We start from the raw sequence: 72089 nt of genomic DNA, 5'->3' as shown, positions 1-72089 counted from the left end.
TTACACCCCTACTAGGAAGTGAAAGGAAACACGTCTGACCAAATGACTGAAACACGATTAGCGTGTATCGCTTAACGCTGCAGATGGCGGGCGAGCAAGTGCGGCTCCGCTCCAGGTGACAACACCGGGGGGGGGGGGGGGGGACCATCAGGAAACGGTTTCTCTCCGCGTGTGGCAACATTCAAAACACGGTGTCCGACACCGCAGCCGAAAAAAACAAAGACAAAAACTCGGGGTCCCACACTGACTACAGACACCTGAAGGGCACGGAGACATCTGTGTGTATGTGTCTGTGTGTGTGTGTGGGGGTACACATGTATTTTTAAACATGCTGTATCCACACAGCCTATAGCTCACCCCCCCCCCCCCTCCACGCCCCCCCCACCTCCCCTATCTGTCTGACCTTGAAGCCCGGCTTCCTCCCCCTCTTCTTTGGCACTTTCAGGGGCGGGAGGGACTCGGGGTAACCGCCGCGGTTTGGAAAATCCATCTTGGCGACATTGCGGAGCGGGGGTCTCCCCCTCTTCCTCCCCGGGATCTTCCCCGACAACGACTGGCTGCTGGGGAGGAAGGAGGGAGTCACCGCAGCCGATTGCATTTCACTGGTGTTGCTGTCTGCTTTCTGTGGAGTCACTGCAGGTCCACTCATCTGGAGCTGGGGGGGGGGCAGAGAGAGGCAGAGAGAGAGAGAGAGAGAGAGAGAGGAGACACACACACACACACACACACAAAGACAGAGATAAACAACCATCCATCAGAAAACGAGAGACCACGGCGGATGGACGAGAGTCACGAGACACATACAGTAGACGTTAATAACATATCCTTGCTACTCCCCCCCCCCCTCCCCCCCCTACCACCTCACCCCCCTACCACCCCCTGCTGAGACCGGTCCACAACAACCAAACAGCAGCACATGTTATCTCCCTAAAGCCCCTGAGCATTAGCACATAGATGCAGAGCGGCTTGAGACGGGGGAGGAGGGGGTGGGGGCTTGACGTGGGGTGGGGGTATAGCAACAACAAACAACCTATAATAATAACATCCGTCCGGCGTCCGAGCAGGAGACACCACGACCACCACCACGGCGGAGGAGGAGGAGAGGACGAGCGGTTTTACCGGCACCTGCACCACAGACAAGTCAAACAACACAAAGGCAACAACCCGTGCAGCATGAGCGGCACCTCTCTCTCTCTCTAGCCTACTATAGTATGATAAGCCCCCTCCTCCCCTCCACCACCACCGGGGGGTTTTGCATTACCTACCTGCTGTCTTCTATGGTGAATGCCTCAGAAGAAGAACCACCACCAAGCCCTTTGTCTTATAGGAGGTCCCGGGGACGCGGCTTGTAGGACGCGGCTCTACCGGCGAACCCCCCTCCCTCAGTAGGCGGCGGCGGCGAGAGCCATCTTTCCCCCCCCCTCCACCTCTTTCCGCTGTATCTGTTTTTCCGCTGCTCTTCCTTCCCGTCTCTCTCTCTCTCCCTCTCTCTGTCTCTCTCTCCCTCTCTCTCTAGTCTCTCTGCCTCCGCTGCTGCACGCCATCTAGGCTGCAGACATCTCATTAGACTAATGCATTCAGCAGCGGCAGAGAGAGAGGGGGGCCGGGGGGCCTCGACTTCACCATGGCTACAGCAGCGCCTATGAATTACCATTAGCATGTCAGCTTTCAGCCTAATCTTTAAGAAAAAGAAGAAGAAGAGGAAGGAAGGGGGGGGGGGTGCACTGTGGAACATATCTGACAATTCTATAGCGCGGCAACACATTATAGCTGGAATGAATGAATGAATTGAAATTCGTATGATTAATAAATAATTCGTGGCACCGGTGGTGGTATGGTATCTCTCTCACATGCAAACACACACACAGACCACTGGAGGAGGACAAGGTAAACAAAAGGGTTCCGGGTCAATATTATGCACTCACCATCCACCACAACAGGATTGGAGAGTATCCCCCCCTTTGCCTTTTTTTTTTTGCTGTTTCTATGAATCCACACACAAACCTATGTAGTTCTTCCTCTATATATTTTCTGCCTGCTTCCAGTAGCAAGAGCACGAATCTTTAAGCAAGGCGGATTCCACTGTAATACTCTGTGTTTGTGTGTGTGTGTGTGTGTGTGTGAGAGAGAGAGAGAGAGAGAGAGAGAGAGAGAGAGAGAGAGAGAGGGGAGGGGAGGGGGGATGGAATGGCTCCTCTGTTGTCATGGCAACAAGCCTGTAAGCCTGACTGCTATCTCTCATGTTTTGTGTGAGTGTGCGACTTGGACTCAGAACTGGGTGGATATAATTAGACTGAGGGCCAGCCTCGTGCTGCTAATTACAATGAGAAAATTCATTTGAAAGTCTGAGAGTGCATAAAATATTAACTGGAAATTCTCCCCCTCTCTCTCTCTCTCTCTCTCTCTCTCTCTCTCTCTCTCTCTCTCTCTCTCTCTCTCTCTCTCTCTCTTGCACGCATTGCATTTAACAGTTAATGGATTTCGCTATGAATAATTTTGTTTTATTTAGTTCTATCTGAGTTTTCCTTACGCCAGCACTTTCTGGTAGTTTTATCTACTACTATTTAAAAAAAAATGCTATTGTTTTTATATCTCATATATAGGTCTTAAGCGACCTTGGGTCCTCTGAAAGGCGCTATATAAAACAAAGTTATTATTATTATTAAAGCATATTCCATATTCTTTCATTCATTTCTGGCCAATGTATTTTCTCATTCTCTGAAAATTAGATAAAAGTTTATCAGGTTACACGAAAACAAGGTCAAAATGTGGTTGTTTTATTGTTTATAATTAGGTGTTTTATAATGTTGAAAACCTTGGGAACTTACTGTAAATGTGGTATTCTATTAAGGCGGCTCGATTATGGCAAAAACCATAATCATTATTTTGAAATTGCGATTATAAAATAAAATAAAAATGTAAATCTTAGAACATCATGTGACAGTGACTGAATTCGGTTTTTCCTTTCTTCCCGACCAAGCCTTTCTGTCATCTTCAACAAGTTACCAAAGAGACGTTTAAAAATAACTGAAGAAACGTGCCGTGGCTCCTCCCTCTCAACACCAGCTGAAACTACTGTTTGGGCTTGAGGGGGGAGGGGTGGAGCGCACCGCTGTGTGAAGGAAAGGTGCGCTGCATTTACAACACAAGAGAAAACGAGAGCAACACGGCATGCGGCACTATACTAGTTTTATCTAGATCATCTTGCCTTCATGATCGTGGGAAGACAAAATCATAATTGAAATTGGATTAATTGCCCAGTTATATTATATGGCTTAGATTTAATCTGTTAAACTATTATGGGATGACCATGTATTTCAATAGGACGTCCAATAGATTGATTGAAAACTTTAATTAACAGATTAGCAGAATGGGTACAATACAGTACGGCTCAATACAAAAACAACTGCTAAGAGGATGCAGACCAGAGAAAGACTTTTGTCTTGTTTACATCGGGGTCCCCCATTTTCAATTCATCAGGACATTTATGACATACGAGACATACAGATATACAGAACTGTGTAAGAGATCATAAAAAAGATATACATCCGAAGGGGAAGAAATTGTACACGTGATACGTCACGCTTCTCCTGTTGGACGGCTCCTGGCGCCTATAGGCGCTCCCTGAAAGAATTCCACTCAATCCACCTATCGCTGACCAGGACCCCTCTGCTTTGTTTATATAAGCAGGTGTGGTTGCCAGTGCCACTAATCGCCCTCCTAGGATCTTCGGTCTCTCGACACCGTGCCCTGGCGTCGTGATGATGTGGTTCGCCATCGGCGTTTCCCGGCTCCTGCATTTCAACTGCCCTTTTCAGGGCTGTCCCACGGGAGCGCTCACCACTGTGGGGCTTCTTGCCTCAGCAGGGGTTTCAGGACGAGGAGGACGAGTTTTACCCACAGTCACAGATGTCCCCTTCACCTTCTCAAAGCACCGGTACAGAAATGGAACACCCTCCCGGTGTCTTGGCTTCCTTCGTCGATGAAGCATCGCGGTTGTGTTCCCTAACGCACAACACTGTTCTTCTTATCGCTGTTGTGTTCCCTAATGCACAACGCTGTTCTTCTTATTGCTGTTGTGTTCCCTAACGCACAATGCTGTTCTTCTTATCGCTGTTGTGTTCCCTAACGCACAACGCTGTTCTTCTTATCGCTGTTGTGTTCCCTAACGCACAACGCTGTTCTTCTTATCGCTGTTGTGTTCCCTAACGCACAACGCTGTTCTTCTTATCGCTGTTGTGTTCCCTAACGCACAACGCTGTTCTTCTTATCGCTGTTGTGTTCCCTAACGCACAACGCTGTTCTTCTTATCGCTGTTGTGTTCCCTAACGCACAACGCTGTTCTTCTTATCGCTGTTGTGTTCCCTAACGCACAACACTGTTCTTCTTATTGCTGTCGTGTTCCCTAACGCACAACACTGTTCTTATTGCTGTTGTGTTCCCTAACGCACAACACTGTTCTTCTTATTGCTGTCGTGTTCCCTAACCACACAACGCTGTTCTTCTTATTGCTGCTGTGTTCCCTGTGTTCTTATCGCTGTTGTGTTCCCTAACGCACAACACTGTTCTTATCGCTGTTGTGTTCCCTAACGCACAACGCTGTTCTTATCGCTGTTGTGTTCCCTAACGCACAACACTGTTCTTATCGCTGTTGTGTTCCCTAATGCACAACGCTGTTCTTCTTATTGCTGTTGTGTTCCCTAATGCACAACGCTGTTCTTATTGCTGTTGTGTTCCCTAACGCACAACGCTGTTCTTCTTATTGCTGTTGTGTTCCCTAACGCACAACGCTGTTCTTCTTATTGCTTTTGTGTTCCCTAATGCACAACGCTGTTCTTATTGCTGTTGTGTTCCCTAACGCACAACGCTGTTCTTCTTATTGCTGTTGTGTTCCCTAATGCACAACGCTGTTCTTCTTATTGCTTTTGTGTTCCCTAATGCACAACGCTGTTCTTATTGCTGTTGTGTTCCCTAACGCACAACGCTGTTCTTCTTATTGCTGTTGTGTTCCCTAATGCACAACGCTGTTCTTCTTATTGCTGTTGTGTTCCCTAACGCACAACGCTGTTCTTCTTATTGCTGTTGTGTTCCCTAATGCACAACGCTGTTCTTATTGCTGTTGTGTTCCCTAACGCACAACACTGTTCTTCTTATTGCTGTTGTGTTCCCTAATGCACAACGCTGTTCTTCTTATCACTGCTGTGTTCCCTGTGTTCTTATTGCTGTTGTGTTCCCTAACGCACAACGCTGTTCTTATTGCTGTTGTGTTCCCTCTGTTCTTCTTATCGCTGCTGTGTTCCCTGTGTTCTTCTTATCGCTGCCGTGTTCCCTGTGTTCTTCTTATCGCTGCCGTGTTCCCTGTGTTATTCTTATCGCTGCCGTGTTCCCTGTGTTCTTCTTATCGCTGCTGTGTTCCCTGTGTTCTTCTTATCGCTGCCGTGTTCCCTGTGTTCTTCTTATCGCTGCCGTGTTCCCTGTGTTCTTCTTATCGCTGCTGTGTTCCCTGTGTTCTTCTTATCGCTGCCGTGTTCCCTGTGTTCTTCTTAGCGCTGCCGTGTTCCCTGTGTTCTTCTTATCGCTGCTGTGTTCCCTGTGTTCTTCTTATCACTGCCGTGTTCCCTATGTTCTTCTTATCGCTGCCGTGTTCCCTGTGTTCTTCTTATCGCTGCCGTGTTCCCTGTGTTCTTCTTATCGCTGCTGTGTTCCCTGTGTTCTTCTTATCACTGCTGTGTTCCCTGTGTTCTTCTTATCGCTGCTGTGTTCCCTGTGTTCTTCTTATCGCTGCCGTGTTCCCTGTGTTCTTCTTATCGCTGCTGTGTTCCCTATGTTCTTCTTATCGCTGCCGTGTTCCCTGTGTTCTTCTTATCGCTGCCGTGTTCCCTGTGTTCTTCTTATCGCTGCTGTGTTCCCTGTGTTCTTCTTATCGCTGCTGTGTTCCCCGTGTTCTTCTTATCGCTGCTGTGTTCCCTGTGTTCTTCTTATCGCTGCCGTGTTCCCTGTGTTCTTCTTATCGTGGCTGTGTTCCCTGTGTTCTTCTTATCGTGGCTGTGTTCCCTGTGTTCTTCTTATCGCTGCCGTGTTCCCTGTGTTCTTCTTATCGTGGCTGTGTTCCCTGTGTTCTTCTTATCACTGCTGTGTTCCCTGTGTTCTTCTTATCGCTGCCGTGTTCCCTGTGTTCTTCTTATCGCTGCCGTGTTCCCTGTGTTCTTCTTATCGCTGCCGTGTTCCCTGTGTTCTTCTTATCGCTGCCGTGTTCCCTGTGTTCTTCTTATCGCTGCCGTGTTCCCTGTGTTCTTCTTATCGCTGCCGTGTTCCCTGTGTTCTTCTTATCGCTGCTGTGTTCCCTGTGTTCTTCTTATCGCTGCTGTGTTCCCCGTGTTCTTCTTATCGCTGCTGTGTTCCCTGTGTTCTTCTTATCGCTGCCGTGTTCCCTGTGTTCTTCTTATCGTGGCTGTGTTCCCTGTGTTCTTCTTATCGTGGCTGTGTTCCCTGTGTTCTTCTTATCGCTGCCGTGTTCCCTGTGTTCTTCTTATCGTGGCTGTGTTCCCTGTGTTCTTCTTATCGCTGCCGTGTTCCCTGTGTTCTTCTTATCGCTGCCGTGTTCCCTGTGTTCTTCTTATCGTGGCTGTGTTCCCTGTGTTCTTCTTATCGTGGCTGTGTTCCCTGTGTTCTTCTTATCGTGGCTGTGTTCCCTGTGTTCTTCTTATCGTGGCTGTGTTCCCTATGTTCTTCTTATCGCTGCCGTGTTCCCTGTGTTCTTCTTATCGTGGCTGTGTTCCCTGTGTTCTTCTTATCGCTGCCGTGTTCCCTGTGTTCTTCTTATCGTGGCTGTGTTCCCTGTGTTCTTCTTATCGTGGCTGTGTTCCCTAACGCACAACGCCGTTCTTCTTACTTCCTACCGGTCCACCGTGGCAGCAGGAAAAGAACAGCTCAACACCGAGGAGATGGAAATCCTGGCTAAATCCACGGACGCCGTGTGCTGGCAATGCGATGGCCGTCTCTACCGTTATGCAGAGATCATCATTTGTGGCTGTCCTAATCCAAACCAGACGAGCCAAGGAAGACCCCTCCTCTACGCCCCCCCCCCCCCCCCCCTCTCTGAAGACGCTCTCTTTGGAGCCTCCTTGGAGCTCAAGTCTCGGCGTCTTGCCAGGCCACAGAAACTGAGAAATCCACCATCCACCCCATTTCTTCCACCCGTCCCAAGACCGCATGACCAAAGGGCTCCCTGTGGTCAGTGATGGCCACCATCCAAGCCTTCCCGCCGGGCCTGACTTCAGGGGAATACGCAGTTCCGCTACCGCCACTGTATCCATCTCTCCAGCTAGGAGTCCCCCAAACGCCAGGGGACAGAGCATCGGCGACCAGTGCTCTTCTCCACCCAAGAGGTGCAACTGACTGACAGGGGGGAACCAGGGGGTAACACCCTCACTCCCTCCCATTGATAATGTGGTTACAATTTGAAGTTGTTTGTTGTGAATAACATGATCGTTACATGGTCAGTTTTTCAAACTAAAATGCTTTGTAATCAGCATATCAGGGGCAACAGTGGCTCAGGAGGTAGAGCGGTCGTGTGGTAATCGTAAAAAGTTCCCGGTTCGATTCCGGCTCCTGCTGGCAGCGTGTCAAAGTGTCCTTGAGCAAGCTCCTGATGAGCAGGTTGGCACCTTGCATGGTCACACATCTGCTGGCAATGTGTGAACGTGTGAGTGAATGGGGTAAATGTGTGGCATAAGTTGTAAAGCACTTAAAAGCGCTATATAAATGCAGTCCATTTACCATTAAACAGATCTCAATACCCGTGTGCAGGCAGCCTACCACGATACTCTTGTGCAGGCAGCTATACAGTTTCACAAAAAACACTCATAACTCATAAGCGTGAATCGCAATGACTCAGTCAGTGGGCTTTCCTCACCGGGTCTCCCCCTCCCTTTCCATCCTGGTCTTTCGTGGGTTGTGACGCTGGTTAGCGACCAGCCCACAGCGGCAGGGACCAAAGTTTATTACAACATGTTCATATAGAACCAGCCTGCCTCACCTAGAGGCTTGGCCGCAATTCAACCTTTTACACAGTATGGCAGGGGATTTGCCATATGCCAGAATGGATCGTCGAAATGCTGAGACGTGGGCGTGCAATGCAAGTCTCTTTGCCCCCACCTGTCAGACACGAAGGCAGTGACCTGCTCTTTCCGAAGAGATACCAGACCTTTCTGTCCAAACGGATGATTGCCATAGTCCCTCCAGAGGAGTCGACGAAGGGGGTCTTATTCCTGGTGGCATTAGACATTTTCTAGACCTCTCAATCAGCCGGTTGCAGTGAAAGTGTTCATAATGCTCTCAGTCAACACCTTACCTTGCTCTGTCAAACAGTGGGGACCTGTTTACAGTATGTCCCAGGGTTCCCACAGACATTGCCAAATGAAATTCAAGGACTTTCAAGTACTTTCCCAAGCACTATTTTTCATTTTAAAAGGGCATTTAAAATGATACAATTCACTTTTAAATGCTGTTTTTTTATTGAAAGAATTCCATTTCTTTTTTTTTGTATTATATTTTTGTATTATTTTTTAAACAAACACATAAACAAACATGACAACACACAATAGGATATACAAATACACATATGCTCCAGCTCGTACCCCCCTCTCCCGGACCCCCCATTGGATAATCCAACCATTATAATTTGTTCCTAACCAGACACTACCATTATATGCTGGTTTTTATTCTCTCCACCACTTCTAACCACATTGCCATTTTGGATTCATTGAGACCCAAAATTCTAGCTGTTGATATTTCTTGATAAATCACATCGAGATATGTAAGAATCCAGACCTTATGGCAAATTTTTTCCGGTTGAAACCATCGTGATGCTATCAGCTTTTTAGCCACTGTGATACCGGATAAAACCAATCTCTTTAGCTGTGGAGGTACTGCATGCTCAAAGACATCATTCAGCAGTAATACAGAGGGGTGTACAGGTATATCCAGAGTTAAGAGATTTGACAATTGCTGGGTCACTTCTTTCCAAAATATCTTAACTGGTGGGCAGTCCCAGTACATGTGCATAAATGTCCCTTCGTCCCCATTTGTACATAAGGAGCATTTGGAGTCTTGTTTAAGACCCATTTTGTTCAGTCTTATAGGAGTTAAGTATGTCCTGTGAATATAGTTAAGATTGATTTGTTGATGGTCCGGGTTCCTTGATGCAAGGCGTACATTTGCCCATGCTTCTTGCCAGTCAAAGTCTATCTCCAGGTCTGGTATATCCCTCCTCCAGACTGAGTCTAGATGTAGGGTTTCATACGAGGCCGTTAGTAATTGATGATAAAAATCTGAAACAAAACCTCTCGATGTCTCTCTTTCATAGAAGAATTTGTGGTATCTGTGGTGTACAATTGGTATCCTTAATGGAACACCGTGAGCCTTCAAACATGCCAATAACTGTGCGTAAAAATAATATGAGGACTTGGTGAGATAAAATTTTTTGCATATCTCATCAAAACTACAAAAACCCTGTTTGTTGAAAACGTCTCCTAATGTGTGTATGCCTTGCTTTTCCCATCTAGGGAATCTTATAGGTTGTTTTCCAATCAAGAGTGCATTGTTATTGAATAAGGGAGTATGATTATGCCATTTATGTGGGATAGAGTCTTTTTTTTGTGTTTCACGCCATATCCGGATTGCATGAGTGATTATGGGGCCAAATTTCCGTTTGCATTGCTTAATTGATAATTTGGTGTACACTATGTCCTTCAGCCTATGTGGAGCTACTATATTTTCTTCTAAATTTCTCCAGGATACCGATGCTTGGGGATCAAACCATGTTGTCAGTGGTCTTAAAGTGTATGCCTTAAAATAGTGGTGGAAATCTGGAAATGCCATACCACCGTCTGCTTTGTTTCTCTGTGCGGTGGATCTTTTTATACGTGGTGGTTTGTTATTCCAAATAAATTTGTATGTGGAGGAGTGTAATTCTTTCCAGTAACCCTTTGGAGGGGGTAACGGTAGCATTGAGCTGAAGAAGTTGATTCTAGGTAGGACGTCCATCTTAATTATTGATATCCTTGTACTGAGTTTTTAAGTTTTGACCACCTGACAAGGTCGTATTTGATTTTGTTTTGGATTTTTATGTAATTGTGCTTCACCGTTTGGCTTATGGTAGGGAATATTTCAACTCCCAAACATCTAAAGTGTTCCATTTCTTGATTCAGAAATTTTTTATCATGGATGAACGAAACTTTCAATGCGAATGGTTGATTTGAATTTCAAGGACTTTTTAAGCACCTTGTTAAAACATGGGCTGTTTTCAAGGAATTACAGGCCTGGACTTTTTTTGATAAAAAAATCAAGCAATTTAAGCACTTCAAGGACCTTGTGCGAACCCTGATGTCCGTAGACTTGAAATATGTGTGTTTCCATAATATAATATACCCATATTTCCACCGACAAGCAATTCCTCCACTTTGCTTTGCTAGGCATGCGAACACTAGAGGATCCTGTTCGGGTACTAAGTTGTCGGCATCCTGCACTTTATCCAAGTGTGTGAGCTTTGGAACCTCTGCGTCACGACTCACCAGGGAATAATGATTCTATTCTACCTGGACGACATTTGGGTTCTCGGTCAGCTGGAGGCAGTGGTGGTTGGTCATGGGACGGGGTCGCACGCCGTTCAACCAGGTCTGTGAGCAGGAGCCCGCGCACGCGCGTGCACACAAGAATGCGCTGCACTCGACTGATGCGCCAACTCGCCATGTAGTACCCACCTGGCTACTTTGCATAACAATAGCTCAGGTCGTCAGGTGTGTTCAAATACGTCCTCAGATACATTCACACAAAACTAGTGAATGAAATGTGTTTTGGTGGTGGTCTCCCTAGAGGCAATTAGGCATTGTCTTTATTCTGTGCGCACGCGAGGGAACATTTATGCGCATGCGCGTGGCGTCATTAAAAAACAGTGCAACCTGGTATGAAATCACCAACTGGACTTGGCGGAGACAGTTATGATTCATACTAGACTCCTGGTAGAACATCTGTCACTGTTGAGGTTCATCGTCATCTGGAAGAAGAGCAGTTATGTCCCCAGCCAGGAGATGGTGTTCTTGGCCATCTGTCTGAGCTTCAATGATGCCTTCTGGAGGGCAGAGGGTGAAACTAGAGCGCTTAGCTGGCATGCTGGCTCCCCCGACCTGTTGCAGTCAGAGAGGTCATCCTGACCTGTTGCAGTCAGAGAGGTCATCCTGACCTGTTGCAGTCAGAGAGGTCATCCTGACCTGTTGCAGTCAGAGAGGTCATCCTGACCTGTTGCAGTCAGAGAGGTCATCCCCCCCGACCTGTTGCAGTGAGGTCATCCCGACCTGTTGCAGTCAGAGAGGTCATCCTGATCTGTTTCAGAGAGGTCATCCCCCCCGACCTGTTGCAGAGAGGTCATCCCCCCCGACCTGTTGCAGAGAGGTCATCCCCCCCGACCTGTTGCAGAGAGGTCATCCCCCCCGACCTGTTGCAGAGAGGTCATCCCCCCGACATGTTGCAGAGAGGTCATCCCCCCCGACCTGTTGCAGAGAGGTCATCCCCCCCGACCTGTTGCAGTCAGAGAGGTCATCCCCCCGACCTGTTGCAGAGAGGTCATCCCCCCCGACCTGTTGCAGAGAGGTCATCCCCCCCGACCTGTTGCAGAGAGGTCACCCCCCCCGACCTGTTGCAGAGAGGTCATCCCCCCCGACCTGTTGCAGTCAGAGAGGTCATCCCCCCGACCTGTTGCAGAGAGGTCATCCCCCCCGACCTGTTGCAGAGAGGTCACCCCCCCCGACCTGTTGCAGAGAGGTCACCCCCCCCGACCTGTTGCAGAGAGGTCATCCCCCCCGACCTGTTGCAGAGAGGTCACCCCCCCCGACCTGTTGCAGAGAGGTCATCCCCCCCAGACCTGTTGCAGAGAGATCATCCCCGACCTGTTGCAGAGAGGTCATCCCCCCCCGACCTGTTGCAGAGAGGTCATCCCCCCCGACCTGTTGCAGAGAGGTCATCCCCCCCGACCTGTTGCAGAGAGGTCATCCCCCCAGACCTGTTGCAGAGAGATCATCCCCCCCGACCTGTTGCAGAGAGGTCATCCCCCCCGACCTGTTGCAGAGAGGTCATCCCCCCCGACCTGTTGCAGAGAGGTCATCCCCCCCGACCTGTTGCAGAGAGGTCATCCCCCCAGACCTGTTGCAGTCAGAGAGGTCATCCCATGGTCTCAGAAAGCCCAGTCTCCGGCGCTGTCCTAGGGCAGCGATTAATGGTGTGGTTTCTGAAAGGTGTATCGATCAATACAAATGTATCAAATCCTGACATCATCAGAAGAACCCTTCAGAGTGCTCACGCTCTCCAGCCACTACCCCTGTGTTTACACACAGAGAAGTGGTTATCGTTCCGATCTTGGTGCGAGGCCAGGTCTCTGCATGGGTCCGATCTCCCGGCCTTGCCATCAACGGAGATGGTAGCAGTATTATTCAAAGGCCAGACCCTGCTGCCCGTCACAGAGGTTGTAAGAAGGCATTGCCTTCGGCTGCACTCAGGCAGGGCAGACTCTGCCTGTCGGGGTCGGGGTGCTGCTCCCCACACGTCGAGTAGCTGCCTCCTCTGCTCTCCTCAGAGGGGTTTCGGTGGAAGACTGATCCGTGAGGCAGCCTCTTGGTCTTCCCCTTGGTCTTAAATCAAATTTATTTATAAATCAAATCAAATTTATTTATAAGGCCCGACAACACACGTTAATGTCCCCATGGGCCGTACGCGTCTTCTTTAAACAAGTCAAGAAGAAAACATAACAATAAGTCAAGAACAGAACAAGAACACCATAAGGTCCAACAAATTTTAAATAAATGCAAATAAATGAAAGAATGCAAGCACTCCCAGACATACCCCACGCGAAGGTAAGGAAAAACTCACTAAAACCTAACAATAGGGAAAAAAGCACCACAGGCAGTGTGGAGGAGAGAAACCTTAGAAGGGCCGTTCAAGGGGGGATCTCCCTTCTTAGATGTCGGTGATAGTAGTGTTGCAGACTAACAGTTGGTAAGCATGCACTCAAGTGTGTAGTGAAACACAGATGAGTGCATGCAATAGCAACTGAACCCTTGGTCGTCTTCCCCTTGGTCGTCCCTTCATTAGGTTTTACCTGTAGGACTTATCAAGGAGTTCCCCCTCCCAGTCTGTCCTCAACTCGACAAACCCGAGAATACACACTGAACTAGGAAGAACAGCTTTTTCAAGCTTCGCACCTTCAATGGGCATGGCGTGGGCTACGCAGGACCATATCTACTTAGATACCCTGGTCTCTCTCGGCGAATTAAAATCTGTATTACATAACTTCATACAAGAAGAATGTCGCCGCTTTCTGTAGTCGGGTCCCAACTGCAAAACTGCAAAATCACTGTATTACCCTGTATTTGACTGTCATACACTTTTACTATTATGTGTAGACTATTCTGTTTTGTGTTTTTGTGTTTACATGTGATGTATTGTATATTGTATACATGCACTTTTATTATGTTCTTGTGTGATGTATTGCACATTTGATTGCTGTCTGATATATTGCAAATGTTATTGCTGTCATCTTGGCCAGGTCTCCCTTGCAAAAGAGATCTTGTATCTCAATGGGACTTCCTGGTTAAATAAAGGTTAAATAAATAAAACTCAGGAGCCTTCCCTCATCAACCTGGCTCTGGCTACCTGTGAGTTTTCCCGCAGGCTCCTATTCTTCCCAGTAGGGAATTTACATGTGCACAACTGGAAAGTCTGTTCTCTCTTGTGCATAGAATAGAATAGAATAGAATAGAATAGAATAGAATAGAATAGAATAGAATAGAATAGAATAGAAATACTTTTATTATCCCGTGGGAAATTTGACACTGCAAATCGCTCAACATTTAGACAGGACAGGTCACGAATTAGAATAATAACACAAATCAATCAAGTTGCCTAGGATAAGAGTAGAGTAAAATAGAATAAAAATGAAATAAAATATACAGAAATAAATACAGTAAAAATATACTGAGCATGGGGGAAGGGGGGGGGGGTACAGGTAGTAAAAAACAACACAGCAGTGTAAACAATTGAGTCAATATAATTTAACTATCTAACTAAATGAAATATATATTCACAGTATTCACAGTGTCACATAAGGTCCAGTATGCTTCAGGTAGTGTTATTGTCCTCCTTGGGTTCCTATTAATCCAAGGTCAATGTCTGGCAGCCGTCGCTGCCCCCTGTTTTGGAGCCTGGAGGCCGCTAGTCGCGGCATCCTGCCACTATTGAGCTGCCGCTCTGTGCTCAGTGATGCAGTGCATGCAGTGCATGCAGTGCATGTTGCAATTCGTAACTCCTTTACTGATTTCTCAGGCATTCAGACTTCTTCCCAGCATAATACTTGTCTATCCTATGGGCTTGAGAACATTTATGCTAGGGTCAGTGCTTTTTACACGAGTAAAGAGGGTCCCCTTCCTTATTCCCAGCCCTTGTCTACTCTTTTGGACTAGAGCAAGGTTCTATTTACTTCTCAGCTATTTCCTCTGACTCATCAGTTTGGTTACATGGTTAGTGCACTTAGCATGTTAGCATTTTAATCTTTTTTTCTTCTAGTGTGACAATTCCTGCGACGTGTTCTTTGACTATTTCTCAAAATTAGAAGTCCAAATCAAACCCCTCCTCCCCAATCCCCTTGGCAAACCTCATGCCAAGACAGCATGGTCTGTCTGGGACAAACGCTCCCGGTCAAGACACAGCAAGGTTTTATGACGCTATGATAACCTAATCTGACATGGTGACCATCGTGAAAGACAAAAAGTTTGTGTAGTCTGATCCCGGCATTACTTGTTTCCATGGTCACTACTACAGTACCCATAAGCCACTCGTTTGAAGACCAGTTTCGAAGCGAACGTTGCAGAGCTTAGACTTGATTGATTGATTGAAAACTTTATTAACAGATTGCAGAATGGGAAGAATACAGTACAGCTCAATACTAACAACTGCTAAGAGGATGAAGACCAGAAAAAGACGTTCATCTTGTTTACATAAGGACAATGTTACGAAACCAAAATAGTCAACAACAGACAGAATACACTATTGGGATACACATGATTACCTGACTTGTTCGTTTTTAAACACCATAGTGTTCATGTTTTGTGAGTTTTATTCATGGATTCAATGAAAACAAAGACGATTGCAGTGATAACCAGCCCCCATGCAGTAGTTTCACCCGGCAGTTTAACATGGAAATCATGAAATATTACGATATAAAACACATTTTCTCAAAGATTAAGTTCAAACATTTACCTTACATTTTTGTAACAGTATAAAATGTAATAACCTATACCTCCGTCAAGGATTATGCATTTACACAATTTACGGTTTGGCTGTAATACTTAATAGTTTTGATCGTGGCTACAATGCGAGAGTGACCCCCCTGCACAAAAAGGGCAGCAAAATTGGCCCAGGCAACTACCGCCCTGTTTCTATTCTTACCTCCATCTCGAAAGTCATGGAAAATTTTTTCTATGAACAGGTCGAAAAGTACCTTGCAGGAAAAAAACCGAATCTACTAATTCCAATCTGGCTTCAGAACATCCCACTCCACTGACACATGCCTTCTCTATTTGAACGACCATATCAAACAAGAGGTGGACGCGGGCAAATACTGCGGCATGGTCATGCTGGACCTCCAAAAGGCTTTCGACACTGTCAATCACTCCATTCTGATTGACAAGCTAAAAGCAATTGGTTTTGATAGTTCATCAGTGAGCTGAATGCAATCCTACCTAAAGGGGACAGGGGAGAGAACAGATGGTGGAGGTAAACGGTACACTACCCCCCCCCCCCCCCCCTTCCTCCCAGTGAGCTGTGGTGTTCCACAAGGAAGTTACTGTTCCTAATTTATGCAAATTACATGTCATCAGCTTGTGACCCTGATGTAAACAAGACAAACGTCTTTCTCAGGTCTGCATCCCCTTAACAATTGTGTGTATTGAGCCGTACTGTATTGTACCCATTCTGCAATCTGTTAAATAAAGTTTTCATTCATTCATTCATAAATGGCATGAATTTAAAATGGGGGACCCTGATGTAAAAAACAAGACGGAAATCTTTCTCTGGTCTGCATCCCCTTAACAATTTATTGTGTGTATTGAGCCGTACTGTATTGTACCCATTCTGCAATCTGTTAATACAATTGTCAACCAATCAATCAATCAATCAATCAATGGTGGCTACTCCTCAGGTCAGGTGTCACTTTAAAAAAAGGCAAACACCGGTATTGTTAACAATGAAATGCTGCCCCCTGGTGGCTAGTGACGAGGCTGCTGTGCTGAGTTTGTATGTTTTGTTCGCTGTTAATAAAGTTGTAACAGCAAACATTGAAACCAAGATGGCGACGCGCATAGCCGGGTTTCCAAAGATGTCACCCTTCATGTTAGCTCCTGTCATACGGTGGCTCTTGAAAGAACGTTATTCTTTAAGGACGATATCAAAGACACTGACGGACATTTCGAGACGAGGTAAAAGCCTTTCTATCGGTGAATCATTTGATAGACATAGTGTTGAAAAACATGTGTTTGTCTGTCTTCAGTCTAATGATGATAGACACTGACATCTAGGGCTAGTGGACTAGCTATAGGCGGCCACAGCTAGCCTCCCTTTTCCTCTACATTCTTAGATAATAGTACAAATCTATGACTATTTGACCCGCTGATTAAACGTACCTTTTAGCGACTGAAGTGTCCTTTAACCCCTAAAGTCAATTTTGTAACTGTCTTTCTGTTCTTATTAGCTACCCAACGTTACTGTATATGTCATGAACTAGTGAATCATTACTACTACTCACTAACCTTTGAACATGTTCCATGACAACAAGAGAGACTGAGACAGTGACATCAATTAATTCACATTTGTGCAGATTTGAGGGGGTGTGAAAACTATACCTTTTCAAAGTAGCAAGCTGACGGACATCATTGTAATAATGTGTGTTGGAATCTCTCCAAGGTTACTCCAAGGCAAGTGCAGAGCCGGTGGCAGTGGAAGACACTAATGTCAACAACAGATTCGGGGGCCCCCTGGGGCCCCTGGACCACTACAATGGGCTGATCAAGGACGGCTCACTGAATGAGGATGAGCACCAGAAAGCAGTCCTCCAAACGCTGGACCAACTGCACAAAACCATGAGAGGATACAGCAACGCACCGACATCCATCTTTTCGAAGGTACATATTAGTAAGATGTGAAAATTAATGAAGTCACTATGAATTGAAAATGGGGGACCCTGATGTAAACAAGACAAACGTCTTTCTCTGGTCTGCATCCCCTTGAGCCGTACTGTATTCTTGTACCCATTCTGCAATCTGTTAAATAAAGTTTTCTTTCATTCATTCAGATTATTCTCACCGCATATATACATATCCTCTGTCTGTACTTACCTGCACATACCTGTACTTAGTCCCAGGCTACTATATCTATATGTACATATCCTACTCTTACTCTTACACTGCTAGCCTAGTCATAGTCATACTGTCTCTATTTATATAATACAACTCTGTACATACATATGATTAGCACTACACTCAGTAGTACTAACTTGTATTATGTTTTACCCAGTTTAACCACCTGTACACTTACACCTGTTGCACTTTACTACTGTGATATTTCCACTCTGGTTGGATGCCAAACCTATTTTTGTTGTACTGTACCTGTGCTGTATATTGACAATACATTTGAATCTAATCTAAAGATGCAATGTTCTTGTAATCTGTTTGTAGGAGCCATATATGTAAGTTTCAGTATTCTCTATGGTTTTTTATGGTGTTGTATTGTTAGTTGTACTGTCACTTTAGGTGGTGGGCGTGTTCACTGGGGGTTAGCGACAATGGTGGTATTCATATGGGATTTCATTAACCTTTTCACTTGTGTTGATATTTTACAGAGGACATGGAACTGAATTATTATACGATGCGTGTCACAGTGTTTACTCCTCTCTGTTTAGCCCCTCACAGCGCCTTTTGACAGCCTACATGTAGCCACAACACTGTTTGTATCTTGTTATGATTAACTTGGGGCAATTAATGAGACCGGATTTCCTTTGTTTTGCAGTTCTTCTCAAAGCCTAAGGTCCCAAAAGGTTACTACATCTTTGGAGATGTTGGTGAGTGACTATTCATTGTAGTTATGTAGTATTCCATCACAGACATCTTGTTAGGCAAACAACGGGTGATTATCATTAAATAACTGTGGCCAATTAGTTGCATTGGGCCATATTGGTAAGCATGACATGTTATGAGAATACTATGAATCCGTGGCAGTAGTTTTGTATTAGTAGTTGGTATTAATTCTTCTAGAAAATAATATTGTCCGGTATAACGTTGATACATTCCCTAATTTGTACTGTCAACATTTTGTATAGGCACAGGAAAAACTATGGTGATGGACATGTTCTATTCATATGTCGAGACACCAAAGAAGAAGAGGGTTCATTTCCACGGTTTCATGCTGGACGTGCATAAACGTGAGTAGCATTGATTAAATTAATGTAGTGTGTGATGGAGCTGTGGGCGATTAATCGAGTTTCAATATCAATTATGATTTTGTGGCTTCCCACGACCATGAAAACAAGATAGTGGAGATAAAGCGGTTATTGTGCGGCATGCCATGTTGCTCATTTTGTCTTGTGTTGGAAATGCAACGCACCCTTCCTTCAGGGTGCATTCCGCCCCCCCCCCCCCCCCCCCCCCAAGCTAAAAGAGTCGTTTCACCTCGTGTTTCAGCCACAGTGCGTTTTTCCAGTTATTTATAAACTTCTTTGGTAACTTGTAGAAGATGACAGCAAGGGAGCCTTTGGTCATCATCATTGTTGATGTTCTCACATCAATGAGTAATCGTGTTTTAATAATCATGATTTCAATATCAATCAAAATATTTGTGATCATGATTTTTGCCATGATCGAGCAGCCCTACTGTGCACCGTGCTCAAAGGGTAGTTCATAATCTTTGAACTAGGGCTGTACCGAATGTCATTTTTTAACATTCGAAGCTTCGATTGAAGTATTCGAACAAAGCTTCGAATGTCTATAAAAAAATTAAATGATTTTTTTTTTTTTACAAATATTATTATTTTTTTTAACTGAATCCTCAATTTGAATAAAGTGATTAATCTGATTAAATTAGTCTTTCTTTTATTAAATCAACTTTCTTTAACGAATATAACTCATCAGTTTCGTCAACATAAATAATCCAATAAGGTTGGTATGAAAGTGATGGTGACGTCTTATAGTATAATACTATAATATTAGTGTAGCCTAATCTTTAACTGCAACTGTGAAGAAAACCCCCATTGGTTTAAACGGATTGAATAGACACACACAAAAAAAGATTAAAAAAAATAATTTATTTTAATTTTTTATTATTAAAAATAAAAAATTCGAATGTTGATTTATAATTCGAATGTCAACATTATGATCGAAGCTTCGAAGCATTCGGTGCAGCCCTACTTTGAACCATAGCTGTATTTCTTACTTGCCAATTATGTTAGACACCAATTAGTGTTCTTTTTCAGCACAATCCACACTGTTCTACATGCCGGTTACTCACAGCTGGTGTCGTCACGATACCAACGTCTTGACTTCGATACCGATACTTAGTATCACGATACCGGTTCTAAAACGATACCACGGCAAAAAACTATAATATGAGGAAAAGTAATGGAATATAATATAGATAATTTATTCCTATATTATAAACGGTGCCGACACTCTTGACACGCCCACTATGCAATGTGTGCGCTCTCTCTCTCTCTCTCTCACACACACACACACACACACTGCTCCGGTCACGCATACACTCAACTCATAGAAAATACAGCATCAGGCTATTCTAAAAGTATCGATACTAATAAAATGGAGTATTGGACCATTTTTAACAGCTGGGTATTGCAATACTTTTCTAGTATTGGTGTATGGTGCAACCCTATTCACAGCTCCGGCTTACTATCCACAAACTTAACTAGTGATGCACGATATATCGGCCGCCGATATAATATCGGCCGATATGGCAGTTTTTTTTACACATCGGTATCGGTCCGATATCAAGATAGGGCCGATATTAAAAAAATAAAATAAAAATTTAATCTTTTTTTTTTTTTTTTTAAACATGTTTTGGCCTTGAATAGTTTCAAAATATCAGTAATTTCTGAAAATAAGTTACAAAAGTAAAAAAAAAGTATGCGTTTTGGAAAATAGCTCTTTATTTGATTATCATAAAAAAGTGTTTTTTATACAGAGATATCGATATCGGTATCGGCCAGAACAGCAATATTAATATCTGTTATTGGTATCGGCCACAATTTTCACATCGGTGCATCACTAAACTTAACGCAAAGTGAACGGGGTCACAGTCCTGTCTGTACAAGCCCTGAAAACATCCGAAATCTTGATTGATAACGTTGATTACTATGGCAACCATAGAGATGGATACAGTGTGCGCACATCACAAATATTCTGTTCCTCGCCACACAATGCCATTCAGACGATCTTCTTCTATGACATGATGTGTAGGGTGATTAATGTTCTCATATGTATACTGCCACCTATAGGCTCCTGATGTCTTTTGTAACAAGGTTATTTTCAAAGAGATTAAAAAACTAGAGGGGCTAGCTCCTATATACTGTGTATATACACAGTACAGCCAATGTGTTCTGACAACTACCGCACCGTTAGAGGTAAATTCTGAAAACTCCCCCGTCTGATTTCTATTCCGAAGACGACACTGCTTCTGCCTCATTTGAGATTCAATGGTGGTCGGAACTCTGATATTTACACATTACTGCCACCTAGTGGAGAGAGTGATGTGTATCAGTAACCTCATTACAGAATACATTAGTCTCTGGGTGGCGGTACACGCGTGAGAACAGTCCATTTCCCTGCACGTGCTGAAGAAGATCATCTGATTGAAATGTATGACTCTGTATGATAGCATGAACAATAACGCTGTATTTACTGTATATGCACATGCATCCGATTAGCACTACACTCAGTAGTACTAATTTATATATTTATATATTTTATACCGAGTCTAAAATGGCGTTGTGAGGAACAGGATACTTCACGAGTGCACACTTTTTATCCACTTCTATTGGTTACTGGTCATTCCACTCCAGAGTGTCAGTAATGTGTAAATTCCAGAGTTGCGACCACCATCGGATCGCCAAACGAAGCAGACGCAGTGTTGTCTTCTGGGTAGGAAACGGGTGGAATCTTCTGAATTCGCCTCTTAACGGTGTGGTGGTTGTGAGAACACACTGGCTGAACTGTGTAAAGAGGAAGTGCGCCCTCTAGTGTTTTGATCAAACATTTCAGTCTCATACGGATCTCAGATTGTCGTCACATTAAACGGTGCAAACGGTAGCGTAGTGTCTTGGCGGTTTTTCTTGAACCCTTTCACTACCACACAAAGGGTTAACCGTCTGTAGTGTGGTAGTGAAAGGTTAACCTTCTGTAGTGTGGTAGTGAAAGGGTTAACCTTCTGTGGTGTGGTAGTGAAAGGTTAACCTTCTTTTATTGTGGTACCTAGTGAAAGGGTTAATCCACATGAACTACAACCGATGTTGATTTGTTTGTTTTTTTGCATTTTTGTTTTTGTTTTCAGGGATACATCGTCTGAAACAGAGCCTGCCAAAGAGGAAAGCAGGGAAAATGGCCAAATCCTACGACCCCATCGCACCAGTCGCAGATGAGATCAGTGAAGAGGTCTGCCTTTTGTGCTTCGATGAGTTTCAGGTAATGACATATTAACTAGGGATGCTCGATATTGGCTTTTTTACCGATACCGATATTGTCCAACTCTTACTTTCCGATACCGATATCAACCGATACCGATATATCCAGGCTCCCCCCCCCCCCCCAAAAAAAACTGAATAATTTCAGGTAATTAACATTACATATCTCTTGTTGTGGAATTAACACAACATTATGCATACTTTTGACAATAAATAAAATCAGAATTTGTTCTTACTTGCTTGCCTGGGTAAATAAAGGTTATAGAAATGTAAAAAAAATAAAAAATGATTTTTATAATTTTTTTAAAAACCGATACCGATATTTTCCGATATCACATTTTAATGCCAATATCGGCCGATAATATCGCACATCCCTAATATTAACCATTCTATGTCTACATACTGTAGCAGGCATGTGATAGAATGTTTCTCCCATCCCCCAGTTTATCTAACCCTAACTAACCATACTGTCATGCACTTGTCCTAATAAACTAACCTACACTGTAGCACTCAACACTTTGACGAACATTGTTACTCAGCTGATAGAGTTGTGCCCTTCCTGATGGCTTGTCGTACAGAACTTGTAAGTCGCTTTGGATAAAAGCGTCAGCTAAATGACTAAATGTAAATGTAAATGTAGTTGTTATCCCAATTCCCTCCTGGTCGTTGCGCTTCCCTACTGTTGGTCTGGGGAGGGTGTAGACTACCACATGCTGCCCTCCTGTCGTTGTGGGGAGGGTGTAGACTACCACATGCTGCCCTCCTGTCGGTCTGGGGAGGGTGTAGACTAGTGCACTGCAACCTTGCCCAGGCCCGACGGGGCCCGGCCCGGCCCGGCGGGTTCGGGCTGGGTAGGGCTTTTTTTTTAATAAATAATTCGGGCTCGGCCGGGCCCGGGCACCGCCGTTTTTTTTTTTTTTTTTTATATAACTAGGGTTATAGGATAACCTTCGTTTTAAGATTCGCTTTCTCTTTTGCGCCAGAGAAACATTTGGATGTAATTACTGCAGCGTGCAGGGAGAACTCAGCTAGGGGACAAGTTCAACTCGATTGGTTGTGTTGGAATATAGCCAGTTGGCGAACGTTTTAATTTGTTCTTGGGATGTATGTAGCCGGTTTTGTTAACGGTGTTCAACGCGTTGCTGACGTCTGGTGAGTGATGTTATTATTTGCTGGGTCTCGACTCGCTACCTGTTTTGTTGTGATTTTCATTACGTTGCTCTGCTCGAAATCTGATTTCTGTTTTCTGTTTGTTTGTTTGACTGAGTAGGCTATTGTGTGTCGTGTGTGTGTGTGTGTGTCAAAGAAGATTCTATAGCCTTCAATACGTTTTACGAGGCTGATGTGTGAGTCAGAGATATAAGCGAGCACTGGGAGAGACGGCATTGCGAAACAGGCTATGTAAATGCTTCTTAGTTTTGTTTATTTATTACGTTCATATAAAACCGTGTTTCGAATATTTAAAACAAATTTTTTTCGGGTTTTCAGCGGGCTAGGGCTTAAAATATTATTTACAGTCGGGCTTATTTTCGGGCAGGGCCTGAAGTTCAAGGGCTCGGGCAGGGCTCGGGCTTTATTTCAAGGCCCTTGCAGACCACTAGTGTAGACTACCACATGCTGCCCTCCTGTTGGTCTGGGGAGGGTGTAGACTACCACATGCTGCCCTACTGTCAGTCTGGGGAGGGTGTGTAGAATACCGCATGCTGCCCTACTGTCGGTCTGGGGAGGGTGTAGACCAGGGGTCAGCAACCTTTTTGACATGGAGTGCCTGTTTGAAATATAGTTGTAACTAGTGTGCCTCAACAATATTCCATGCATCGTAATTTTTTTCTTCTCATAATCAGGTATTTTTAATGATAATTTTTACATTATTACATCATTATTGTTATTGTTATTATTAACAATATTATTATGATGGTTGTATCAACCCTAAATCTGAGTTGGGGGGGGGGGGGGGGGGGGGGGGGAATGCAATGCAGACAAACAGCTGCATACAGTGCGACCATTTCACTCACATTTGCCCATTCATTTTTGGACACATCACACACCATCAGTGTGTGTATTGTACGTGTGCTGTCATAGCAACACCTACAGGCCTAATGGAGAACACCAGGAGAACACCAGGATGTGAATGGAGGGTGAATGTGAGGTATATCGTGTAAATAAGTTTTGATTGATCGCAAGACTACACTGTAAAAAAATAAATAATAATAAGTTACCAGAACTTAAAAATATTGAGTTCAGTTACTGTGCATTAAGGTTTTCAGTTTTCAATCCATATTAAGTTAACAGAAAAATAAGTACACAACCACATTATTTCAACCTAATAAAACTATGTTTATTGTCATTGTTTTAAGAACACAAGTTGACTTGGTAATACTCACATTTTGAGTAAAAAAAATGGCTTTTAACATGTGCAATGTTCAATGAAATAGAAAAATAAATAATAAAATGTGTTGATTAATCCCACTGGTCACAATGGTGACCGTAATAATGTTTTTTTATAAGGCTCTGCAAATGTTACTGAATGTTGTAGCAATGTATTTCCAGCTAAATTGAAATAATAAACAAATAAAGGGTCTCAATTAAATATGTGATAGTAAAAATAACCTGTGGGAGGATTTCAACAAGATAAATGCGACAACAGTGCAAAATATTTCACTATAATATAAATTTTTTTTTTTTTTTTTTTTTTTTTAAATGCTGCCCCATGTGCCCGCGTAGGGTTGCCTACCCCTGGTCTAGACTACCACATGCTGCCCTACTGTCAGTCTGGGGAGGGTGTAGACTACCACATGCTGCCCTCCTGTCGGTCTGGGGAGGGTGTAGACTACCACATGTTGCCCTCCTGTCAGTCTGGGGAGGGTGTGTAGACTACCGCATGCTGCCCTACTGTCAGTCTGGGGAGGGTGTGTAGACTACCACATGCTGCCCTACTGTTGGTCTGGGGAGGGTGTGTAGACTACCACATGCTGCCCTACTGTCAGTCTGGGGAGGGTGTGTAGACTACCACATGCTGCCCTACTGTCAGTCTGGGGAGGGTGTGTAGACTACCACATGCTGCCCTACTGTCAGTCTGGGGAGGGTGTGTAGACTACCACATGCTGCCCTACTGTTGGTCTGGGGAGGGTGTAGACTACCACATGCTGCCCTACTGTCGGTCTGGGGAGGGTGTAGACTACCACATGCCGCACTACTGTCGGTCTGGGGAGGGTGTGTAGACTACCACATGCTGCACTACTGTCGGTCTGGGGAGGGTGTAGACTACCACATGCTGCCCTCCTGTCGGTCTGTGGAGGGTGTAGACTACCACATGCTGCCCTACTGTTGGTCTGGGGAGGGTGTAGACTACCGCATGCTGCCCTCCTGTCGGTCTGGGGAGGGTGTAGACTACCACATGCTGCCCTCCTGTCGGTCTGGGGAGGGTGTAGACTACCGCATGCTGCCCTACTGTCGGTCTGGGGAGGGTATAGACTACCACATGCTGCCCTACTGTCGGTCTGGGGAGGGTGTAGACTACCGCATGCTGCCCTACTGTCGGTCTGGGGAGGGTGTAGACTATCACATGCTGCCCTACTGTCAGTCTGGGGAGGGTGTCGACTATCACATGCTGCCCTCCTGTCGGTCTGGGGAGGGTGTAGACTACCACATGCTGCCCTACTGTCGGTCTGGGGAGGGTGTGTAGACTACCACATGCTGCCCTACTGTCAGTCTGGGGAGGGTGTGTAGACTACCGCATGCTGTCCTCCTGTCGGTCTGGGGAGGGTGTAGACTACCACATGCTGCCCTCCTGTCGGTCTGGGGAGGGTGTAGACTACCACACGCTGCCCTCCTGTCGGTCTGGGGAGGGTGTGTAGACTACCACATGCTGCCCTACTGTCGGTCTGGGGAGGGTGTGTTGACTACCGCATGCTGCCCTACTGTCGGTCTGGGGAGGGTGTGTAGACTACCACATGCTGCCCTCCTGTTGGTCTGGGGAGGGTGTAGACTACCACATGCTGCCCTACTGTCAGTCTGGGGAGGGTGTGTTGACTACCGCATGCTGCCCTACTGTCGGTCTGGGGAGGGTGTAGACTACCACATGCTGCCCTCCTGTCGGTCTGGGGAGGGTGTAGACTGTCACATGCCTCCTCCGATTCATGTGGAGTCACCAGCCGCTTCTTTTCACCTGACAGCGAGGAGTTTCACTGGGAGAGCGTAACACGTGCAGAGGTTCACGCTATTTCCCCTCATACCCCACCGGCGTCCCACCCGCGAACACTGACGATTGTTATTGTGTTCGTAGGGACGACTGACACCGGGGAAACGAACCCGGGTCGCTGCGGTGGTAGACATGCCGATTTTAATTTCTGACACAATCTTCCAGGTCACGGATATCGCCGACGCCATGATTATCAGGCAGCTTTTTGAGAACCTGTTTAAGAAGGGTGTGGTTGTCGTGGCCACGTCCAACCGTCCCCCTGAAGGTGAGGAGGAGCAGGCGCTACACTATAGTCAACCCATATAACTACCGTACTGTATGTGCTTTAAAAAAATATATATATATTTATATTTACCACATATATACCTGTATATACATATAGGGTTGGGCATCGTTTGGATTTGAACGGTTCCGGTTCCGATTCTCCATTTCGATTCCTGTTCTAAACGATTCTCGATTCTGATTCTTTGAGGTGCAGGTCAAAACAGGTCACAGCTTATTTCGCAGATTATTATTATTTTTTTTTTATCTTTAATTTTTTTCATACTATTCACATTGTCAGTTCACTTGATGCAGTTTAATTTGGTTGCTGTACTGTAACTAGGGTATTAATGAACAAAGTAAAAAAAAAAAATCTTTTTGTAAGAATCGAAATGCAAATATGTTACTTACTCAGCACTATACTCAGTAGTACTAATTAATATATTTTATATCCAGTTTAATCACCTGTACACATTGTATATTGCGACTGCACTTTACTGCTACATTTGCACTCTGCTTGGATGCCAAACTTATTTTCGTTGTACTGTACTTGTGCCGTATGATGACGATACATTTGAATCTAATCTAATTATACAGAACAATCAAAGTGAACTGAAAGGTATCTCCTCTCTCTTGCAGACTTGTACAAGAATGGTCTACAGAGGGTTAACTTTGTGCCTTTCATTGCCGTGTTGCAGGTGAGTAGACTCACTATGGACCCGTCTCAAGCCACGCCCTCTTTTCAATAATGACGAAGAACCATCTTTCCTTTCTTACATATTTTGAAATACATATTTAGAAAATATTTATCCCCCTCACTTGCAGCAATATTGCCACACTCTTCGACTGGATTCTGGGATAGATTACCGTAGAAGAAACAGACCCTCTGCTGGAAAGCTCTACTTCCTGTAAGACACGGACTGCTGCACAAACTGTATTCACCTGATTAACACCTCAGTCGTACCCAAGGGGACGCTGTGTCGTCGTCCACAGAACCACACAAAAATGAATATAAATGTAGAAATACGTAAATAAGAGATTAAACTGAGGAGAAGTAAAAGTACATATTTATAAATGTACACGGTGTTCATAAATATATATATATCACCGATGGGGCATACAGACCCTCATCTGCACCTTTGTTTACGCTGTTTATTTTTTCGTTGTATTTTTATATTCCGATAACATTTTATTGCCTATATTTATGTCTTTCTACTATTACCCTGCCCATACCTGTACCTCCCCCCCATGTTGCTATGATTCCCAAATGTCCCCAAGGGGATCAATAAAGGAATATCTTATCTTATATGCATATGACTAATTTAATCTACAAGTGAACATAGTAATAAACATAATGTAACGGATATAGACAGTGACCAAATAATGTACATACAATACAGAGGATTTATTTGGAATTCATGCACTTATGATTGATAAAAAAATTATAATAATTACAATTCTGCACTTGTATAAAATTCCAAAATGTTATTTCCTCACGTAGACCTGTTGCTTTGTAACACAGCTCCAGTGAAGCTGACGTGGAGGCCACTCTGGATAAGATGTTTGACGAGCTGGCTTTTAAACAGAACGACAGTAAGTGGACTTGTGCACAGGAACCTTGTAATACTGTACTTTTTTCCATTGTTAGAATTGACATATTATTTTGGTAGGTATTTCTTGTACCTGTGATTTCTTTTGTATTTTATTCATTGATATTATTCTTCTTTCACAGTAACTCGACCAAGGATGATGAACGTACATAACAGGAAGGTCCTTCTGAACAAAGCCTGCGGGACCATAGCAGACTGTACATTTGAGGAGCTGTGTGATAGAGTAAGTGTGTTAACTCTTGTGTGAAATGTACTGTATTATTGTATACATGTGATTAGGGCTGCACGATTCTTGCTAAAATGTGAATCACGATCTTTCGCTACGAATTGAGATCACGATTCTCTCACACAATTCTTATTTTTTCAATAAAATCATTCATTGCACTCTTTCTTAACACATTGACCGCCACAGCAGGGTGCGCTGATACCCCATTCATTGCCAGGTCTTTATTCAATGGATATAGTTTTAGACTGTGACATTTGCGAGTGCTTAAAATATATCTTATATTATATCTATGGGTCTAATAACGCCGACGGGTCTCGGTGAGCTGCTTCTAGTCAACATTGCCGAGACAGATGTTTTTTCATTCGTACATTTCCGTTTTATACCGTTTTGAATAGAGTATGGTTTGGGGTGTTTTTCAGTAATTCCAGGAAAAGGCGAGAAAAATGCATTTACTGTAATCCAGTCATCAATCATCATGTTGTAATTTTTCGGCTGATTATCTAATCATCCTGAAATCAACGCTAGATTATCACTATTATGTCTCCTCGTCCATACATGAAATGACAGTCGTAGCAGGGCGCCCCCTCCCCCCCCCCCCCCCCCCCCCCCAACGGTAAACAGCGTTACACGGTCCACACAGATAGCTGTGATCGGGGTAGAAATAAATGTCAGATCAACGATCAAATTCATATATGATGTTCTTACCTTGTATCTGATGTAATGCAAAAGAGATGATCCAAATATCTTATCGCAATTCCAAATAATGCTCGTGGAGGTCCGCACCACACTACCGACCGTTTCACAATGACGGGCGGGCGGGCGGAGTTCAAAGTCAAAGATTTTATTTGCCATGTATGGACGAATCCACATTGGAATACAGGTACAGAGCAAACACTGTGTGTCTACAACTAATCCAATACAGGAGCAGAGTAGAAACGGTACAGGAAAAATATGTAAAAACACAGACGGTATAAAAGGACAAATGCTAAAATTGATATCAACATCCCCTAAAAGTGCATATCATAGTTGAGTGCATAGTGGCACAAATTACAGTAAAAGTGCATATATAATCAAAGTGCATGATGCACAGACACAAAAAAAACAGCACTTCCACAAACCTGACTAATAACACTAATAAAAACACAGAAACAAAATAGGATAAAATACAAAACTAGCCTTTGGAGTCATTCAGGCTCCGCACAGCACTGGGGAAAAAGCTCTTTGTAAACCGAGAGGTAGAGCATGTGATAGAGCGGTAACGTCTGCTTGATGGGAGGGGGACAAAAAGGCCTGCGGCTGGGTGACCAGAGGTGTCGTTGATAATGCCAGAGGCACGGGAAAGCAGCCTGGCACCATAGATCTCTTCTAGAGCTGGCAGGCTAGACCCGATTGTCTTGCGTGCAAGACGCACAATTCTATTCAGAGATTTCTTCTCCTGGTCTGTGATGTTACCAAACCATATAGTACAGGAGGAAGTAAGAACGCTCTCGATCACACAGCGATAGAAGTTGTGTAGAATCACCCTGTTATTTGAGTTACTGATGCCATCAGATCGCCTTCTAAAAGACACAAGCCCATTTTCAATTAGATGCAATAGCTCCGCCTGGCAGTAGAGGGCGGTGTTGACCGTCTGCCAGCTCAGGGTCTGAAGACTATACCAGAGGCTGCAGCTATGAATTATGAATAGATATAGCGAATAAACGATATAACGATCCCAAAAACGAGTAAACTCGTTATTAGCGTTATACGATTGGCGGCCAATAACGAGTAAACTCGTTTTTGGCGGGGAATGTGTTAAACGGACAACATAACATATATGAAAGTGCTTGACTTAAACTTAATTCTCTTGTAACATACAAAATAACTCAAGTCAGAATCGTCATTTTAAAAAGTGAAGTAAAAAAAGAAAATGTAATAAAAGAAAATTATTTAGAAATGAGATTGCATGGCGGTTAGGTGGCCGAGCGGAGATTGCGTTCATCACCAGCCCCGGAGCTGAGCTGGATTTGCCTGTTCGAATCCAGCTCACAGCTCCGGGGTTGTCACCAGCTTGGCTGGCCGTCTGCACTGATACAATTGGCTGTATCAGAGGGTGGGAGAAGCTGGCGGGGTGGGTCCGGGTCGTTGTAAACAGCGACTCCTACAGTTCGGTCGGGGCGCCTGCTAAGCGCGGATTGGACGTGAGGGGGATAGTGTGGTCCTCCCACACGCTACGCCCTCTCAATGAGAATCCGCGCTGCCAGGTGAAAAGAAGCGGTGATTGGCTGGACGTGTGTCGGAGGAAGCACGTGGTAGCCTCCACTCTCCCAGATGATCTGACTGTGGGGGGTAAGTGCGCAGCGACCAGGAAGGGACTGGGAATTGGCATACGACTAACATTGGGATGGGAGAAAATCGGAGGAAAATGGAGGGGGAAAAAGACCAAAAAAAAAAAAAAAAAAAATGAGATTGCATAGGTCTATGAATCGAGATCGCAATATTTTTTCGATGAATTGTGCTGATGTAATAGTTCCCTAGCTCAGTGGTTCCCAGCCAGTGGATGCTGTGGCATACTTAAAAAGAAATCAAAAGCACACCCAATATCTTTGCTTGTAAATGTCACTTTGCGATAGAGGCCTTGCACGTAATGTTTGCGTAGTTCTTTCTCCCAGGACCAAGGAATCTATAAAAGAAGGAAGGGTCATTACGTCACTGTGTAGCACGTCGACGCACATTGGTGCCAAGTGTGGCGACTTTCAGTTTGGCTGACTTTGAGTTGAGTGGGATCAGCCGTCTCCTCGTTTATGACCCGTCATTCAAACAGGTTATTACCTCGGATGTCATCTGCAATTTGTCAGTGTGTAAAATGTGAGGAACAAGTTGGAAAGCGCTTCGGATAAAAGCACTATATATAAATGCACCATTTACTAACATTTTATATATTGGCTGATGTATATTTCCTCAGATAGCTGGTATATTTCGAATTTTTTGAGTACAGGTTTCAATAGAACTGACGCCAAAGTCTTGGCACCAAGCAGAGGATGGAACGCTGGTATTCTGATGTAACGACCCTTCCTTCTTTTATAGTTTCCTTGTCCAGGACGGCTGCCTGTAACTACTTTCAAAAGAAAAATTCCTATGTTCTGTGCAGTGTGCAGAGATAGAATAGAAAAAGCACTATCACTGTTCTACTGTGACTTGTTTACAAGATCCAGTTATAAGCCAACCAAATTATTATGTTTTTGTTGATCCGTTTCTCATAAATCAACACATAGTGACCGTTGCTTTGCACATAGCAACAGTTGCACAAAATAATGGTTGCTATGTGACGGGTAGCCGTCCTGGAAGAAAGGGAAGCACATATGCATTCCGTGCGACGCCTCATATTGCAGATCAAACGAGAGGAAATATCAAGAAATAAGTAGCTGCTGACCAAGGAGCAAAATGGAGTTTGATCAAGAAAACTCATGGGTTGATTTCATTACATTTTAATGAACTATAACTTAATAAATTAAAATATCTTCTTTCAGTTATCTACTGTATGGCTATGTTCACACTGATTCCATGTGCTTTGTGCTGTTCACACTGTTATGAACCCCCTCCCCAAATATGAGCGAAACTAAAAACAAACTTTTGCCTGCAGTGTGAACAAAGCCTTTACTACAGAATTGGGCTAAACAAGAGAAAACTCACAACCCACTGAAACTGCCCATATCAACCCTTCGGGTCAGGCATCCTCTATGTAAACAGGAAGTATGTCAAATATGTAAAAAAAAAGCACTGCATCTCCCTGTGCACCAGTTTCTTAATTCTCTCGGTTATCTGAGAGTTTTTAAATGAGGATTTTAATAAAAGGTGAGAACAGGGTGGAAAGGAATACCAACCTTAGATTCGATTCAAAATGTATTGTCATCATACAGCACAAGTACAATACAACGAAAAGAAGGTTGGCATCCTACCAGAGTGTAAATGTAACAGTAAAGTGCAATAGTAATATACAATGTACAGGTTATTAGGCTGGGTATAAGATATATCATTTAGTACTACTGAGTTTAATGCTAATCAGATGTATGTACAGAGTTGTATTATTAATATGTACAGTGATATAGGTATAAAGACACTATGGTAGTGAGTCATACTGGCCAGCGTAACTAGTAAGAGTACAGATATATAGTATCTACAGATGTGTAAAAAGGATTATATGCAGGTATGTACAGACGGATGTGGATAGATAGATATACGGTAAGAATATATATTATATACAGCATTATTGTAAATGCTATCGTACAATAATACATCATTATATGCTGGTGTATAAGTAGGTATATAGAATAATTATATGCAGGTATATTCAGACATATATGGATTTACAACTGTGTATATATATGCAGTCAAATATAATACATAGATGTGTATATATATACGTTATATACAGCACTAGTATACATGCTATCATACAGAGTTATATAGATAAACTATAGTATGGGCAGCTGAGTGGCGCAGTGGGAGAGGCGCTCGCCACTAACGCAGGAGATGCTGGTATCGAGCCCAGCTCTCGGCATTGCTACCGGCTTGGCCGGCCGTCATACTAACACAATTGGCAGTGTTAGAGGGTGGGAAAGCCGGTGGGTGGGGATTGGACGTTGTGGACAGCGACTCCTACAGGTCGGTTGGGTGACGCCGGTGCGGCGGAAACAGGAATATCAGGGGCAGCATGAGCCTCCCACACGTTACTCCTCGCCACTGAGAGTTCGAGCTGCTGCGGTGAAAAGATGCGACAGGCTGCCTCCTCGTGTACCGGAGGGGACACGTGATGCAAGGCTTCTATCCTCACTACAGCCGACCAGTGGGAGGCATAGTCTAGCAACGTTCAAGACAGGGGAGGGAAGAATTGGAAATACGAAATTGGGATGGGAGAAAAATAGAAAATGGGGAGAAAAAGTGGGGGGGGGAAAGATAAACTATAGTATGAGGTAGGTATGAGGTAGGTTGTAGACAGTGAAAGCAGTAAGTAGGTATAAATAAATTGAGTATAGGCAACATAGTTCAAAGTTCGTACAGTATGGGTAACAGAGCCTAGTGTGTAGGCAATGGAGTCAGAGTTCAGAGCAGGACATTAGAGCAAAATGGCCACCGTGTGAATATGGTCAATCACATGGACTCTTCAGTGACCTCAGGTTATTATTGTTTGTCATGTTCCTTCAGCCCATGGGGGCCAGTGACTACCTGGAGATATCTCGACTGTTCGACACCGTCTTCATTCGCCACGTTCCCCTGTTGACTCTTAACAAGAAGACTCAAGCCAGGCGCCTCATAACACTCATAGACGCCCTCTATGACAACAAGGTACCTTTTCTTTTTCTTTTAAGAGCTTTCATTTTGTGTTTTTAAAAGCTTTCGTTTTGTGTTTTAAAAAGCTTTCATTTTGTGTTTTTAAAAGCTTTCATTTTGTGTTTTTAAAAGCTTTCATTTTGTGTTTTTAAAAGCTTTCGTTTTGTGTTTTCGATCGGGCTGTCCTGATTAACAATTTTCTGTACTCCGAAGCTTCAGTAGTATCGTTGAATAATCGAAGCTTCATTCTTCTTGCGCGAAGCTTCGACACCGTGCATCGGTGGGTAGATGAGAGCCATGTGGTAGATTCTCTCATGATGTCCTTGTTTGAGAATAACTGATTTTCAAAATGAAAGGTGCTGTAAGTGATATTTTGTTTAAAATAAGCTATTTGTTAAATAGCTCTACATTCCAACAGTTGTCACTGATATAGAGTGTCTGATTAGTAACATGGGTCTAGTTCTTATTTTATTTTATTTTTTTGTCAGACCATTTTTGCAGCGTGGAGTTCTCTCTCCTGATTGGATAAAGTGGGAATGGGATACCAGAACATGTATTTCCTGTTTACTGCAGAGCAGAGAGACTGGAAGACCCATGTTACTAACCAGACACTCTATATCAGTGATGACTCATGAGTGTCGAGCTATTATTATTTATTTTAGCATGTAGACCACTTATTTTAACAAAAAGAACACTCATTTAATGTTACATTGTTATTTCTACAAGCTATTTCTTATGTGGGCACATTTTTGGAGTGGTGATGTATGGAAAATACAAAACACTAGGAAAACCAAGCATTGGAACAGTGATTTTGACATGGATTACCACGGCAGCGACTGAAGCTTTGAAGAATTCTGGTCAGCTCTAGTTTTTACTACAATACGTTTTTGATTCTCAAAAGGGATATTTCACTTTTGTAGAGCTTGTCAAATTTCAGCGGTCTTGCTTCTATCTAAGGTCATCTATTCTACAGGTCCATAAATATTTGGACATTGACACAATTTTCAAAGAGTTGGCATCTGTACAGACTTTGGGCTGTCATTGACTGCAAAGGATTTGCAACCAAGTATTAAAAGTGACTATTTGATTTATGAGTGTTAGTTTGTCCGACGATTACTTTTGGTCCCTAAAAGGAGGCACATTGAAATTGTAATTCCTTCACTGTTCACCTGGTTTCGATAATAAATACCCTCAAGCTGAAAGTCTGCACTTAAAGCACATTGTGATTGGTTCATTTCAAATCCATTGTGGTGTTGTACAGAGCCAGAATTATGAAAATCGTGTTCAAATATGTATGGACCTGACTGTATAAGTAAGCTAGCTACTACCGGGGTGACAGTGGCTCGGTAGGTAGAGCAGTCGTCTGGTTATCCAGAGGTTCCTTGTTCGATTCCCGCTCCTCCCGGGCAGCATGTCGAAGTGTCCTTGAGCAAGACACTTAACCCCTAACTGCTCCCGATGAGCAGGTTGGCACCTTGCATCGTCGATGTGTGAATGTGTGAGGAACAAATTGTAAAGCGCTTTGGATAATTGTCCAACTAACACCTCTCCCGAAGGCTAACTGGCACTGTCCGCTTCCATTCATTGTGCTGTGCTAGGCTAACGTGCAGCCAGATAGCTTTCTACTGAACTCACAGAGAGGAAACTGGTATCTATCTTATTGTCTCTCTCTGGAGAAGACGGTAAGCTAATTTCCCAAAATGTTGACGTGTTCCTTTAAGACTACTGAACTTTGACAAGTTCTACCAAAGTAAAATATCCCTTTTTAAGGCAATGATTCAATATATTGCAATATCAGAAATTGTGCTGCGATGTGATTTGATGCAACTTTGATGCAACTCAGTAACATTATGATTGATCCGATACGGTGTATTGTGAGCTGAGACGATCGGGTTACAACATTTCTATCAAGTCTGTCATACACGCCATACACCCAGAATGAGATTGAAAGTGCAATTTCATTATCGATCTCCGCTTAACACTCCAATGAAAAGCCAGTTCTTAGGATCTGGAGAGAGAAAAAACCATTCAGAACTGCCTTGTTTGTTTTACGATATATTCATCTGAATCTACATACTGCATCGATTAAAGTAGGATTGTTGCCTTTTTAATGGATGTGTCGGGTCTAAATCGATGTATCCTCACAACCCAAGGCGTTACACAATCGAAGGCGTGCAGCCACACATCTGTCTCATAATAACATATAGTAACATATGATCGATCCAATATGCTGTATTGTGATCCAGCTGAGACGATCATGTTACAACATTTCTATCAAGTCCATACACGCCATAAACCCAAAATGAGATTGAAAGTGCACTTTTATGATCAATTTCTGCTTAACATGAAAAACCAGAAGCACCATTCTTAGGATCTGGAGATAAAAAAAAAAGCATTCAGAACTGCCTTGTTTGTTTTTATGATATATGAATAATCTGAATCTACATACTGCATCGGTTAAATAGGCTTGTTGCCTTTTTTTTAATCCATGTATCACAACACGCCTAGGTGTTTCTGAGACAGGCACACATCTGTCTCAGAATAACCGGCTGTGTTTGGGAAGAGGTTTACCGTTTCTCCTTCCTGGTTCAGGTCCGAGTGGTGATTCTAGCAGACCTCCCGCTGGACGACATCTTTGAACACAGCTCTGATGGTCACGACTATCATGAGAGTAACGTTCTCATGGACGACCTGGGGCTGAAAAGGGTAAGATCTTCTCAGATTTAGATTATTTTATTGTCAATTTCTTTTTTAAACGTACATACTCCTCAACCATAGTAGATTTGTAAACATAGTACACAACGTATATTCTATCTATACAAACTATAACTATAAGCTATAAATATAAACTATAACTATAAACTAGATAAGCTACTGTATATATAAACTAAACTAAAACCATAAACTAAACCATAAAACTAAACGATACACAATGTATATTCTATCTCTAAACTATAACATAAGCTATAAATATAAACTATAACTATAAACTAGATAAGCTATAAATAAACTATAAACTAAATTATAAAACTAAACATAATACACAATGTATATATTCAATCTACAAACAAGGCTGATGGCTATAAACTATAGTCTAAAACTAGACTAAACATAATACACAACGTATATTCAATCTATACAAACTATGCTATGTTAACTGTATAGATGGCTATAAACAAACTATAAACTAAACTATAGACTAAACATAATGCACAACGTATATTCTATCTATACAAACTTCTCATGCTTTTTTCCTTGACTAAACCAGTTTTACCAGCTACGCTCGCTGAGGACAGTCTGAGGACCGAAACACTCACCTTTACTTTTGTCACTTGTACACTTTACTTTTGTCACGCAGGCCTTTTTTTATAATTTTTTTTACAGTGTATACTGTATAGCATCAGAATGCACTAGGAAGTTGCCATGTTTTTTTGTTTGTTTGTTTTATTTTATGCTACCGGTATGTAGGTTTCTAGGTAGCCTCGCTAGTGCATTAACCTGACCCTCCAGATTGTCTGTTACATGCTCCTTGTTTACGACCTTTAAATGTTTATGTCTATGAGGGCCGACGTTCCACTCTGCTGGTTAAGATTGTTTACTCGTGAGTAGTACGTTCGTTGAAAAATAATGTCCACAGGCCGCTCCCGTGTAAAACAAAGAGATCCAAATGGTTTATTTCTCTTCCACAGCGAAGTCTTTCTTTACAGAAGTGGTCCTAAATCTATTTTCCTAAATAGTCACGTCACTACTACAAGGTAAAAAAAAATGTATTTTCCCAGTCTCCCAATCACCGCCGACTCGACACATGAAAATTCCTCCACACAGGAAAGCCGTAAATCCACTTGCCGGCTCTTTCCACAGCAAACCGGAAGGCTTGGCACCTTGGTTGAGAAATGCAGGCTCCAGTCTTGGTTGTTGAGTCCATCCGTTCAGTCCGTGTGTATGCCTTCTACGACGGAACTGCGTTTACGTGTTCCAGTTTTGCGCTCTGATTGGCCAGGTCATGTGACATGTGCGCCAATCGTGGGACAGCAAGTTCTGCGCCTATTTCCGGGTCTAACAGCCTGAAAACTACCTGGCGTTCTATCGCCATGCTCTAAGACAAACTCTAACCTTAACCAACTTCGAAAGAGTGCCTAAGCTTAACCGTCGGAATCAAGGCAGGCGTTCTATTGCCATGCTCTAAGACAGGGGTGTCAAACTCATTTTCACAGAGGGCTACATCAGCATTATGGTTGCCCTCAAAGGGCCAACGACCGTATAAATGTTAATGTAATGTAAAATAAATGTAGCTACTCATTTACATATTGTTAAACATGTTTCTGTATTTATTACTTATTAAAGTTATACATATTGCATATGCATTTGCATAGATGTAAAAATATATGTTAGCTTATGTTATTTTAACAAATAATTTTAGTTTATCAGAACCCCATATTACTCCATCAATCAATGATCAAACCATTCAAGTAAATAACAAAGAAGAATATCATCAAATACAAGCTATGACATTAAGTTTGTTCAAAACCTTTTTGTCACAGTCAAGAGGGGCAGAACTAACAACTGTGAGCTGCAAAGAACACGTGGGACAGATGTAGCAGATGTTACAAAAACAAATGGCTGCACACAACCTTGCAGAGGCCATACATCCAACTAATGGAAGATAGTTAGATTAACTTTAATTAACAGATTGCAGAATGGGTACAGTACAGCTCAATACACACAATTGTTAAGGGGATGCAGACCAGAGAAAGACTTTCGACTTGTTTAAATCAGGGTCCCCCATTTTCAATTCGTAATGAAATTGCTATTATGTGTCTGCATGAACACACAACTGTAACTGTACTCAAAAATAACAAAATAAGGGTTGTCTCAGTTCACAACTATATTGGTCAAGTTTTGGGTGGGACTTGTTTGCGTCCCTACAGCTTCTTATTCAATTGAGCAAGATGCTCGGTTATGTCACACAGCCAGTTTGCATCTGACAGTTCAGACAATATTTCTTCAACCCTTTGTTACCTATTCCGCCTGAATCTTTTTTGTATTTTGGGCTGTAAAATTGTCAAAGAATGTCTGAGGAGTAAGTGCTTTTGGCTTTTTTCCTTTGTTACTTCATCAATACCTCAGATGTTCAACATTACATGTATGTGTAAGAATGTGTAATAACTAAGGCTGTCAAAGTTAAAGCTTTATTAACGCACAATTCGTTTAACGCCGCTAATGTTTTTATTTTTTTACCAGAGCTCTTGGGGGCCACATCAAATGACTTGGCGGGCCACATTTAGCCCGCGGGCCATGAGTTTGACACCTATGCTCTAAGACAAACTCTAACCTTAACCAACTTCGAACCAGCGCCTAACCTTAACCAGTGTAGAAACTTGCGGTCCCACGATTGGGCGTACATGTCACATGACCAGAAATGACCTGGCCAATCAGAGACGTGGAAACGCAGTTCTGTTGTAGAAGGCATTCAGGCGTTCAGTCCTGTTCAGTCCTTGGCCTACACACCCACTCTTCTTCTTCTTCTTTAGAATTTGAATTGTGGACTATATAGAGACACAAATGTTCTAGAATGGTCAGTTATGACATCATACGGTGACATCACGAATGTTTCAGAACGTTCTATCATGACGTCATACTGTGACATCACCAATGTTCTAGAGAATGTTCTAGAATGTTCGGCTATGCCATCACCACAAAATGTTCCAGTATGTTCTATGATCTAGAATGTTCTATTATGACAAATACGACGGTTCAATGACTTTATCTAAATCCAATCAATATTAAACATTCATATAATACAATAACCTAAATATATAGCTTTGGCTCCTACAATGTCATTTAAACAGGTTATTACCTCAGATGTGAGAATCATCTGCAATTTGTTGCATTGTTAACTAGCTAACATTTGATATATTGGTTGATGTAGATTTTCCTCAGATAGCTGTTATATTTCGAATTTTAATACAAGCTTCAATAGACACCAAAGTCTGGCACCAAGCAGAGCATAGAACGCTGGTATTCTGATGTGATGACCCTTCCTTCTTTTATAGTGTCCTTGCACGGAACTGTCTGGTAAGTTGTCCCTTGAAACTGTTTGGAACAGGGCCGGCTAGCCTAGGCATTGTCCAACTAACACCTCTCCCGAAGGCTAACCGACACTGTCCGCTTCCATTCATTGTGCTAAGCTAGGCTAACGTGCAGCTAGATGGCTTTCTACTGGACGCACAGAGAGGAAACTGGTATATATCTTCTTGTCTCTCTATGGAGAAGACGATAAGCTAATTTCCCAAAATGTTGGCGTGTTCCTTTTAAAAAAATTAAATAAAAGATAATAATTCTTGTAAGTCGTTACACCTAAACCACCTCGGTTAGCTGCCAGTAGTTCCTGGAAGGACACTAATCACCAAATCACTGTGGTTCAGGGCACAAGCGCATGAATGAAAGCCTGACCAGATGGATTGTCGCGTGATGAAGCCAGCTGCCGTGCAAGGTTACTAGTGCACACCAAGTAGCATGCAGGTGGTGACTTAAGAAAGGGAACAGTATGCGATCTACCCTCTGCGTACCTGGGAGTGCTCTCAGAAAGCGCTTAGAACGGGAGATTTGAATTGCAGCTACATAGTAAAATATGTTGTTCTAACTATCTTAACTGCCAACTATGATATTTACACTTGGTCCCCAAAGTGAAATGGAAGTGATTGAGGAGCCTGAGACCTGTTGACAGCAGACAACACAGCACAGCGGTTACTTATTGATGACCTTAGACAGAGTTAAGACTGCTGAACTTTGACAAGTTCTACCAAAGTCAAATTTCCCTTTTTAAGGCAGGGCAGAGACTCCGGGTTCGAATCCAGCTGTCAGCGGTACCTCCGGCTCGGTCAGTCGTCCCTAGGAAAACAACTGGCAGTGTTCGCGGGTGGGAAGCCGGTGGGGTCTTGCAAACAGCGACTCCTACTGGTCGGTCGGGGCGCCTGTTCAGCAGGGAGGGGATCTGGGGGAAATAGCATGAATCTCTGCACGCCCAGTGAAACACCTCGCTGTCTGTTGAAAAGAAGCGGCTGGCGACTCCATTATGTATCGGAGGAGGCGTGTGGTAGTTCTACACCCTCCCTAGACAGACAGTGGGGTGTGCGCAACGACCAGGAAGGGAATTGTCATAACGACTAAATTGGGGGGGAAAGATAGAAAGGCACATTTAAAAATATCCCTTTTTAAGGCAACTATTCCATATTATCGTGATATCAGAAATTGTGCTGCGCAACTCGGTAACATTATGTATTGTGATCCAGCTGAGACGCCCGTGTTCAACATTATGTGTCTCAACAGGAGTCATCCAGCGGACTGTCTATCTTCACCGGCGAGGAGGAGGTGTTCGCCTTCCAGAGGACGGTGTCTCGGCTCATAGAGATGCAGACGGAGGAGTACTGGGTGGAGGGGGACAGGAGCGCCGCCACGTAGCCCCCCCTATCTGGTGCCACCAGCCCAGAGAGAGACGACCCCTGCCTATCTTAATCCAACAGGGCCGCGAGGCCACACAACGAAACGGGTGGAACGGACCCACCCAGCAGCGATACCGTGTGCAAAGACTTGTACAGAGACTTTGGATCCTCTTGAGAAATCAAGGCCTTTTTATCATTTTTACTTTGCCATTGCACTTTACATAGTGAACATTATGTACAAAACGGAGCATTTTATGAGATTAACCTTTTGGTGGCTCTTATATTGCATTCAACTCTCTATACTTTAATGGTCCAACTGTATTAACTTTTATACATCCCAGGGGAGAGAAAGACTTTTGGAATTGGAATTCCAAGTGAGATTTTAATGATATTATTTTAAGCTATCTACATTGAGAATGTAATGTTTTTTTTTTTTTATTATTATCTATTTTAAGGAGATGTTAATTATTATCTATTTTAAGGAGATGTTTATTATTGTGAAGATGTCGTGAAAATACAGTGGTTAAAGCAACACGTTGGGATTGAATGCCGTCTTTGTTTTCTCGTGGTTAAGGCCGACCGCTCCTCTTCAAAACAGCATCTCGATCTACAAAAACATCGGGTCACATTTGTCAATATTTTTTGTTTGAATCGATAACTTTGCATTTGAAATTTCAATACATGGCATGTTCTAAACTATGTATCATCTACAATACGTTTATCTTCCTTGATATGGTTCAGACACATTTTCTGTTTTGACTGGTTAGAATATGCATTATTATTTTAGTTTTCTTTTCAAGGGGGCCTGAAACACCACTGTTAACCCTTTCACTGCCGCACTACCAAACGGTTAACCCTTTCACTGTGACTATACGCAGAAGGTTAACCCTTTCACTGCCACACGACAGCTGGTTAAGCCACACGACAGCCTTTCACTGCCACACTACAGAAGGTTAACCTTTCACTACCACTACAAAGGGTCACACACTACAGAAGGTTAACCCTTTCACTGCCACACGACAGCCGGTTAACCCTTTCACCACCACACTACAGAGAGGGTTAACCCTTTCACTACCGACCATAGGTTGTGTGATTAGTAAAGGGGTTAACCTGCTGTCGTGTCGTGGCAGTGAAAGTGTTTTTAATCCCGACCAGTCATGTTCCGTGTTATTATAATAATAGTTTGTCCCTGACTGTCAAAGCTGTCCCCTCCACACTGTCGCTTTAAGTTCTCTGCTAGTGTCTAGTATCTGGGGGGCAGGTCTCTCTCCTCTCCTCTGGACACGGAGCCACACAGTAGATTGAATGAACTGACTGAGCAGACTGATGGCCTTTAGGGTTGCTGCTCTGCAGGACTGTCCAAGAAGAAGAAGAAGAAGCAATTGTTTTGTAATAATTTGCATATGAATTCGGAGAGGGTAATTTTTCGCAGATTCGCAACATTTCTCCAATAGCTTTTTTTTTTTTTTTTTTTTTTGCCGGGCCTCCTGGAGAGAAACAGAATCTCCTCCGCCTTGATGGTATCGAGACTCGATCAGCAGCAGCAGCTCGCTGCACAGAGGAGGAGGATCATAAAGAAGAAGTTCGCAAAGGAAACGGTCAAGATGGCAGCTGCTGTATGCGGATTGATAAGGTGATGATCATGTGGTGAAATGTTGACATTATTTGAGGCATGTAGCCGCCGCCGTCACGTCGAAAGTTCGGCTCCGTGCAGGAGGACGGGTGCGTCGGGATTCCTCCTCCGGGACTCGTTGCTGATGACTCCTCCTCGGAGTCGCACCAACAACTACTGTACACGTTTAGCTAAATCGCGATATAGTCGGTGATGCATTTTGCACCGGGACCGGAGGTGTGTGCGTGTCAGTGTGTGTATGGATGGGGGGGGGGGGGCAATGCACAGGCGAATGCGATCATCATGACACTATTGTGATAACTCGTTCCGATCCGGTCGCCTAAAACACACACAAAGGTTCGCGAGCAGAACACACGTGCTGCTGGGGTGATAGAGGTGAAAGGTGACAGATATCTGCATATTGTACATTGTGTCACCGAAGCCCAACAACTCATAATAATAACATCGCTGGAATGCGACTTTAGTGCTTTGATGCCTTGTGATCATCTGAGAAGAACCCTTCGTTCTGCAGCAGCAACAACCCAGACATTGCGAATAATAAGAAGAACATCATGGCCGAAGCACCACTGAAGCGCGATGATGACCACCACCACCCGTTATTAAATGTGGAAATCGATCCGGACTTCGAGCCCCAGAAGCGGCCACGGTCCTGCACTTGGCCGCTGCCGCGTCCGGACTCTGGTGGTGGTGGCGGTGGTGGTGCGGGTGGTGGGGGCGGAGGACAGCCTGGTGGGACCAACGTGATCCCAGAAGAAGAGGACGACGAGGAGAGAGATGACCCGGAGGACGAGGAGGATGGCGTCTCTCCTCCTCCTCGGAAAGCCAAACCTAGAAGAGATCATCCGAGCGGCTCCTCCAAGAACCCCCCCGTGAAGGAGGAGGAGGAGGGGGGGAGCGACGGGTCCCCGGGGGGGCAGACCCTCCTCCTCGCCCCCCCGGCCCCTGGGGCCCCCGGGGGTCCCGGTCCCGGCTCGGCCTCGCAGCAGCTGAGGAAGTCCTCCTCCCGCAGGAACGCCTGGGGCAACTACTCCTATGCAGACCTCATCACACAGGCCATCGAGAGCTCCCCTGAGAACAGGTTGACTTTGGCCCAGATCTATGACTGGATGGTGAGGTCTGTGCCATACTTCAAGGACAAAGGCGACAGCAATAGCTCGGCCGGCTGGAAGGTGAGAGAGAGAGAGAGAGAGAGATGATGACACACATTGTCATAATACCGTAATAACAAAGAGGAGATTCACACGACCCAAGAGAGTGCTGTACTGTACTGTACTGTACAGTCCGCAGTGATGACAGCTGAGTGAATAGAACCACAAGGGTACATGTCAATTAGTGGTGTTATAGAGTTCCCTTGGGGGACCCTGATGTAAACCAGACGAAAGTCTTTCTCTGGTCTGCATCCCCTTAACAATTGTGTGTATTGAGCCGTACTGTATAATGTACCCATTCTGCAATTTGTTAATAAAGTTTTCAATCAATCAATCAATCCCCTTGTTTAGGTGTGAATGTGCTGTTAATTAGTAGTAGGCTAGCCTGTGTTATTGATTATCAACAGGGACATGGGAGATGTGTAGCTGCCAGATAGACACGAGGTAAGTGTGTGTGTGTGTGTGTGTGTGTGTGTGTATGTTCTTGCCAAATGACATCTAACTCGGGCAAGATCATGTTACAATACACACACAGCCCAGTTGAAATAGCCATACGGTACGATTCATGTAATTGAATTAGGCTTTTAAGGTTCTTGAGATTATTCTTAAAGGGGCACACAATGCTAAATTATTAAACATGTACGAAACAAAATGAAATGAAAAAATGAAACGTAATCTCACACGCATCCAAAAACTCAGTTTTGCATTGATTGATTGATTGATATTGTATTAACAGATTGCAGAATGGGTACAATATAGTACAGCTCAATACACACACAATTGTTAAGGGGATGCAGACCAGAGAAAGACTTTCGTCTCGTTTACATCAGGGTCCCCCATTTTCAATTCATCATAACATATATGACATACATGACATACAGATAGACAGTACTGCTACATCTAGATGTCATTTATGACATACCAGATCTACAAATACAGTACTGTTTGTGATACAAAAAAGAGTCTAAAAAAGAAGAGAGTATATACAGTGGTGCAGTCGTGGTCACACGCGGTTACACGCCGTGTTACTAGATGATCACTGAGGCAGAAGTACGCGCGCACAAAGATGCGCTCTATCCATTCGTTGTGCGCGTGCGTGGCGTGTTACCAGTTCCCATATTACGACTGCACCACTGAGTATATACATTTGAGGGGGAAGAAATTGTACATTGGAGGAGGTTGGGTAGGTAGGTTCATTTAGTTTTCATTTAGTTTTGACAGCTATTGAGAGTAAATGAGTTTGAATGTGGCCACCAGTGATGTCACCGGGGAACATTGAACCCTTGTGTTGTGTTAATTACAGCTCAGGGTAATGAAGTAGATGCCAAAATAGCAACACCTCGTCTTATAGGGACGGCTGCCTTGTCATTTCGTTGAGCTGTAATTAACACAGGGATTCAATGTCCCCCGATGACATCACTGGTGGCCACATTCAAACTCATTTACTCTCAATAATACCTGTCAAACTAAATTAATGTGTGCACGACTTGTTTATTAGTTTTTGGATGTGTGTGTGAGGTTACGTGCAAAAATAAATCTGCATAGTTATATATTCGTACTGGCAATCGCGTCTCGCTCTTCGCCATATTGACGAGGTATATCTCAATATGGCCAAGGCGAGACGCTCAGCCAGTACTCATATAACTAGGTTATATACATAACCTTTCGTTATATATTCGTACTGGCAATCGCGTCTCGCTCTTCGCCATATTGAGATATACCTCATCAATATGGCGAAGAGGGAGACGCTCAGCCAGTACTCATATAACTAGGTTATATACATAACCTTTTGTTTTTTTTGGCGAAGTGCCCTTTTAACCTAAAGATCGATCTGTTCAGATATGAATGATATGTAGGTAATTACTAGTAAACATGACTACCAGTCTTGTTGTAGGAAACGGGGCTAAGGTGCCTTTAAATTGACCCGTACGACGTGCTGTGTTGAGGGCTTGCTGCTACAAGCCTCAGTACCACCACCCCGCTTCTGCTTGATTTTAAGGATTAGTTTGGCCTGGAAAACCAATTCATCTGTCATGGAATCAAGTCTAATGAAAGCTCTGAGCTTTGCAGGATTTAAATGGGGGGGGGGGGTTGTAATCCCGTACAACTGTAGATGTGAAATGTAGACATTTTGGGGGGGGTTTCAGCGTAAATTAACTCTGACCTCTCTTGGGGGGAATCATGGCAGATGTTTATCTTGCATCTCTAAATGGGACAGAATATTTACATGAATTCGGTAAAGCCGTTGGTTTCAAAGAGATTTGGACGTTGCTGAAAAGTAATGGCTACGACGTACAGAGGTGACCGCTGGAATATGGACTTTTCTGCTCGCGGTCTAGCTGTGCCGCTCTGGCTCAAAACTGGGCTTTAATAGCCGTCACTCACGACATCGGTGTTTTTAAGTTGCTGCGCTCTCCTGTGCCACAACAAACACTGAGTATCTGTGAACAAATATCCTGTTCACCGAGGAAGGAAGGGGTTAATAGGGTTTCAGAAGTGCTGGCATCAGCATTTCGTAGGAGATCAGACGAGCTTTTTAGAGCGTGTGTGTGTGTGAGTCGAGAGAGAGTGTGCGTGTGTGTGTGTGTGTGTGTGTGTGTGTGTGTGTGTGTGTGAGTGAGTGAGTGAGACGTTCAGCTCTGGGGTGTCCACCTTTACTAGGGGAGGGACTGGCTGCATTGTCTCCTTCTCTAGGTTATGAATGGGATGATCTGTAATCATGTCCATACTAGGACTGCAGTAAAGCCGGGGCCCGCAATACGATAAAAACACAATCTCATCCCCCTGACGGCATTTATGCATCAGTGTAACATCCTCCTCCACTGAATTCAAGTTGTTCCCCCCCCCCCCCCCCCCCCCCCCCCCCCTTTGAATCCAAGCCACAAATCCAACCCAACCCCCTACAGAATTGTTTAGGGGGCTTCTGTAATTGGCTCGTCCATAAACAGAGTAGTAGAATAACAGTAGTTAACATTAATTACAGCCCGGTCGATGCCATTGGGACGCTTTGTGCCACACTTGTCTTTCATGTGGGGGGAGCCCGGGCACAGAAAAAAAAAAAATCAATCAGCTGACTATAAATTATGTAGGTCAACGTGTAGCGATGTGGCGGAGAGAGGGCTCGCCGTTTCACTGGCTTGTGGGTGAACTGGCATCGCTCCAGTCCCAGCTCAGAGCGAGGCTCAAAGGGCGCTACTGCAGCGGCTGGGTGGGTGGGGGAGGGGACGGCAAGAGTTGGCTCTTTGTGATTTATCCTTTTAAACGCCATACGGCCCCACACTGTATACGTTGCCCTGCCCACGTAGGCGAGAGAGAGAGAGAGAGACATTTCTCACTAGCTGAACAAATACAATATGGCCTGGTTTGGTTTCCTTTTTCTCTTTCACGGCGTTCATCACCCTTTCACTACCACACTACAGAAGGTTAACCCTTCCACTACCACACTACAGACGGTTAACCGTCGTCTAGTGTGGTCGTGGTCACGGGTTAACCTTCTGTATTGTCGCTGTGAAAGGGTTAACCATTTGGTAAGTGAAAGGGTTAAGCAAAAAAGAGCTTGAAGCGTTCTGTAAAAGGCTATGTTTCAGACTGCAGGCGAAAGTGGCCCATATGTGATTTCGTTTTTTTTTGCTCATATATATGCGACTTGGATCACTTTAGTTTTCCACGACAGTGTGAACAGCACAAATCACGCTTTCATAATGTGGTCCTAAATCGGATACAGGTCCGATTTTTCTTTTTCTTTTGCAACGCAACCTCAGTCTGACTTGACTGCGACTTTTACGTCACTCTAATTTGACATTTGTCACAATTTCTTCTTTTACGTCCAACTTCTTTTATTGTTCATTTGCACATGCAGGGCAGATATGTGAGCGTGATCAGCTCACACTGGAATCTGATATTGGCCACATAAAAAAAAAAAAAAATTATAATAATGTGAACAGCCAAACAAATCTGATCTGAGTGAGCACTAATGCTTGCAGTGTGAACGTGGCCTAACAATCTAGGTCTGTCCTTATTTATGTACGTCTGTCTGTCCCCATAAAAGTAGACCAATCAGAACTGACTATTTCACTGACGACACACACACTGACCAGTAGACCAATCGGTGCCGATGATTTCACTGGCGTCACACACTGAGACAGTTATCCCAGCCTGCCAGCGGAGCAAGCCACCTAGTTCAGCAATGACAAGCATTCATTCAATTCATGGATATAAATAGGATAAAAATGTGTCCGACGACAACCGCTTTGTATGCCAGAAGCGAAGCTATGTTCACCACCAACACACACACACGCTTTGTCACATCCTCTTTGATAAGAGAAGTGGATAAACGTTGGCATAACACTAACCACTATTGGCATCGCTAACATCAATCAACACATTTCTTATTTGATTTGATCAGTGAATGTTTGCTCGTCAATATTTAGGCTACACATGTTGTCTTGAACAAATCATGATAATCAGATATTGACTGACTTAAGCTATGTTAACCGTCATTATTACATGTTAACCCACATTACATTGTGGGGCGGCTATGGCTCAGGGGTAGAGCGGGGCGTCCAATGATCGAAGGGTTGGTGGTTCGAATCCCGCTCAAGCCCATGTCCATCCCATTGCCGTTGTGTCCTTGGGCAAGACACTTAACCTACTTGCCTCGTATGAATGTGTATGAATGTTGGTGGTGGTCGGAGGGGCCGTAGGCGATGATTATTCGCCACGCTTCCGTGAGTCTGCCTCAGGGCAGCTCTGGCTGCAATTGTAGCTTACCACCACCGGTATGACTGTGTATGAAGGAATAATGGACTCTGTGAAGCGCTCTGAGTCAGAGAAGAGCGCTATATAAATCCAATCCATTATTATTATTATTATTATGGCGTTTTAACATTAGCCGAAATGCTTGATTGTGATTGGTCAATAGCGCTCTGTTGCCCCTAACGGTGGTAAATTATTTCTCGATAATTGACCGCTGCTATGGGCAATGCGCAATAATGACCGCAGTTAGGGGCAACAGAGCGCTATTGACCAATCACAATCAAGCATTTTGATCGCAGTCACGAAAGCTATAACCTTGTTCCCAGCTTTATTTCGCACAGCTGCACTACATCAGGTGCAATCACGTCCACACCTGCCGATGACAGAGGAGCAACAGAACAACTGCGTCTGCATTTGATCTCGTCTTGTCGATGGTGTAAAATGAATTACGTATATTGTTAATAAGTTAGCCCTGTAATAAGCGGGATAATGTATAGCTATACTCAGTCATTGTCGCAAAATAATTGACCTTCACTGCGTTTAGAACACCTCTGCGAGCTATACATTATCCCTTACTTAGTGCTGAACTAATGTCTTTCTACTTTTTTGTTCAAGGAGGCTGCTAGCATAAGGTTGATGCTGGATCACACATTGTGGGTCATCATCACCCTTTAGCCACGCTGCAACTCGTCATCGTTTTCACCTTTTTTACAAGTTGTTTATAATACCTTAATAAACCTTAACCACTCCCCCACACTACCTACAAATTCACGATCCAACTTTACTTGACTTTACATCAGGGGTCTCAAACTCGCGGCCCGCGGGCCAATTGCGGCCCGCTGGATGATATTTTGCGGCCCCCTACTTGACATCAAAGTAAATTAAATTTTTTTTAATTTTAAATTTAATTTTTTTTAATGTTGTGGGACTTGTACAGCACTTTGTTCAACTTTGTCAGTGCTGTAAAGTTTAAACCTGACAAACAAAACACTTTGCTTTCATGAAATATTGTGAGCCGTCATTTGAGGCAGCAGCACAATGAACACAAATCTGTCAGTGCCGAGTCCGACCTCATCTTAAATAACAAACTTGCTTGTTGTAGTTAACACTTTGATTGCCCAAGCTTAATTCCACTTGACCCCCTTGAATGCCCAGCACCACTTCAATGTTAGCGTTAATATCGCCTAATCTATGTTTTAAATTATGTGTCTAATCTGCCCGTCGCTTATCAAAGACTCATTTTCCAGTCAACATTGTCAAAGCAGATTGTTTTTTTATCGGTTAATTTCCGTTTTCTAGCATTTTGAAAAGCACTAGATTTCACGGAAAAAAGAAGACATTCTATGATAATCGCCCTTTACTGGAATATTCTAGAACGTTGTCATTTTTCGGCCTATTTATGAATCGTTTTAAAATAAACGCTAGATTATCGATAGTATATGTGTGCGCATGCACGCTCGTGCCGCGAGCTGAAAATCGATTCTCCTAGTTACTGACCGCTCGCACAGTGAAACAGCCATATCACGTAATCACATAAAAGCTTATATCTCCTTGAAAACGGATCTGATTATCCTAAGCCTGGTAACATAGATTCCTTACCTGAGATCAGATGGTATCCAAATGGATTATTCCAATTCCTGATCGCCATTCGAAAAAATCGATAATTTTATTGATCCACCGAGTATAGTGTAAAAACACATCATCTCCGCTGCTCTGAAGCTCCAGAGTGAAACTGGTCGACGGCGGTTGCATGAGTGAGAAGTAAAACGTGGATTAAGTTTTTTTTTTCTCATTCATTTTCATTGAGTTCAATCCAAAAGGGTGAATTACCATCTGGGAGACGATAGGGGGCGCTTTTTCACATCTGAGCGCCTGGAGTGGTTGATTTTCCAACGGTAGACTTGGTTGATGAAATATGATTTCAGATCGCTAATAAAAAAAGCAAGAAAATACGAGAATTCTCGTGATGGGCCTTCAACCAGCGGGGGGTAAACCCGAGAAAACTCGTGATGGGCAGTCAAAGTGTTAACAAAGAGAGGCAGAGTTGATTTAGCAAAAAAATAAAAAAATTGAATAAAAAATCATATATTTTTTATTTTTATATATAATATTTGATGCGGCCCAGCCTCACCCAGACTCTACCTCCAGCGGCCCCCAGGTAAATTGAGTTTGAGACCCCTGCTTTACATCCTAACTAGTTAGGTTATGCCTTGAGTGATCGTCGGCAAACAAACAGGGTCATGATGAGACATAAGTGTTAATCCACACCATACAGCCTGTAGGCAAACATTGTAACTATATACTGTACAAAAGAAAACGGCGGTCCTCGAACATCGCCTATGCTCGATTCATGTTGGATCAAGTGCCCGCGTGTGAGGGTGTAAAGGTACCGCGTTGCAGTCGTCTCTTAGCCCATACTGTAATGTTATAACACTGATCTCTCTCCGCACACAAGCACACATGAACACACACATACACACATACACACTAAGGCTGAGCCCGAATGTTAGAACGTTCGAACGTTCGTTCGTTATGTTAACATTCGAATTCTAAATCAAAATTAGAATTTTTTATTTTTAATAATTTTTTTAATGTTTATTAATGTTTATAAAAAAAAATAAAATAAAAAATGTAAACTTTGAATTTTTTTTAAATTTTAATTAAAAACGAAGGTTCGAACGTTCGTTCGTAAAACCCTGACGAAGTTCGAATCCCAAAAACAGGCTTCAGGGACAGCCTTAATACACACACACAACACAACATTTTGCACTCACACAAACGCACCATAGGTGACTTTAAACACACAAGAAAAGGACACTTTAAAGGAAGGAAAAGGACACTTTAAGAAAATAACTTGTTGTGATTGTTGCATACTGTAGTATAGTTAGTAGCAGCAAGTATAGCATAGGGACATAGAAGAAAAACTGCACATTGTATAGGAATGTACATAGGATCCAGTGCCTTGAAGCGATTTATTAACATGTCTATTCTAGTTATCTTTTTATTATTACCAACGTAGCATTTATTTTTCAGCAAAGAAAGTGCAATAAAAGTGCAATAAACAAAACGGATACATTCACTGTGTGTTCTGCCTCTTATTTGTTGATGAAACAAAACCAACATCAACACAATTTACCACCAAGAGCGGATAGTTTAGTCTCACAAAAAGATCTCCGATGTTGTTAGCTACATGCTAATGTCAATGGCATTCTCCATGTATATAGTTAGCATCGAGGCTATTAACGTAGTAACGTTAACGCTAGTAGAAATGGATGAAAACTTTATTTAACAGATTGCAGAATGGGTACAATACAATACGGCTCAATACACACAATTGTTAAGGGTATGCAGACTGTTGTAGTTTTGGACTGGGCTCCTTATAACAATAACTTGACAACACGTTGGTAGCCGCAGCTACTTGGGACAGCTCTGCTGTACACACTGGAAATAACCGTGCAGGTCTCTACTGCGCATGGGCATTGGGCAGAACGGCTCCGTATCCGGCTCGCGCAAATTACATGGCACCATTGTCGGCGAGTTTCCAAAACGAAAACACCTTTGAGCGTTGCCACTAGGAAAACGCGTTTTCCTGCCAAAACTGCGTTTCTTTTTAACTTGGACATGCAAACGTAATCATTCGAAAATAGAACGTTGCTGTTTTACACCAGTGTAACCATGGCCTAAAGTGTCTTGACACTTCGACACGCTGCCCGGGAGGAGCGGGAACCTTCCGATTATTACCAGATGACCGCTCTACCTCCTGAGCCACTGTCGGCCCCGCCTTTATCAAGTTTTTCAGAGTCCAAGGCCATGGGAAACAGCGGGGATTTTAGACTTCATATTACAATGGTTTCCAGACATAGATTTTCCTCATGGTTCCCCACCACAATGTCAGACAGGCCCGCCACAAATAGATGACCCAAACCACCGCTGTATCTCTTCCACCAGTCCGCCACAGCCACAAATACCCCACGAACCAGTGGGGAAACGCTCATTAGAGGGTTTGCACGGAATGTTTGTGTTGTTTTCTTTCTTCCAACATGGCTAGGGTTGGGTACCTTTCACATTTGGTACCTGTGAATCGATACCGGTACCCAACGGTACCTTTTTTCGGTACTTTAGTCTAATTTCTTTTTATCTATCTACCTCAGTTGTGAGGAAAAAAAAGTCCAAACTTCAAATAACCACACTTTCGACCGTTTTCGGCCATTCCCCCGACTGCTTTGTTGTTGAATCAAGTCAAATCCTAGGTAAGCGTATATTGTGTGTGTGAACATTGACGTGAAAAAATAAAAATAATATAAAAATATATATAAGTAAAAGAAAAAAGAAATGTTTGACCATGGTTACTAGTGGTGAGGGAAAATATCGATATGTAGTAGTATCGCAATACTTTGTGTGGCGATACTGTATCGATACAAGGATGCCAAGTATCGATATTTTATTATTTATTAAAAATATATATATATATCTTTTTTTTGTAATTTCTTTTGGAAGTTGCATTGATCATTTCAATACCTGTAATAAATAGTACAGTAGTACACACACACACACGTGTGCATTCAGTTAAGTTGGAATATGACTAATACAAACAGTTCAGTTTGTCAGGTACATGCAACACAGATTACAGTGTTGACATCTGTCTGCTTGAGAAAATCCCATTTGCTGCAATAAAAATTATTGAAGTGAGATGAACAGACTTTATTTTATTAGAGAAGTAAAACAAAGTTTTACTTTGCAGTTGAAAAAAGGTAATAAATCGCAATATTAATATCGCAATACTCAGCATATCGAAATATATATTTTATCGCAATACTATCGTATCGTGACTTAAGTATTGTGATAATATCGTATCGTGAGGCCTCTGGTGATTCCCACCTCTAGTGGTTACCAATGGTTACACCAAAGCCTACACCATCGGAGGCTTTGTGTTACATTTCGGAACAGAAGAAACTGCCAATCACCAGCGTTACATCTTGGATCATACATCCCTATTATTCATACATACTTGGATCATACATCCCTCAGGGGCTCATACAGAAACAAGCATTTCATCATAAATTATTCTGTATTTTATTATGACAAATAATAAACAAACTTGAAACTTGAACTTGAAACCCCCTATTGGCTCACCGATGCTGAAGAGCTTAACTACTTGGGTATTGAAATTTGGTATCAAATGTCATTTTTCGTTATTCGATAGCACTGAAGCAGTTTCAAATTTAATATACCATAACAAGTATTGAATTCCGACACCCAGCCCTAATCTTGAGACATAGTGTGTCTCTGAGACCTTGGCGTGAACTCTCTTTTAAAAAGTTGATATGTCTTATTGATCATCTTATTGTGATTGACAACCATGAATGGTGACAGGACCTGGAGTAGTCCTACTATAGTGGCATAATGGCATAGGAATACATTCACCTGCTTCCTGTAGCTATGATGTCATTCTGTCTCCCATTGGGTTTCCCAGTGATGACTCATCTTATGACCCAGGTCTAGTATTTATAGGTTTGAGTTAAAGGGACAGTTCAGAGTTTTGCAGTTCAGAGATCCAGCAATATCAAATAATGCCTACCATTAAAAATGTCAAACATATTTGAGGTAAAATCTTAGGTAGAAAAGAGAAGGTTTACGAGCGAGCCGCCATTTTGTACACACAGATCTCTTCACACGCACATACACAGACGTTTTTTTTTTTTTTAACTACATCGATTGTGGTTGCAATTCTGAATGGCTTGTTAAAATAGGGAGGGTTCTTGTCACAGCTGAACTGCAGTAACTACACTATGTACATATTTCACAACGCAGGAAAAGGTTATTTTTTACAATCAGGGTAAATGGTATGAAATACCTGCACAGTTCATGCATTCACAGTTGCAGTACAGTTCATGCGAACCGGGAAACTTCAGACAGGCAGCAAACGAGGTCAAGAGACAAAACGAGTGTCAAGCTGTACCGTAATAACCTGTAGGCAAACGTAACTATATACCAAAGAAAACCACGGTCATCCAGCATTTCCAATGCTTCAGAGTGACGCTATGTGTTGGAACTTGGAACTAGTCCCAAAGTGACACCGTCACGACTCGAGCATAATAATAATAATAATAATACACTTTATTTGTATAGCACCTTTCATACAGAAACAAATAGACAATAATAAAAAGAGTAAGATAAAATAGACAGAGTAAAATAGTGCAATAGTGCAGTGCAATACAATTGTAGAATAGAATAGATAAAAAAAAAATATATATATTTTAAAGTGCAATAAAATAGTTCTGGATTACTGTTCAACAGTTCAAAGTCGTCTTTACCTTCTCTGTTTGGTATCCACAGTTTAAAACGTGACCGTCTTCCCTCCTGTTTTATACCCACGTTGACCCTTTGAACCTCCCACCCAGGGCAAACCTCCCTCTCAGGGCGCAGTTCCCTCTCTCAGGGTGCAGTTCTAGGCCTGGGTCCTGCATAGGCGATGTTCAAGGACCGCCGTTTTCTTTTGTACGGTATATAGTTGCAATGTTTGCCTACAGGCTGTATGGTGTGGATTAACACTTTTATGTTTACCGACTGTCTTGGAAGCCAAAGCTTCCCGGTTCGCTCGGAAACCGAGCCAGAACTTTGACCACGGGACTCGGTGAGTAAAGCTAATGGCATATCGACTAAACAACTCTTTCATACCACTTATTATTATCCAGAAATCTAGAACACTCTTGACATTTACCGGGGCCAGTTTCGAATTGCGGCCTCCCGTAGGTGCTTTTTTAGAGCGGTTTTGAAGGAGGGTCCTAAATCAGATACAGGAGCTGATTCTTTGCAATGCGACCTCAGTCTGAACGGCCATGCGACTTTCACGTCACTCTAGAGTCTAGATTGACATTTGTCACAATCTTTTATGTCCATCTTCTTTATTGTTCATCTGCGCATGCGGGTCAGTTCAGGAGTGTGGCCAGTTCACACTGGAATCTGATTTTGGCCATTTTTTTAAAAATAATGTTGAGCACTAAGCCTTGCAGTGTGAACGTAGCCCAAGTTATTATATTTGTTAATTTGGCTAGTAGCATTTATATAAAAAAAAAACTATTTAAAAATAATAAAATATTTGTGACTCATTGGGCCTGTTCTGTTAAAGCAACACACCTAGCTAATGCAATCAGTTCAAAGATTAGGTTATGTGAGAGATCCAGTGTAACTAAATGAGCCTCAGTTTATTCAGGAAGTAGCTGACAAATCCCATCAACCTTGCCAGCTCACCTAGGTGAGAGGAATAAATGGAACTAGCCGAGCATCGGGCCTGCGAGTCGGCTCACAGGCGTTTGTCGTAAGTGATGAAAGTGCTCGCTAGTTAATCGAATCCTGTAATTGGCTTTTGAGCGAAGGGCTTTGCTAGAAGTTTTGATGTCAGCTGGCGGGTCCATTGACTCGTAGCGTACGCACGGAAGAGCCTGAGCCTGGACGGTGATCTCTTCCCCCACAGTAGTATATACCTGTATGTCATGTATGTCCCTATGCCATAAATGTCATCATGATGTCATGTATGTTGTGTATGTCATAAATGTCACTATGAATTGAAAATGGGGGACCCTGATGTAAACAACACAAACGTCTGGTCTGCATCCCCTTAACAATTGTGTGTATTGAGCCGTACTGTATTAATTGTACCCATTCTGCAATCTGTTAAATAAAGTTTTCATTCATTCATTCATCTCTGTCCATCGCTAGCCCTTACAGATTCAACACTGTTTCACCGGAAAACATAAATAAAGTACTTAATCGACCACAGGAAAAAAGGTACATAATGTACGCTATGCTAATATATATATATATATATATATATATATATATATATATATATATATATACAGGTGCAGCTCAATAAATTAGAATATCGTGGGAAAATTATTTTATTTCAGTAATTAAATTCAAAAAGCGAAACTCTCGTAGATTATAGATTCATTACACACAAAGTGAAATATTTCAAGCCTTTTATTTGTTTTAATTTGGATGATTATGGCTTACAGCTCATGAAAGCCCAAAATTCAGTATCATAAAGTTTGAAAAAAAAGAAATGATATAGCAATTTCGGCCTAGGTAAATTACTGAATCAATACAGTTAAATATATTGACTTTTCCCACAATATTCAAATGTATTGAGCTGCACCTGTATATATATATTATAAAGTAATATATTTATGTTTTGTATCGGCAAACGTCCCCCCCCACCCCAAAAAAGTGTAGTTAAAAAATTTAAATAAAGTTTTTACTTTCACTGATATGAAACGTAAATATATGACTTATGGTACTCGATACATACTTTATTTACATATTTCAAGCAAGATCGTGCTGACATACTATTTTATACATAGTAGGGATGGGCATTTAGTTTAATTATTATTATTATTATTTTACCCATGGACAGTGCACATTAATCAACATGTTCAGTTTCCACATCAATGTAAATGTGCCAGAATTAGCTAATGAGCTAGTTTTCATCTGTAGTCCCTGCCTAACATCATGCATGTCTTCATGGTGTGGGAGGAAACCAGAGTACCTGGAGGAAACCCACGCGAGCACAGGGAGAACATGCAAACTCCACACAGAAAGGCCCCCTGCTGGGGTTTGAACCCAGGACATTCTTGCTGTGAGGCAGCAACCAAACGATCATAATTGCGACTGTTTTATTTCGTCAAATAAATAAGGAAACCAAATCCTATTTGTTACATTTATTGGGGCGAAAAAGTGCAGTTGACACAAACTGCTGTAGTCGAATACCTGTCATTCCGAATAGTCAAATATTCTAATAACCATCCTATTACATAGCCTACCTTCTCTGTTTAAGCCTCTTGTACCACTGTCTGTTTCAGTTTTGCATGTACATTGCATGTATTTTTCTGTGTAGTATTGGACCACCACAACAATCTGGCTTGGCAAGATTTCTTCAAATAAGTAAAAATATCTAGGGTCCTCTCTCCCGATTGGATAAAGTAGGAACGGAATACCAGAAAAAATATGTATGTTTTTACTACAGAGGGACTGGGGTTACTGATCAAAACATTCTATATCGGTGATGGCTGTCGGAATGTAGAGCTATTTAACACTTATTTTAACAAAAGAAAATACCACTTGCAGCACCTTTTTAACTAGAGCCATCGTTGACTGAAGTTAATTCAAGCTTACCAGGATCATACCAGACCTCTGCCAGAACCTCTCCTAGTCTCAACATGGCCTTTTCTTCTTCCTGCAGAGATCCGTGCAGGTTCTCTTTCTGCCGCTGCTGCAGTCTCACTCAGCGTAGGCTGGCTGAGCTCTTTAATTTTGTACGTGTTTGAGAATACCTCCAGGGAAATCCCATAGACCTTCTCGCAGCAGCCAGAAGTGGGTCACGGTGTGTGCGAGCGGTGAGATCTCTCTTTAGAAGACGGCGCTGTTTTTTTTTCAGCTGCGGCGCTGATATTGTTCACCATGCCTTTTAACAGCTTGTGCAGCACAAACGGGGAATAAAAACACACGTTCCGTAGTAATGATGTAATAGTAACTCTCTTGGGTACACGCTAGTCTTTCCCCCCCCAAAGCAACGTTGATCAAAAGCATGTTATGTACGGTAGTATTATGCAAACTATGCAGACCCATACACCCCCACACCCCACCCCACAAGAGTATAGCAAAGAGAAAAGAGATTATTATTTATTTATTTGTATTCTTCCCCTGAAAAAGAACAACCTGATTAGGTCATTTTACGCTGATTGGGTTGATGGAGAGGATGTCCATTATACATGTACCATTTTGAGATGTCAGGATCGGTCCTGTTTGTTTACAAAGAAGTCCCCACCACAGTCGGGACAGTCGAAACCTGCCCAATTCTCAATCAATATCTGAATTGAAGAAGGGAAAGAATAATGCGAACCTTCATACTGTCTTTTACTATTATGCATGTTGCTACTAAGGAATCTACCTTGCCTTAGTTGCCTATATTACTACCTTTACTACCTACTGTGCTAATATGTCTATATTACTACCTACTATGCTAATATGTAGGGCTGTACCGAATGCTTCGAAGCTTCGATCATAATGTTGACATTCGAATTCTAAATCAACATTAGAATTTTTAATTTTTAATAATAAAAAATAAATCATTTTTTTTTTAATCTTTTTTTTGTCTATTCAATCTGTTTAAACCAATGGGGGTTTTCTTCACAGTTGCAGTTAAAGATTAGGCTACACTAATATTATAATATTATATTTTAAGACGTCACCATCACTTTCATACCAACCATGCCCTTATTGGATTATTTATGTTGACGAAACTGATGAGTTATATTCATTAAAGAAAGTTGATTTAATAAAAGAAAAATACTAATTTAATCAGATTAATCACTTTATTCAAATTGAGGATTTAGTTTATAAAAAAATATAAAAATATATATATATTTTTTTAAGTAAATCTTTTTTTTAATAGACATTCGAAGCTTCGTTCGAATACTTCAATCGAAGCTTCGAATGTTAAATGACATTCGGTACAGCCCTACTAATATATACTGTGCTAATGTCTATATTACTACCTACTGTGCTAATATGTATAATTATACTACTATGCACTCAAGTTCAACACTGTTGGTGAACAATCTTACTGACCCTTAGCTGCCACAGTTGTACCCTTTCTGCTGACTTGTTGTACAGAACTAGTAGATAGAGATAGATAGATAGATAGATAGATAGATAGATAGATAGATAGATAGATAGATAGATAGATAGATAGATACTTTATTAATCCCCTTGGGGAAATTCGGGTATCCAGTAGCAGCTCAGTCAGTTGACAGACAATAGAGAGCGATAAAAAGGACAACCAATACAACAAACAAACAATGAAGGTCAGCGCTGAAGTAAAAAGTTCCAATGAATTAAATAAATAAATGGTGAGCACTATTGCACAGTGTTAAGTAAAATAAAATAAAATTGCTTTTTTTTAATGTACTTTTTCTCCTCCTATTTTCTGTATTTTCCTCCCATCCCAATTTTTGTCGTTATGCCAATCCTCCCCCCTTCCTGGTCGTTGTGCGCATTTGCCCCCTACTTGCCGGTTTAGGGAGCCCTGAAGTCTATCAGATGCTTCCTCCGATACATAGGAGACAGCCAGCAGCCTCTTTTCACCTGACAGCGCGGATTCTCATTGGTGAAGTGTAACGAGTGGGAGGATCACACTACCTTCACCAGTTCCTTCCCTTGCTGTGCAGGCGCCCCGACCGACCTGTAGGAGTCGCTGTTTACAACGACCAGTATACCACCCACCGGCTTCCCACCCTCTGACACTGCCAATTTATGTCAGTATGACGACCGACCAAGCCGGAGGTACCGCTGACAGCCGGATTCGATACCAGTGTCTCTGCGGTGGTAGACAGACGCTTAGTCCGCTGCGCTACCCGGCCGCCCTAATAAAAATTCAAATTGCTATATAAAATTACAGTATACAAATAAAAAATGTATTGCACATTGTCCAGGCGCCCAGGTCGCAGCGATATGAGCCGTCCACTGCTACTGCTCCTCTATCCTGCCAGGGTGTGGTGGAGAGGGTGACTGCTCCTCTATCCTGTCAGGGTGTGGTGGAGAGGGTGGCTGCTCCTCTATCCTGTCAGGGTGTGGTGGAGAGGGTGGCTGCTCCTCTATCCTGTCAGGGTGTGGTGGAGAGGGTGGCTGCTCCTCTATCCTGCCAGGGTGTGGTGGAGAGGGTGGCTGCTCCTCTATCCTGCCAGGGTGTGGTGGAGAGGGTGGCTGCTCCTCTATCCTGTCAGGGTGTGGTGGAGAGGGTGGCTGCTCCTCTATCTTGCCAGGGTGTGGTGGAGAGGGTGGCTGCTCCTCTATCCTGCCAGGGTGTGGTGGAGAGGGTGGCTGCTCCTCTATCCTGTCAGGGTGTGGTGGAGAGGGTGGCTGCTCCTCTGTCAGGGTGTGGTGGAGAGGGTGGCTGCTCCTCTGTCAGGGTGTGGTGGAGAGGGTGGCTGCTCCTCTATCCTGCCAGGGTGTGGTGGAGAGGGTGGCTGCTCCTCTATCCTGTCAGGGTGTGGTGGAGAGGGTGGCTGCTCCTCTATCCTGTCAGGGTGTGGTGGAGAGGGTGGCTGCTCCTCTATCCTGCCAGGGTGTGGTGGAGAGGGTGGCTGCTCCTCTATCCTGTCAGGGTGTGGTGGAGAGGGTGGCTGCTCCTCTATCCTGTCAGGGTGTGGTGGAGAGGGTGGCTGCTCCTCTGTCAGGGTGTGGTGGAGAGGGTGGCTGCTCCTCTGTCAGGGTGTGGTGGAGAGGGTGGCTGCTCCTCTATCCTGCCAGGGTGTGGTGGAGAGGGTGGCTGCTCCTCTATCCTGCCAGGGTGTGGTGGAGAGGGTGGCTGCTCCTCTATCCTGCCAGGGTGTGGTGGAGAGGGTGGCTGCTCCTCTATCCTGCCAGGGTGTGGTGGAGACTGTGGCTGCTCCTCTATCCTGCCAGGGTGTGGTGGTGGAGAGTGTGGCTGCTCCTCTATCCTGTCAGGGTGTGGTGGAGAGGGTGGCTGCTCCTCTATCCTGCCAGGGTGTGGTGGAGAGGGTGGCTGCTCCTCTGTCAGGGTGTGGTGGAGAGGGTGGCTGCTCCTCTATCCTGCCAGGGTGTGGTGGAGAGGGTGGCTGCTCCTCTATCCTGCCAGGGTGTGGTGGAGAGGGTGGCTGCTCCTCTATCCTGCCAGGGTGTGGTGGAGAGGGTGGCTGCTCCTCTATCCTGCCAGGGTGTGGTGGAGACTGTGGCTGCTCCTCTATCCTGCCAGGGTGTGGTGGAGAGGGTGGCTGCTCCTCTATCCTGCCAGGGTGTGGTGGAGAGGGTGGCTGCTCCTCTATCCTGCCAGGGTGTGGTGGAGAGGGTGGCTGCTCCTCTGTCAGGGTGTGGTGGAGAGGGTGGCTGCTCCTCTATCCTGCCAGGGTGTGATGGAGAGGGTGGCTGCTCCTCTGTCCTGCCAGGGTGTGGTGGAGAGGGTGGCTGCTCCTCTATCCTGTCAGGGTGTGGTGGAGAGGGTGGCTGCTCCTCTATCCTGTCAGGGTGTGGTGGAGAGGGTGGCTGCTCCTCTATCCTGTCAGGGTGTGGTGGAGAGGGTGGCTGCTCCTCTGTCAGGGTGTGGTGGAGAGGGTGGCTGCTCCTCTGTCAGGGTGTGGTGGAGAGGGTGGCTGCTCCTCTATCCTGCCAGGGTGTGGTGGAGAGGGTGGCTGCTCCTCTATCCTGCCAGGGTGTGGTGGAGAGGGTGGCTGCTCCTCTATCCTGCCAGGGTGTGATGGAGAGGGTGGCTGCTCCTCTGTCCTGCCAGGGTGTGGTGGAGAGGGTGGCTGCTCCTCTATCCTGTCAGGGTGTGGTGGAGAGGGTGGCTGCTCCTCTATCCTGCCAGGGTGTGGTGGAGAGGGTGGCTGCTCCTCTGTCAGGGTGTGGTGGAGAGGGTGGCTGCTCCTCTGTCCTGCCAGGGTGTGGTGGAGAGGGTGGCTGCTCCTCTGTCAGGGTGTGGTGGAGAGGGTGGCTGCTCCTCTATCCTGCCAGGGTGTGGTGGAGAGGGTGGCTGCTCCTCTATCCTGCCAGGGTGTGGTGGAGAGGGTGGCTGCTCCTCTATCCTGCCAGGGTGTGGTGGAGAGGGTGGCTGCTCCTCTATCCTGCCAGGGTGTGGTGGAGAGAGTGGCTGTCATTGTTCATGACCATGTCCGTGTGCGCCTCTCTCCACCACAACCCCCAGTGGGTCCACAGTCCACACTCCTGTCAAGGACTGAACCAGCCTTTTTTACCAGCCTGTCCAACCGCCCTGTGTACGTTGCTTTGGATGAAAGCGTCCGCTAAATTACTAAATGTAAATGTGAACTCTGGGTTTGTTCTTCACGCCCACTTGTCCGATTGACTGTTTTAAGGGTCCTGCAGACGAATACAAATTATTACAAATGCTTATTTCGCTTCCATGTAAACTGAACGCGTGTCGCCGTAGCGTGAGAGTGGATGAAGGCCAGTCGAGCACATTGAAAACGGGAGCTGTATTGAAATCACCCCCGGAGGTAATTTCAGCTATAGTGGTTTTTATGAAATCAATTGATGACGAATCAAGTGTCGTCTTTATAATTGATCAAACGGAAGAGATTCCCGAGGTGAAAAACGAATGAATAAGAAACGACGTTAAAATATGAACACTTTCTTCATAAAACCCAGTGAAAGTGCCATTCCTAATCTTTCCCCTCGTACTACTTTTTGTTGTTACAGAACTCCATCCGACACAACCTGTCCCTCCACAGTCGCTTCGTCAAGGTCCAAAATGAAGGAACGGGCAAAAGCTCCTGGTGGATGGTCAACCCGGAGGGCGGGAAGGGAGGCAAGGCGCCGCGGCGCCGCGCCGTCTCCATGGACAACAGCAAGTACATCAAGGGCGCCAGGGGGCGCGCCACCAAGAAGAAGGCCTCGCTGCAGCAGCTGCAGGCTGCCCAGGACGCCAGCTCGGAGAGCTCCTCCAGCCTGTCCAAGTGGACGGGGAGCCCCACGTCGCGCAGCAGCGACGACCTGGACGCCTGGACGGACTTCCGCTCGCGCACCAACTCCAACGCCAGCACGCTGAGCGGCCGCCTCTCGCCCATCCTGGCCAACCTGGAGCTGGACGAGGTGGTGGTGGGCGCCGCCGACGCCGACGCCGACGACTCGCCCCTGTCGCCGATGCTCTACTCCAGCCCCAGCAGCATGTCCCCGTCCGCGGGCCCCACCACGGGCCTCTCCGACCTGGCCGGCACCATGAACCTCGACAACAACGGGGGGCTCTCCGACAACCTGATGGACGACCTCCTGGACAACATCAGCCTCACGGCGGCCCAGCAGCCCCCCGGCGAGGAGGGGGAGGAGGAAGAGGGCGGCGAGGAGGAGGAGGAGGAAGAGGGCGGCGGAGGAGGAGGAGGAGCCGACGGGCAGGGGGGGAGCTCGGTGTTCACCTTCGGCTGCACGGGCGGTGGCGGCCTGGGTAGCCCCTCCGGCAGCCCCTACGGCGCCAACGCCCTCTTCGGCAGCCCGCCGTCCATCACCAGCCTGAGGCAGTCGCCCATGCAGACCATCCAGGAGAACAAGCAGACCACCTTCTCCTCCTCCTCCTCGTCGTCCTGCGGGTCCCACTTCGGCGACCACCACCACCACCAGAGCCTGCAGGACCTGCTGAGCCTGGAGGCGCACGGCGGCCACGGCCACAGCAACGTCATGCTCACCCAGTCCGACCCGCTGATGTCTCAGGCCGGCGCCCTGCAGCAGAACTCCCGCCGCAACGCCTCGCTGCTGCTCCGCAAGCCGGACCCCATGATGATGACGATGATGGCGGCCCAGAGCCCCCCCTCCCTGGCGGCGCTGCCCGGCTGGCAAGCGGCCTCGCCGACGTCCGCCAACGGAGGCCTACTACTACTGGGGCTGAGCAACGACACGTCCCCCGGCAAGCAGCAGCAGCAGCACCTGCTGAAGTCTCCCGGCGGCAAGAACGGCGCCCCCCCCGTCATGCAGCTGGGCTCGCCGAGCCTGTGCGCCCAGGACCACCACCGCTTCTCCGCCGACCTGGATCTGGACGTGCTCAACGGCGGCGGCCTGGAGTGCGACATGGACTCCATCATCCGCAACGAGCTGATGGAGGCGGACTGCCTGGACCTGAGCTTCGACTCGCACCTCCTCTCGTCGTCGGCCCAGAACGCTAACCGGAACGGCGGCTCCCAACAGACCTCGCCCGAAAGCTGGGTGCCGAGCTGAGGAAGCTCTCGGGTGTCATAGGAGACGTTGGTGTGTGTGTGTGGGGGGGGGGGGGGGGGGGTTGTACTGTATATCGGATTTCATTGTCCTGCGTAGTGCAACTTAAAAGGAAGGGGATTATGTGAAAGTGTACTCATGTAGTGTTTTTTTTTTTTTTTTTTACTTTTAGGCATTACAATTGGTACTGTATTTTAAGTGTCTCGAGACACGAAAATGGTGTCGTCACAGCGGGAGAAAATAATGATTGAAAAAGATTACAGGTGTCTGGGAGGGGGGGGGGGGAGGCCTGTACGTTAATGCCAAGCAAGCAGTGCAAAAATGCTTCCGCATTCGTCACCGCACGCTAGTGCGGTAAAGCGCCCTTCTTTTCAGACAAATGCTACCGTGCGTGCACCGGCGGCGGCGTGCTCGCTCAGGTGCGTGCGTGCGCCGGCGTGCTCGCGCGAGGTGCCCGCGCATGCGACACGAGCGGAGCTCAATATATATAAGTCACCGCCCCTTATTCAGTATCCAACAAATAGCTCAATTGGCTAGGACACATGGCTGTGGATCCTATGGCTTGTTTGCTGGTGAGTTCGAATCCCATCAAAAATATTTTTTAACGTGATTTTTTTTTAACGTGTATTCTTTCGCCGATTAAGGTTAGGCATTGTTTCGGAGTTGGTTAAGGTTAGAACGGTTAAGTTTAGGCGCTGTTAAGGAGCTGGTTAAGGTTAGAGTTTGTCAAAGAGAATGGCAATATAATTTCTATGGTTAAGGAAGGTTAAGGTTAAGGTTAGGCATTGTTTCGGAGTTGGTTAAGGTTAGAACGGTTAAGTTTAGGCGTTGTTAAGGAGCTGGTTAAGGTTAGAGTTTGTCAAAGAGAATGGCAATAGACAGCCTATTTCCGCGAAAATGAAAGGCGCATTACTGCATGCCACTACGGTAAATTTTTGCACTGCTTGCTTGGCATAAAGCTACACGCGGGGGGGAGGGGCAGCACAAGTGACAGTATTATACGTTTTTTTTCTTCTTTTTGAAACGGGATTGAAATGCGATATTTGTTATAAAAAAAAACAAAGCGTACGTCATCAACTCTTGTTAGTCTCAGGGAAAACATTCATATCACAGGGATTATATATAGGAAAACGGACGATGTGTTACCTTCCTCCTCCTCCCCCTCCCCCCGCGCGTCGTCTCCAGCTTCCCGCTCTTTTCATACCTGAATCAACATGATGCTTTTTTTTGCCAAACCAGCCGTCGGCCCGTCCGCGCGGGATGGCGGCCTGTTTACAGAACACGCTGCGGGAGAATGTTACATTCAGTTCAGTTCTAGTGGAGGATACTTGATACGCTTTTATTTAATTAAATTTTTTTTAAGTTCCGAGAGACGTAGCCCCTAAGTGGACTAAACAATAATAATAATAAAAAATAAGTGTCATTGAAAAGCTTTTTCATTGGTGCAACATGTCACACACCAAATATGAACCTGTAGAGAGAAAAAAAGGGGTTATGGAATTATTTACATTGTAAGGTTTTTGTATGTGATTTTGTTTCTTTTTATTTTAGCTCATTTAACCCTGTGATTTTAGTGACATTACTGTGAACTCCGTTACTTCTTCTAGAAGGTCCATTACTGAAGCTCTGGAGTTTAAATGGTAGTTCGTAGCTGCAGCTCCTCCCTCTCACTGCACTACCGGAAGCTACCTCTGGGGGTAGTTCAGGACGGGACGGACGGAGGCCTCTTTCTTCCAACATGGCCACCTGTAACCGCTTTGGATGGAACGCGCCGTAGTGGGTGAAACGTTGGAAGTGCGTGACGTTACTGTTCCGCTTGTTTTTATTAACGAGACGCCCCAAATTACAAAGCATTTCCATTGATCGCGTCTCGTACGTCGACGCAAGTCGACCGCTTATACACAAAGCAATGGTTGTTTCTTCCAGCATGGAGGACAAATTAGCATGGTAAACATTCCACGAAAGGCCTCAATTAAGTACACTGTTTAGGCACACTCCTATAGCCGCTCAGTGGCCTCGTGGGTAGAGTGTCCGCCCTGAGTTCGGGAGGCTGGGAGTTCAAGCCCCGGCCGAGTCATACCAAAGACTATTTAAAAATGGTACCCATAGCCTCCCTGCTTGACACTCAGCATCAAGGGTTGGTTTGGGGGGAAGTCCTTGCGACATACTAGCGTCATGTCCAAGGGGTGTACTTGTACATCAAGCTGCCTCACGCTACGGAAACAGGAGATAGGCTCCTGCCCCATGTGCCGTTACGGCTCGAGAACCATTGGTTCTCAAAGGCAACTTCTATACGCAGAGCTGCCTGTACATCGCAGCCTGCTAAACGGCGCCGCCCAACAGGGTCTAAGCGTCTAGCGTTAGCCTAGCTTAGCACAATGAATGGAAGCGGACAGTGCTGGTTAGCCTTCGGGAGAAGTGTTAGTTAGGCTACCCGTCACTGTCCGCTTCCATTCATTGTGCTAAGCTAGGCTAACGTGCAGCCAGATACCTTTCTACTGAACGCACAGAGAGGAAACTGGTATAAAGTCTAAATCCGGACGTTATGTACCGGTTTGAAAGAAAATGCGCCTATAACTTTGAATTGGGTGTGTACAGTACAGAGTATCACTAATGACCCAAAAAATTTATCTTGTCTGAACATTTATGCAGTGATGTAGTTATCAGAAAAGCAAACGGACCGCTACGGCTACATTCATCGTCGTTTTTCCGCGGACACAGTGATTATTAATGAGATAGTATTCAATGCTGATAGACGGATGACAGATACCGTGAAATTAAATGATTTAACCTTTTTCCAACTCATTCGGTAAAGGGACTTTAGAAATATGGGGGGGGGGGGAGACAATAATATAATAGTAGTTTATTTAATATGTTAAGGGAAATGATCGCAGTAAAGGTAGCACCGGTTAGTTTACTTCCTCTCCTGGCAGCAGAGAGAGTTTGGCAGTGGAATGTCGTCGCACTCTCTGCATAGGAGAACGCTGTTTAGGAAGCCACATGAAGTTACAGTTGCTAATAGCTACAAGTCAACACCGTATACACTAGCAATCGCTTAATAAGACCATTCTGTGAAACGCCAGTGGAGATTCTGCAGTACCCACATATAATGTTTTGGTGTCTTGTTTAATTTAAGGGAATACTTGGTGCTATCAAAAGAAAATTATAATAACAAAAAAAAAGAAGATGGCCGCCATGGCTGCATTAGTAGCCTCTCATGGCAACCCGGTCTCGTCAGAAAAGATAAATGAAGTACTAATCTCGATCACAGGGGAAAGGGTACATAATGTACGCTATGTTGTAGCCATATACGTAATATATTTACCTATTGTATTAAATATATTTACTAGTATAATGTAATGTACGTTATGTACCTTTTTCCTGTGGTTTACTTTATTTATATGCGTTTTAAGGGGGAGATCGGGCTGCCCATCGTCATCAGCACTATTAACGGGTGCTGGACACGTTGTGTTTTTAACTCCATGAGTGGGAGTTGTATGATAACTTTAGCAAATTTGCCATTTTAGGTGTGAAAGAATAGAAGAGAACAGTGTTTTAATATTGCCAAATTGTTTCTGCATTTGAAAAAAAAAACAAGAAATAAAAGGTGGTAACTGGGCTACGCAGTGATGTTATATGAATGTTAGGATCCAGTGCTAAGGGCAAAAAAATTAATACATCTTCATCAGCACGGGATACAAGGAGAAATTTTTTGAGTTTACAACTTCTGTCGATTGAAAATGGTTCCAAAGACCTTTTCAGTGAATAATAAACTGCTTCATTTAATTGAAAGTCACCCTTTTCTTTCAGGTAACATATTTATTGAATTCCATATTCTTTTAAACCGATAAAAAAGAAATTCCCCCATTATGCATTGTGTGCTACTGCGTACTGTGTAAATGCTTCTACTCGAGCAGGCCTACATGTCGACCATCTTACTGTAACATCCTAATCGATTAGTGAGACCGCGATATTTCATTTAGTATAATCGTATCCCGTACGCTGTTAGGATAAGAGAAATAATAACGTTATGCCCTACATATCTACTTAGTCGAGGGGCTATCTTGTTGTTCCGTAGCAGACATGTGGTATTGAAAGTCCTCGCATTGCTCCTGATTTTATTATTCCTTCGCTGATATAAGGATAATTTTGCACCCTAATACTTCCAAAAATGTAGGTCTTTCTATCTTCATATGGTGGATTTCAACCTTAAAAAAAAAAATGCAACCTATTGTCAAGGTCACACACTTCTTCAAACACTCACTGCCAATGTCCGTAATTCCTTCCTTCCTATACTTCTCCCACACGGACACGGACACAGACGCAGACACACAAAAGACATCAAGTAGACATTGCCAGGTGTATTTCCCACGTGTTATCCTGATGGTTGTATCAGAGATGGTGCATGTAAATAAAGCTTGATGAAGCACTGAATTTCTCAGGTGTTTGAAATGCATTTTTATTTACGTCCTCTGGGGAGGGGGATACCGTGCAGCCGCAGACCCCCCTTCTGCGTGGCACACACTGCGGAAGGTGATTTGCTGTCGGGTGACGACATCACGAGAACCGAGAAACCAATCGAATTTCTGTATCCGGGAGAACCGGGAGGAGGGCCCTGAGAAAGTTGAGGCTTATATAAATACGAGTGGGGGGGGGGGGGGGGGGAGAAAGGGAAGATTAATTAAATGGACGCCGCTCGGCGACCTCTGCACCCTCCTCCTCGCATGCTGCCGGTCTCTGTCTCTTGTGTTGCCAACGCAGAAGCACTGTATCGGAAGCACCAAGGGCGTGTAAAATGCAGCACGGCCTTCTAAACAAAGGACGCTTCTGACGGGGCTTTAGAGCCCTCTACAGATCAAATATAGACACTGGCCTGCTACTGCTGTTGCTGGTGGTGGCGTCTGCCCCCCCATTGTGTGCACGGCCAAAGGCAGGAAATGGTGTGGAGGGGCCCTTTGCTTGGGAACAGCTAGTCTCCATGGAGACGCTACAACAAGACACAGAATAAAGCCTTGCAGGGATTTTTGCTGGACTATAGAGTTGTCGTGGTTGTTTGGAAGTTCCGAGTTCCTTCAGGAAGTCATCTCTCCCATGACTTATAGAATGTAGTTTCGTGATTTCTTTTTTTTTCCCTGTCGAGGTCTGTCATCATCAAGTGATTCATTGATTTGGAGTCATGCCAAACGTATACAAGGTCTCCTCCACCGTGAAGCTGGAGCAGATGGAGGCAGAGTTGTCGGCTCAACTCTCGGCTCTCAGGACGGAGATCGAGGAGAACGGGGGGGTGTCTCCATCCAGGTCCTACAGGTGTGTGTGGGGGGGGGGGGGGGCTGCATGCTCTGTCTCTTGACGTTAAAGAGCTGCGCTTACATTACTGCATTATTACAAGTAGCACAAGTATTATGACAGTGAGTAAGATTTGTTTGATGGTGTCATTGTTTTAAAAATGTTTTACTTGGAGGGCCAAGAAAGGCCTTTGGCAATAAAATGACTTGTCTGCAGGTGTTCTATTATTTTATTGTATACCTTGTGTACTAGCTTGTCGTTTTGCTATTGACTGTTTTGTTTATTTACGCTCCGATTGGTTCATTTTTAGATTCGATTCAAATGTATCGTCATCATACAGCACAAGTACAGTACAACGGAAAGAAGATTGGCATCCAACCAGAGTGCAAATGTAACAGTAAAGTGCAATAGCAATATAGAGTATATATAAAATCAGTACTACCGATATTCAGATGTATGTATCGTTATAGTATTATAATGTACAGTGATCACAGGTATAATAACAGGTATATTTTCTTTAGTTACTTATTGTGAGTGCCCGGCTGCTCCTTGCCTGTGGAACGCCCTCCCTGACTCCCTCAGAGCACCACAGACCACTGCTTCCTTTAAAAGAGGACTAAAAACATACCTCTTTACGAAAGCCTTCAGTTTTAACCTTTTTATACATGCCTTGTGTGTTTTATCCCTTTTTTATGCTTTTATGTCTTGTTTTTTTAATTGCCTATGTTTTTAAAGTCTGTTTTTACTCTGTAGCACTCTGAGATTTGGTTTCCAAATATAGAGTGCACTATAAATCGAATGTATTATTATTATTATTATTATTATTATTATTATTATTATTATTATTATTATTATTATTATTATTATTATTATTATTATTATTATTATTATTATTATTATTATTATTATTATTATTATTATTTCAGTTCTGTCCCACCTCCAAAGGATGTCTCTTTCTTTCGTATTGAGAGGGTCCAGGCCCTGAGGAGGGAGCTTCAGGTGAGAAACTAAACCAACCTGTTACTGGCTGCTGCAACACGGTCTCCCCAGAAAACGTAAATAAAGTACTTGTGGTTGATTTGTATTGAGCCGTACTGTATTGTACCCATTGTGCAATCTGTTAATAAAGTTTTCAATCAATCAATCAAGTCTCGGTAGTCTTGAGCAGCCCGATCGACGTGCTTAGTATTGAACAAACCATTGATTGAAAATTGTATTAACAGATTGAAGAATGGGTACAATACAGTACAGCTCAATACACACAATTGTTAAGGGTCCCCCATTTTCAATTCATCATAACATATATGACATACAGATAGACACTGTACTACTGCTACATCTATACATTTATGACATACCAGATTTACAAATACAGTGCTGTTTGTGATACAAAAAGTTTAAAAAAGGAGTCATTTGACGAAGAAACTGTACATTGGATGAGGTGGGGTGGGGGGTAACTACATAGGAGGGGTAATTGGGTAGGTGGGGGGGGGGTAACTGTACATTGGATTATCGACAAAACCTTACTTGGTTCCAAGAAGAGGGCCTTGTGTATTATTGGGTTAGGACATTTACTGTACATTGGAGGGGGTTGGGTTAGGACATTTACAGGGGCCAGTTTCGAATGGCAGTCTCCCGTAGGTGCTCTTTGAGAGTGGTTTTGAAAGTGGGTAGTGATTCACATTCCTTTACAGCTTTGGGTAGGGCGTTCCACATTGATGTGGCATAATTGCGAAACGTGTTTAGTCCCTTGTTTGAGCCGAATCTGGGTTTAACATGATTTGTGGAGCTCCCTCTGGTGTTGTGGTCGTGGTATTCACTGACCTTCATGATGGTATTGCTGTGTTTGTATCGGGGTGGGTGTCTTGGTCTAGTGGACGAATGACACCCACAATTCATGAGTCTTTATCCAGGTGATGGAACATGTAAACTGAACCAAGATGATGGTACAATATGACAAATGTATGGAGAGAGACACTACAGAATGTGTTCCGAGGTATGCATAGAACTAGAACAGATAGAGAGCTCAAACAAGGGACTAAACACGTTTCACAATTATGCCACAACAATGTCGAACGCCCTACCCACAGCCGTAAAATAATGTGAATCCCTACCCACCTTCAAAACCGCTCTCAAAGGCGTGGCTGCAATTCTAAACTGGCCCCGGGAAATGTCCAAACCACCCACCCAACCCCCTCTTAATGTACAGTTTCTTCCCCTTCTAATGTATATATCTTTTTATGATCTCTTTCTCTTAAACAGTACTGTATATTTGTATATCTTGTATGTCATAAATGTAAGGATGAAACAGTACTGTATATCTGTTTTTTTTATGTCATAAATGTCTTGATGAATTGAAAATGGGGGACCCTGATGTAAACGAGACAAGTCTTTTTCTGGTCTGCATCCCCTTAACAATTGTGTGTATTGAGCCGTACTGTATTGTACCCATTCTGCGATCTGTTAATAAAGTTTTCAATCAATCAATCGGAGAGGACATGCCATATAGAGAGATGTGGTCATGGAGACATGTTGTCTCATCTGCACTCGTCCCCCACCACTGGCATCGTTAGTTTGACTCCTGATATGAAGCGTAAATATGTATATTACGAATACAATAACTTTTACAATAACTATTTGTATAGTACCTTTCATACAAAAATTGCAGCTCAAAGTGCTTCACAGCAGTAAAAAAAAA

At 44.0% G+C, this 72089-nt stretch overlaps 3 protein-coding genes across 3 annotated transcripts in view; 2 read left to right on the top strand and 1 right to left on the bottom strand.

Annotated features, from left to right (window-relative positions):
* LOC311225228 (sex comb on midleg-like protein 4) overlaps nt 1-649 on the bottom strand; it is a gene marked incomplete at both ends in the record, with an annotated part of 14393 nt that extends 13744 nt beyond the window's left edge. The window contains one exon of the mRNA XM_084310444.1: nt 404-649. Within this exon, the coding sequence (XP_084166570.1) occupies nt 404-649 (246 nt within the window). The remainder of the gene's footprint in view (nt 1-403) is intronic.
* Nucleotides 650-16400: 15751 nt separating this feature from the next.
* On the top strand, nt 16401-41347 carry afg1la (AFG1 like ATPase a). The gene is made up of 13 exons (XM_084310066.1): nt 16401-16523; nt 17008-17225; nt 18109-18160; nt 18419-18520; nt 21655-21785; nt 26151-26250; nt 26886-26944; nt 27072-27154; nt 27769-27839; nt 27979-28079; nt 33267-33407; nt 35985-36098; nt 40722-41347. Exons 1-13 carry the CDS (start codon nt 16424-16426, stop codon nt 40851-40853), a joined length of 1404 nt encoding a protein of 467 aa, XP_084166192.1. The 5' UTR covers nt 16401-16423; the 3' UTR covers nt 40854-41347.
* A 2150-nt stretch (nt 41348-43497) lies between these two features.
* LOC311225182 (forkhead box protein O3-like) lies at nt 43498-64108 on the top strand (the record flags this gene model as incomplete). Its single annotated transcript, XM_084310390.1, has 2 exons — nt 43498-43636; nt 62603-64108. Exons 1-2 carry the CDS (start codon nt 43574-43576, stop codon nt 64106-64108), a joined length of 1569 nt encoding a protein of 522 aa, XP_084166516.1. The 5' UTR covers nt 43498-43573.
* Between the last annotated feature and the right edge of the window lie 7981 nt (nt 64109-72089).

This window comes from Notolepis coatsorum, assembly GCF_963971535.1.
Source record: "Notolepis coatsorum genome assembly, chromosome: 3".
NCBI classification, from domain to species: Eukaryota; Metazoa; Chordata; class Actinopteri; order Aulopiformes; family Paralepididae; genus Notolepis; species Notolepis coatsorum.
This window is presented reverse-complemented; position numbering and strand designations above follow the sequence as displayed.

What these genes read in the sequence shown, in the direction of transcription:
- afg1la (XM_084310066.1), top strand. Translation starts at nt 16,424, where the DNA reads ATGTCACCCTTCATGTTAGCTCCTGTCATACGGTGGCTCTTGAAAGAA. An exon ending in CTTTCATTGCCGTGTTGCAG is followed by an intron (nt 26,945 to 27,071) that starts GTGAGTAGACTC and finishes CCTCACTTGCAG; the next exon opens with CAATATTGCCACACTCTTCG. An exon ending in GGCTTTTAAACAGAACGACA is followed by an intron (nt 27,840 to 27,978) that starts GTAAGTGGACTT and finishes CTTCTTTCACAG; the next exon opens with TAACTCGACCAAGGATGATG.